Source organism: Cygnus olor, chromosome 7, assembly GCF_009769625.2.
Source record: "Cygnus olor isolate bCygOlo1 chromosome 7, bCygOlo1.pri.v2, whole genome shotgun sequence".
Classification (NCBI taxonomy): Eukaryota; Metazoa; Chordata; class Aves; order Anseriformes; family Anatidae; genus Cygnus; species Cygnus olor.
Window position 1 is genome coordinate 31,341,217 of NC_049175.1, and position 72,089 is coordinate 31,413,305.

General features: G+C 38.0%; 1 protein-coding gene across 1 annotated transcript; it reads right to left on the reverse strand.

Annotated features, from left to right (window-relative positions):
• Nucleotides 1-7,009: 7,009 nt before the first annotated feature.
• RAB11FIP2 (RAB11 family interacting protein 2) lies at nt 7,010-42,676 on the reverse strand. Its single transcript, XM_040563759.1, has 5 exons — nt 42,040-42,676; nt 30,245-30,687; nt 29,079-29,541; nt 15,419-15,464; nt 7,010-11,655 (listed from the first exon to the last, which is right to left on the reverse strand). Exons 1-5 carry the CDS (start codon nt 42,390-42,392, stop codon nt 11,428-11,430), a joined length of 1,533 nt encoding a protein of 510 aa, XP_040419693.1. The 5' UTR covers nt 42,393-42,676; the 3' UTR covers nt 7,010-11,427.
• Between the last annotated feature and the right edge of the window lie 29,413 nt (nt 42,677-72,089).

Consider the following 72,089-nt stretch of genomic DNA (forward strand, 5'->3'; position numbering starts at 1 on the left):
AGCATGGCATACAAAGTAGCTACTTGACTCTTGAATTTAAAAGCACAGTTATTCAGATACATACTTAAATATACACAAGTATATCTGAAAAAATATGTTCAATGAGCAATGGTATTAGTAAAGAAATGCAATGTGCTTGGGCAGTATTGTTCTGCAACTAATTTCTACAGCTTTCCAAAGTGCACATTCTATACCAATTTGAAACCGAATGGAAAATAGAGGTGCACCAGCATGTGAGAGTGTTTCAACAGCTGATGAAATGGCTTATTCAGAATTGATGTGTAAATCAACATCTTCAGCTGGTTACCTGTGTGTCAGAGGAAGGACAGATCTCAGAAAGAAACAGAGTGATGCTGCTGCCATCTCTCAAAGATCCTGGGTTACAAACACATTTATATTATATTATTATTATTATTATTATTATTATTATTATTATTATTATTATTATTATTATTACTTTATGTAAGTTTACCATTAGACAACCCAAAATATTTCCTACGGACCAGGATTTACATTCATCTCTAAATTTTCCTGTGTTTCAATAAAGCTAATCGCTACTTTGAAAACAGGTGTAGTAAGGGTCTGCTTCCCTGGATCCAAGATAGTCATTAAAACCAATGCAAAGTGGGAATAACTGTTAATATTGGAATTTAGTGGCCTTCTGTGCTCATATTGACCTGGCATAATGCCAAAGTCTGACATTAATGTCAAAGTTTGAAGGAAAAAAAAAAAAGGTTTATTGAGAATTCCACAACTTTCTACTTAGTAAGGGCCTATAGACAAAACAAAAACCCACTTCACAAGTGGTATGGTTGTGGTTTGGTCATGGTTGTTGGCAGGTATGCTGCCATCTTTCCTCACAGGCAGCAATAGACAGTGAAAACTCCAGGGCCACAACTAAAGTAAACAGATTTTATACCTGAGGGAAGCAGGGGGTGTCAGTTTTCCAATGGTCTAAATAATTAATATCCAGCAGTTGAGAGACACAAGTTAATATAATATACTGTGGTTTCAAAGTGTACCATAGAAAAAGGATAACAATAATCCAAATGTCATGCTGAGATCAGCCACTGTACAGACCGTAAGGTCTCCAGACAGCTTGCTCAAAGCTTTTCAGATTGACTCAGCTGTCCAAGCACCACTCCTAGATCTACCCTGAGAAAAAGGTGATGCTCTTATGCCTAAGTCTCTTAAAGTGCATAGACTTCTAAAATACGTTAAAAGTATCACTGTGCATTTGGGGTTGCACTGTGTTTCAGCTGGCCGCTGATGTGCTAAAAACTCTTCTCAAACCAGACTGATAGCTAACCTGTACAGGGATGAAATCAGGGAAGGGTGTTTCCCAGGACATCAAGACCACATATCACAACAGGTGCTCCTGACCAATGATTACCATTTCACTAAAAACATTTTGGTTGTAGAAAGAGCTCTACTATCCTAATGTGTCTTGTCCTCACTCCCTGTTCCTGTGTTGGTCTTTGAACAGAGCAATGACTCCACTGGATTTTTGTCAGATTAAAATCCACAATTTGTCTTCTGAAGCTGAGTCAAAGAAGGAATCGAATAAAGCAATGAGAGATTTAATATTTATGTATCTGCCAATTGTCCTTTGGTTAAACAGAGAGATATATAAATAAAAACAGGGACTTGCGATTCCAGTAATTTATTTTGGGAGAAGATTTGTGTACTTTTTTCCAGGTATTAGAAAAATCTCAGAAATCTGTTACTATTTGTATTCACAGCATCTAGCACACTCTTGAAGTGTAATGCTCAGTGTTGCTAGCCAGTTATTGCCTCCTGTAAACAGTCGTTTATTGCATCTCATGCCTACCACAGGAAAACTCAGGAAGCTCATTCCTCATGTTCTATATTCTGAGTGAGATGCTGTTCCTGTCTAAGGCTACCTTATATATTAGCATATCATCAATCTTCTTTAATACAGTGGCTATCTAAAAACTGTCTTACTTCCTCTCCTAAAATTAGCATTTCACTTTTTTACCTAAATGCATAACTCCCAGTTGCTAGAAACCATCATTGCTGAAAGGTATTTTTCCTATGTCTTTGTTTCTGAACACCTTATAATCCTGGGACTTTGAAAGATACTGTGTTTGTGAGAGGGGCTTGGGTTAGGTTTTTCACAGAACTCTTTTCTCCAAAGCTAGCTTTTTTATTAACACACATTCGACTGCAAAGTACAGCCAGATACTCAGTTACATCAGTTGTAGTTTGCAACACTGCATGCTTCTCAGATGGATACATGGAAAGGAAAAAGATGGTCTCTTTATTCGGATGAACAGGTTAATACTACTGAATTTAAGCTGAATGTTCACATATTTTTAACCTTTTCATCTCCAAACCTGGTAAATTTTCAGACAAGTTAATGTCCCACGTGACATTATCAAGAGCTACTTTATATGTTGAAGTGTCTTAGCTAAAGAGCATTAAACTATTTGTGCGTACTAAGCCTAAACAGGACCTGCCTATCCCATCCTGATGGATATGCATTTGGAAACCCATCTGCTTATTTGCTTCCCTTCACTTAAGACAAGGTAGTTGCAAATCTTCACCTGTATTCAAGAACTTTGTTCCCACCTTGGCTATTCACTATCTTTTGTTCTATTTAGACCGTGGCTTTCAGCCATCCTTCCAAGGCTCAAGATAATTTTCAAATGAGCCCTTTATAAATTTGCTTTGATCCCAGTTTTGGCAGGCAGCTCCTGTCACATATTTTGATTGTTACTTTACATAGAGGTCCCCATACAACCCAGCCAAAGAGCGAAGAAGAGGAACGGCCTCCAAATATGGCGAGAGCGGAGCTCCTTTCTGGAGCGGTTTAGCACATCGGCACGCATAAGAATGAGGAGAACTGCAACAAGTTTTAAATAATGCTCTAAATAGAATGTGGTGAAATGTTCAGAACTTAAAACTACTACAGAAAATTGTGAAACAGATAGGATAACTAAGTCCCCATTAGTAAATATCATGTGCAACTCTAGCAAAAAAAGGATGCTTCAACTCTCTGAAATTATGCCCAATGAAACAAAGGTTAAGCACAAGTCTTTAACATAATATTTGGTTTATAAAGAGCTAGAAAAATGTATACCATCAAACATGAAGGAAGAGGTCTTTTTTTTTTATTAATTTTTTTTTTTCTCCCAAGCTATTATACTGGACACTTACAATTGCTTGCCAGAAAAAACAGTTTTCAGTATCCACCAACTGAATCTTAATTCAGATCACATAATTCTTTTGCTTTTAATTAGGATTATTTTATTCTCCCCATTGCTGTTGGCTGCTCCTTTCATTTAGTCTCTCAACTTAAAATTCATGCTACTTCTCTGTGTTTTGTGTGTGGATTATGATGAGGCCAATTACAAGAAGGTCTCAAACTGCAGTAACATTAATCAAGTGAACTTGATTAATACATGCATTAATACATGTATTGTAGCCAACAATAACTATTTCATATTGTTAAAGGTCAGATTATTTATACAAGTCTTTAAATAGGAAAATATAAGAAATATCTGATTCTGGAAATACATAAGCCTGGCATTCACATACTTCATGCGCACACAAAAGTCAAGACCACATCTCTCATTGTGTCAATATATTTTTTTCCATAATAGCAATACCTAGCACCTGTTGTAATGCGACTCCTATTCTCTTGTCTTCCATTTTATAAACAAAGGAAAGCAAATTTGATGCTAGCCTCTTTGATAAAGGAGTGCTTTGGGCTATATGCCCAAAAGTAGTTGCACTGCAGTTTAACCCAAAGGTTTGTACAATTTACTTTATTTAATTAATTTAGGAAAATCTCAATTCTCCCAGAGCTCATTATTAACTTCTACAGTACACAAAAGAGTATATCAGATACTTTGGCTACGTAAATTTTGGAAAGTAATAATTTGTGATCTCACAGTGTTACTTTACAAATTAAATATCTAACTGCGGTAGCTTTCGAATCCTAAAATATGGGAGCTGATATCTATAAAGGAATCAAAACTATAAACTGCATAAACACTTTGAATTGCTTTTTGTTATACAATTGTAATGATTTAGTTTAGAAGAGCATGTAAAAATTCCTTAAAAATAGTGCATTGAAGAATGCTTATTGAAATGAAATTCTATGCACGTCTTTTTTTTTTTTAAAAAAAAAAAAAAAGTTACATTTTGCATCGTGTGATTGTGTTCCTTAAAAATAAGTACTAAGTAATCTACAATTAGCAAAATATAAGCATGTTTAAGCTATGAATTGTAAGTTAATGAAATAAGCTACTTTAATGAGAAAAAATTATTACTAGGAAATAGAAATACAGCTTGAGAGTCAGAAGCTATTTTTAAAGGACGCCATTAAGCTGCTGTTATTTGGACAAAGCTCTAGCCTCAAAGAGTCAGATTTTCTTAACGCATTGTACAAGTCCTTGGCAAATTGCAAAATCAATTCATTAAATTTAAATGGAGACTCTTGGTGTTTTCTGTAAAGATGTCCTAGGGAGTCAATTTTCAAGGAATCCCTAATGTAAGCAGCAAGTTATTGGAGAACATTCATCACCTAAGAAGGCCCCAAATTAATCATTTAGAGAAAGAGGCGCTATGACACATTTTGGTGTTGTACTTGTCAGACTCCACAAGGCCCTGAGCCAGTCACCCACTTCAAGTACCAGTAGAGGCAATCTGGCCAGCCATGCGCTGCAGGCCCCAGATTTCATCGGACACTTTCTAACTTTCCTATGGAAGTGGCTGGTTTAAAGTTAATACTACTACAATAGCAGAGGGACTAAGAAAGCAGAGGTGACAGATCCTGCTTGTGAAGGATGCTCTGTTACCTTCTTCTGTTACAAAAAGAATCTGGCACATGCTGGGCAAACAGATCCCTTAAAATCGCAACCCTGGGCTGCTAATTTCAGCTTTTTGTTGGTGGCATTTGTTTTGTTTCGCTTTCCCTCTCCAACAGAGAAATCTACCCAACGTCCCTTCTGCTCGGCCTCTCTCCATCACACAGCAGATACTTTCAAGGCTGAAGCAAAGGATGATCCCAGGAAGCTCTTTCCCTTTCGAATACTGGGCTTCATTTACATATTGCAGGTACCTAAAAGCTTATTAAGTTGCTCACTTTTAAACTTGTCAGATTTAGCAATGGAGGGTACTTGTCTGTCATAAATAACCATCCATTTCTCAAAGACTGATCTGCATTGCTATATACTGTAAAAACCCATTGTAGATGCACTATAAAAATCTCCATGTAACAGCCGCTGTCGTCCAGGATGGAATGTATTTATACTTATTTATTTATACTTATATAAGCATTGTACAATGTCTTAAAATGCCATACGGTTTTCAAATTGGAATGTACTACGTGTGGTAGCCTTCCATCACATTATTCACTATGTAGAACAGACAAGAGAGTAACAGCTTCTTTTAACAGCTAGTCTCACTCCTCTCTCTCATAAAATGGCACTAGTACAAAATAATCAAACATTTCATTTATTAATGTGGAATGAGAGATTTGATTTTCATCATGCCTTGTAACTTTACTAACACGCTCGGTGTTATACAAAAGGACAACATTTCACAAGTGAGCTGCAGCCAGAGTTTGCACAACACCCCCTTAACAATAGATTAAACAACTTAAATATGAAAATGAAATCCTGATTTTTACCCTGTATGGTTCCATAAAGAACTGACTCAAATAACTTTAGGATATATGTAACTGAAGAGAGACAAATTGTCCATAATAGTCCTTCTAGTTTACAACTAAGTATTTCAATAGATTTTTAACTGCTAAACTATTTTTAAAGTGTCCTCGAAAAACCTGTATCAGGGAGTTGAAATGTTAAATAGTGAAAACTCAAATACCAACTCCATGCTGGGGAAACTGAAAGCTTCCTAAGGAAGCTGGGCTTTTATCTTCTCAACAGAATTACAGTTGGTATTGACTAACAAACATCATGCCTCTGAGGCAAGGAAATTACACGGGCTCTATTTTCAAATGGGCACAGGAGCTGAGAATGAAGTTACCATCTGTGAATTACAGATGAAACTGGTTTTTAATATGCAGCATGGTGCTTTCAAAAAGCCCCCACCCTCTTCCTCTTCTGCCCTCATTCCTAGTCTGCTCACCCACTAGGAAAGCTGCAGTCAGTGAGACATGGGGTTAAACAGGTGATGCAGATCTGCAGAACAAACTATGTGTAAGTACACATACATCTCAAAATTTGGCCATGATTTCCTACAACCATGACATTTCATGGATAACTGAAAAAGAAAACCCCTTTAGAAGCCTCCTATCAAGTCCCCAAAGTGGTTCAGTGTAGGACCTGGTCGTGCAGCTAGTTAACGGCAAGGAAAGGAAACACATTCAAATGAATTTCAAGCCTCCTCATATGACTGAGTGAACTACTCATAAAATTCTTCTCCTCTGAGCCAGGACTACCCTTCTTATCTCCTTAGAAGCCAAGGAACTACAAATGTGCAGGGACAGGCTTTGCTGTCTTGCTGCCTCTAGGAAGAAGAAAAGAAGACATGCAGAAGCTCTCAGGAGCACTAAAAAAGTATCTGTGGGGCAAGGAGAAGATGTGAATTTTCTGCCATTCTGGCTGGGTTCTACTCAGTCAAGCAGAGTAACAAAATCTGCAGTTTGTCCTCATGCTAGATGCAACTCTGAACTGCAGGGCCAAAGACCTAGCAATGCTCACACAACCAGAGAATCAGAGGAACGGTGCATTTGAAAGAACTGCAGCTGTCATATAAAAAGACATACATTTTAGCGCATTAAGAACATGCCCCTTTTTCCCCCCCAGTTGGAAGATTTGGACACTACTGAAGGGATCTCCTACAACAGCTACCCTGCATTTACCTTGCATGTAGAACTGTCCTTAAGGAACTAGCCCTCCCTGTGACTTGCGAGTTTAAAATGTTGGTCCTAACAAACACGTATTTAAGTGGGGCTTAGAAGTTACATGCTTTGCATAACACAGATTAATATCACAATTCAAGGAATACCGTGGTAGTGCATCATGGTGCTTTATTAGTGTTAGACATGCAATTTTTTTTTTTTTTTAATGGACAGAAATTAAAATATTAAGATAACATTTAAATCAAATTAAAGGAGCAGAAGTTGCAATAATGAAACAAAAATAAAGTTTTTCATGCATTCTAAGTTTATAGTTCTCACATGTGCATATAGTTGTGATTCTGTACCATTATTAAATTTAGACAAAGTACCATTGATTGCACGAGACAAAAATCAACCTTCAAGTTATAGGTAATGCTCATATCTTTTATCAACTTCCTGTATAACCTGGATCTTCAGCTTTTTATAGCACATTGTAATAATACAAGACATCTGGAAGCTTCTAAGATGAATAGGAATGGCTCTATCACTTGTAATATGCAGTGGCTTCTTCAATGTATAAATTGTGAAAGATAAAGCAAATGCCCACTATGCTTTAGAAGACCATGACTTTTTCAACAGAAACAAATCTTAAAATCCTTCATAAACAGATTAAAGTGCTACCTATTGCATATCAAATACTTCCAGTGCCTGTATCTAGATTTAGAAGTTATAAATCCCTGAAAATAGGGTTTCATTCTCAAAGTGCTGACAGACCCTTAAATCTAGCATCATGAATACAGCAGCACTATAATCCTTCACCACGGACTTCAAAGAGAGGAAGTTAGTCAACATGCTTTAAATATCGCCATTTGAAAATCATACAGCTAACGCCTCTATCGTATCTACAACAGTAATGGATACGTAAACAGCAAAAAAGCAGGAGCTTACTTTACATACTTGATACAATAATTTCTCTTTAAAGCTGGAAGTGTAAATAAACCTCCAGTGCAGCAGTAAACATATTAAGACAACAGTTCTGTTTGTTTTAAGATGCTTCTAAGAAAGGGCATCCTGTACAGAAAGAACTGCACACTAGTACCTAAGGAGCGTGAGTTTCATTAGGTCCCCACATCATGAAACCTTTCTAAATGCAAGGCAACATTTTCACAGCTGGAAAATTACAAATAGTTCTTGATACACAGCCAACAGCAATAAATGTAGTTATGTATAATCTAAGGAGAATGCTACATTCATTAGTAGGTGGAAAACCAAGCTAAACATAAAATACAGCAGCAAGAGGTAACATACATAAATATTAAACATCCTTCTTGAAGAGCAGAAAGTTTTGTTACTTGCAAAATTAAAATATGGCCTTTGTATTTGTTCTTTAAGTAAAGTACATCGCTATGAGCAGAGCTGTTTTGAAGGAGAATTTCCAAGTACATTGTGTGCATGGATGAACTTTTATGCTAATTTTTGGCAGAAGAGATCGAAATAATGTAGAGATATCCAAAATTTTCATCCCTACAAGTGTAAAGGGCAAGAAAAACTAATTGTAAGTGGCGAGTTATTACAATTATTAAATGATCAGCAAGAAAATTTACAATTTTATCATACAGGAGAAACAAATTTTTTTTTCTTCAACATATACATTACTCACTATGAAGTATTTTCATTTGAAAGTTGCATTGTTCATCAAACACAGGTGGGGTGAAGACGCTTTTCAAAAATAATCTCAAAACATAGAAAAATATTAAAATTTGCTTTCTAAACAGAAAATTACACGTGTGCAATCCTTCTGGAATTGCTCCAAAGTAGCTTATATCTTTAGTCATAAAAACTCCATAAAATATTTTCAGAGTTGTAAATGTCCCATTCTGCCTCTTTTGGTATCTTTACCTTTTCCTAAATTGCATTTGTCGTTCTCCTCTCTTTCTTGACTAACAAAAGGTGCTTTTATTCACTTATAGATCAGATAAAGACCTGATAGCACATTCAAAGCCTCACTAGATTTCTTCACTAATGCACAAAAATTGATCTTTTCGCTACCTTTAATCTGCTTATCATTCCTGGTATGCAAATATGTCAAATGATGTGCTTTTAGTCAATTATGCAGTTTGATATTCTACATTTACATTCTAAAAGAAGTGATTTCAGAGGTGCTAAATATAGTAGAGTTTCATTTTAATAATTATAAGTTGGCTTGCAAGTAAAAAGTCATTGGAGCATATTCTCTGGTTAGTTTACTTGTTAAACCCCATCGATGTGTATGGTTTAATCATCACGGATAGTACAGATCGTCTCATAGCGTACCAGTTAGTTTTAATATGTCTTGAATTCAGAACAACTGCACAACAATTCCCCATTTACAATATGAGAGAACCACTTGCCTCAGCCAAACATTCAAAAATGTTCAAGAACTTTTATGGAAATACTGAGTAACTGAAATACATCTTGGTGTAATTAGGAAATTAAAATCTAATTGAGTGCAAAATCTAACTTCCAACAGTAAACGTACCATAACTTAGTACATAACCTTTGGCACTTTGAATATATTACAACAAATCTACAGTCATTTAGACCTTGAGTGGGTCAAAAGAACATTCATATGGTTTATGAGGTACAGAACTTGATAAATCCTTCAGTTGTCAAAAGAGAAATTACTTGAAGTTGGCCTCTTTCTTTGTCCCAAATGTCTAAATGCACTACAACTGGTAGGGCTTGACTGGAATTGCTGAGGCTCCATGCAAGCAAAATGACCTACCCTAGTGGATCCCAACGCAGGGCTGAGAATACTCAAACTGCATTAATGTTAGCACTGGGGGATGGGAGGCAGTTCCTAAAAATGGAAGAAAACGAAAAGAACAAAGACGAAAAGAAGAAGAAAAAAAAAGGATAAAAAAGGAAGAAAACGAAATCTGGGAACAATTGTAACACAGAAATTTTGTCTAAGAAGAATAATTCTGTGCTGTCATAGAAAACTAACATTGTCAAAAGCATTAAGAGAGCAGAACTTTTTCAGCTTTTCCAGATGACAGTTAATCAAGATATTACCAATCTTTGCAGATTTAAAAATGAAAATATAGATCTTTTACATCTGAAAAACAAAAACAAAAACAAAAACAAACCAAAAACCAGCTATTACTTGATGATACAAGAAAACAGATCAGGTGTAGAAAGAGGAAGAAAAGACAGTCATTCCTTCCAAATCCAAATCTAAAATGTTCCCTGTATTTTTTTAATACCTTCTTACTGTTTCACAGCAAGAGACTGAGATGTTTATAAAGGAAATTAAAATTAAAATCTACTTATGTTAATATTGTGAGGATTCTTCTCCTACAGTATTTTCCCATTATAAGTTCATCACGATATTTTGCCAATTTATTGAATAACAGATATCCTTTTCATATGTCATCTTACAAACAATTATTAAATGATCTGGAAGACTTTCATTACATTCTTCTTTCATTTACCTCAATGAAAACTGACTTTTAAAAGTACTTACAAGGAATACAGATCTTTTTTTTTTCTTCTTTTTTTCCAAATGATAACCCTCTCTAAGTACTCTAGACGTGTTTCAGCAACACGGCCTAATTCTAAAGGCATATACTTTGTTGCCTTAAGTTAAAAAACCCGAAGAGACATATATCATGTAAAACTCAACCTTAAATTGAGTTGGTTATATACTTGCAGAATTATCATGTCTATTTAAGTCAGTCTGTTCATTTCTCCTATATTTTTACTGTAGCAGACTGACTGAACAAAGTATTCTTATCTTATTCCATACTTTTCTCCCATCCTATTTCTGACTCTATTAACACTGCTCAAAGTACTTTAACATATAAAAAGGCATGCAATAACTTCATACAAAAAGATCCTCAAAATAATCCTGTCATGAGCTCACTACCAAAGTTCAATCATTATACACAAAATTCAGCATTTAAGTGTAAAATAACTGATTCCAGCATGTGCCATTACTGAAATGGCATGATATTTTTTACATTGTCATACAAAAAGCACACTGTATACAGTACAGCATTTACTCTGCAAAGATTGTGCATCACTGTTTTCTTCTAGCATGTGTAGAACGAACTGCATTCCATTGCAACAAGTCACATTTCGATTTAGTAAAGCATACTACACTGGCTTGAAAACAGTGGTTTTGATGGCATGCTGTAATATCAGAATTGATATATTTGCATAAAACCAATAATCGGTCGAGAAAACATTCAAAACAGCACAGACTATTCCAGCTGAAACTGCCACACAGTGAACACTAAGCCATCATATAAAACTGCATGGACATACTTCATGTGCATTATTTACTCTACTGTAAGTATGGTGTAGCTAAAGGTATTTTCAAGAAAAAAAAAAGTATGTAGCTAATCCAACAAAACATTACTTTTGGCAGTCCCTGCTAGTGTTTGGAGTAAAAAAAACAATAAAATAAAACAAACAAAAACATGCCATAGTTCTGTCTCCCAATTCCTGGAATTTCTTAGGACAAAAGGAATGAAAAGAAGTCAAAATGTTGAAGTGTTATTTCCTTCCACTAACGTATTCAGCAGGAAGTACCATCAAGGGTCACTATCTTAGCTTTTGGAAAATTTGCCAGCTTTTCGAGAAGGTTCATATGGCACTCTGAGAATGCTAGGTGTTTCTTCCATTACTCGTACAAGAAGATTATCAATGTAATCCTCCAGTTCACGAATATGGGTGTCCTTCTTCTTAAGTTGCTCTTTATGTTTTACCAGCTCCTGCAAAACCTCTTCATAGGTAAGGTTACGGTATCCTGCAGTGGCATCAAAAGGATTTACATCCTACAGAAAAGTTAAAAACAAAACAAAACAAAACAAAAACAAACAAACAAACAAAAAAAACAGATTTTATTAAACAGCTCATTGATCTGAACAAATTGTTAAGTTTTCATGTATTTCCCACATACATGTCTTAACAGAAACCACTTTTCTTCTACAATATACCTCCATTTGCTCTAGAGCTTTTCCCTCCAATAACTGCACTGGAGCAAACAGCTGGAGACATGTTGCTCAGTTTGAAATGTTTCCCCCCACTGTAACGTCAGCAAAAAATGTTGTTCTCAGAAAGACGTATCCATGGCTTGTGAACATCTGAGCAGTAACCCTAAGAAAGGTTAGCAGGTCCATTTTGGAAACCGACTACATGGTAACATTAATAATAATAGAAAAAGAGAAAGAGCCCTGAGAATTCAAGCCCAACCATAACGTTCTTGAGTTCTTGCCTTTTGAGAATATTATAGCAAAACATTTACTTAGCTTTAAATGACATCAGCCCTCATCTGTCTTTCATATTCTATTTTTAGTCATCAGTGGCTTGCCAGACCTTGGCCTCTGAATCATACATTACAACTTCCAATTTTAAATTTCAGGTGAAGTTAAAAGGCTGCATCTCATTTGCACCAGAGCACTTAAGGCAGAAATGTGTACTACTAAAAGATCTGTCTTGCTTCCTTCAAAGCAGGAGGGGAACAGAATTAAACAGCAAAGGAAACAGAGGTGTTTCAGTAATGACATCTGCTGACTCAGTAAATACAGGTACTAGCAGAGATGGACAAATTAGTCCCTGTAACAAAGGGCAACACGCGATCCAAAACACTACACACTCGAGTGTCTTATTCTGTGTCAAGAAGAAATAGCTGTGACCTTAAGGAACCAGATTAGGAAACATTTGTAAATGGATAAATGAGAAAGAGATTCTGAGAGTCAGTTCATAAAGGTATTAGCACCATGAGACGTGAAAAACAGTAAGTTTTCTCTGATTCAGAAACAGAAAAAAATCAAAGCTAGGGAACCTCTAAGTATAATCATCTAACCTCTCAAATCCTGAACTACCAGGGCAGCAGATGAACACAAGATAGCTTTTGTTTACAGTAGAAACTCCTCATTAAAAATGATAAAGCATGCACAGCTAGGTAGCACAGCACATAATCAAGTGTTCAGACACAAGTGTTCTGCTTCGTTCCTTTTCTTCCCATACAGCTCCATATTTACACATTGGCATATGTCAAATCATTAAAACATGCAGGTGGTCAAAGTTTCCAAATAAACCTAATTAGAAGTGATGGTGTACTGCAAATAGGTTGAAGTACGACAGATCAATCAGCCTCTCTACATCAATTATATTCTAATAGCAGCTCCTGAAATTACGTGCTTTTAAAGATTTCTCACTACATTTGAGATATTTAATGTCACGTTTATGTACTTGTATTTAGTATCTTAAACTTACGTTATCAAGTTGCAGCGTTTTACAGGATCAATAATTCCCAGGTTATAAAAATGTCTACCTTGATGAAATTTATATATTGGTTAGTAATTGATTTCCAACATGTATAGAAGAGAAAATAGCTTCACTTTGTGGTTGTTAGATTTTTAACACATTTTCTTCCACAAGAAGGAAGCTAAATCTTATCTTTACAGAATTATTTTTTTAAAAAACATTGAAAAATACATTAAGACTTTGATGTCTAAAATATAGGGTTTGCTTCATTTTCTGATTTGGCAAAGGAACTGGAATGAAGATGCAATTATGTTTTTAATTATTATATAAAGTTTACTGGAAAACTGTGTGTAATACATATGCTTTAAAGATGTGTTGCCATACACATGCTCTACACAGATCTTTTGAGTGAATAACTTATCACATTAAATATACAAGAAAATTCTAAAATGCCTTTAGTACTTAGAAATAAATATTGTTAAAATTAGGAAGATTTTAGATGTTCAGTTTGAACAATTTAGTAACACAAATATATAAGAAGCAACTATATCCTTACAAAAACAGCTACTAGAAATTTAATTCAAAATATTAGTCTTCTAATAAAGTACTTTTAAAAAAGATTTTAAATAACAGGCTATGCAAAGAAGGATTGCCTCAGCTACAAATTCCTACTGGGGCGCAAACGGACATCCAGAGGAGATGGAGGAAGTGGAGTCAGATAAAACAAAGGCCTGGCAATCTCTGATCATCTCTTTATTGTTTTAATGAGGAATTCTGCTCTGGGAATATCATCTAAGCTACTTTCACATCTTTTGTCCTACTTACTTCATCTTCCTTTCAGTTCTTAATTAGGCCTTAAAGAGCTCACACTGCCCTTTCAACTGGCTACTGCTCCCATTCAAGCACTGCTTTCAGAGACAGGTGTTGGCACCAGAGTAGAAGACATACAAACATAATTACTAGATGTGATGCACAAGGAAGAAATATAATAACTTGGTGAGGGCTATTATTGCAGAACCTAATAATAAATTACTTCAAACACCTTAGAAAGCAATCCTGAACATTTTAAAAAAAACAAATGGTTTCATTCAAAACTATGGTTGAAATATAGCTTCTTCTCTCCTAATTTGTATTTTGTATTAGATGAGCATCACCTCATAATCCTGCAACTGACATTTAGGATAGCTGCTACTCCAAAAGAAAAATCATCAAGGATTTCTTTTACCACCTTTAAATCCTTTAAATAAAACAATTCACATATTATTTCTTAAAAGAATTATAATGATGCTTTTACCAGCAATAAATTACATGATTTGCAGTAGTACACTTGCAAGCACACAGAAACTGTAATTATGGTTACTTCACAGACAATAGCTGCAAAGTTAAATCAATTTTTTTGATGTTGTTTTTTGACAGAGATTAAGTAACTGCCTGGTAGCATTCAGTTTACTATCTGATCAAAGGCAGCATTCATATACTCTGACATCTCCCACCGGTTACTTACATTATGAAAACTTGGGTGTTTATAATAACATCAAATATTATTACAAGTCATTTCCATAAAGCAGCAAAAAACAAACAGTACAAAGTCATACTTCCTTGTAAAATTTGTTTTCTATATATTTTAAAGATTGAAAACAAACCCACGTTTAAAGATTTGATCTATTCACAGAACAAATTCTAGTAAGACCACATTTTCTTGCAAACAAAGACATTGTACAATAAATCCATGGATTTTGTTTCGTCTTTTCTTTCTTAGTACACATTTTTAGATACCTTTAGAGTCAAAAGAGTATTTTGAATAATAACTTCTAGTACATCTATTTTTAGTGTTTTCTGTGAGGCTGTTTATTTATTATTTGTGCTATTAATCCTGCCACGTATCAGTTCATTTCTTCCATTTGGATTGGCCACCTACAAATGGTCCTCAGGTCTCAGACTTTAGTGATAGGAAACACCTGCCAGGCCAGCTAATGCCTTGCTGCCTAATACAGGGTTACTCACCTGACTACACTTCTCTAGAGCTCTCTGAAATACCCCAGTGTTGTTTTTTTTCACTCTGTGCGTAAAAATCTAATTATCCCTTTCTTCTCTACATCGTAACACCAGAAGTTATCCAAATATTTTGCACATTTCCAAGTTTATTTTAGGCCTCTAATTTTCCAATTAGATCTGGAAACATCAATCAAAGGCAAGGAGAAAACAAACAAACAAAGAAAACATAAGCATTTCCTTATAAGAGGTTCACTAAGAATAATAGCTCATATTGTGTTGGGCACCAATTAGTCGGTATTTGCCAATGGTTTTCCATAACACTTCATAACTCACCATTGTTTTCCTGAGGTCCTCATTGCCAGAAGGATTCGTATTAAAACTGTGGGGAAAACAAACAAACAACTATTAAAGGTCCATTTATCTGAACAAAACTTCTACCAGAAACTACTAGTAAACTAGTTGTATTAGGTGTACAAAGTATTTATGATGATTTATTTACCTGATTTGTGAAACTTATTATAATTAGGACAGTATTCAAAGTTAATGGAAAATTTTGTTCACAATTTTTCCTTTCCTTCTGGTCATAAAATTAGAGTAAGCAATGCTAAGATATTACAGATTGGGCTTCACTAGCTCTTTGATTATTTCAAGACTTACCTCAAGCTTCTAAGCAAAAAAAGAGAGATACTTTAAATGAAATATTCTCGAAATAGGTCCCTGGGATGAGGTTGTTAAAAAAAAAAAAAAAGACTAATGTGTATTGCCGGTTTTCACTGCAGCTGCCAGAGGAGAAAGGCCCTTCAGAAATTCCACTGAGGTCAACAGGTTAAGTTAGAGCTGAAAAGCTATCTTGTATTAATAATATTTATTTTACATATAAAATTGAGTAAATAAGCTATTATTTTGTAAACGTAGAGATTATCTCACACATCCAGAAGGCAAAGCTATTTCACAATTTTGTTGTGTTGAGATGCTTTTCTTCCTCCTTTTTTCTTCCTCAACTACAAAAGGGCAGTAGATATTGATAAAAGCAGCCATTGTCAAAGTGTCAGACCCAAGAATCAGTCCACTGTTCTCACGGGTTGATGTAATTATTTGCAAATGTCTTCAAAAATCAATGCTTGCTATAGCAAGTTTCAAGAGAAACTAAGAGAAACCGTGCTCAGAATTTGGATACAAGTCAGAATTTGGATATGACTCACTGATAATATTTACTTGGTAGCATCATAGTAGGCATCATTCCTTCACATCACAAAGACTACCATTTAGTCAGGTTGTACGTATTGTCTGTCAAGGGTAATGTCTGTTGACTGCTTCTAGAAAACAGATCTCTGTAGTTGGCTGCATTGAACTGGTAACAAGCTACTATGAATGCTACAAAAGCTTTTATAGACTTTAGATAGTAATGAGTTCATTTCTTTCCTATTTTTTTTTACACTAGAGAACCTCAATGGCCTAATACTAATGATTAGTTCTACAGTCAACAAGCTGGTACATGAATACAAATAAATTAGTAATAAAATACTGCAATCTTAGTCTCTGGTTGAAAGAGTAAGTCCAAAAATTACACAAGTAATTGTACACCTTTTTTATAATTTTAAATGTAGCTTAAAGGAAGGAATTTTGTGTCCATCACTCTTTGTTATCTGAATTTGGAAGCCATGTATTTCATGGTGTAAAAGTGGAAGAGACATAATACATAATAAAACAACAGTTTGTGTACTTTTTTGTTTCAAAAGTAGTCTTTTGCTCATAGAGAAGCCCAGTGAACCATCTGCCAGACTGAGGATATTAGATGAAGATTGGATTACATGACCAGTCACAACCAGAAATAAAAAGGTGTCTGAAGAATCAAGTTCTGGCTAATTCCCATTATACCTGTTTGTAACAGTGATCTGAAGCATTCTGCTGGAGTTTGCTGGAGAACGGTTTTGAATGAGGGGCCGCTTTCATCGGGTATTGTCTAACCAGCGAAAGGCAGGAACCCTCCCTCACGGCCTGCCTTTTAGTTGCACACTGATGTGTCAAACCCATGATGAACTTGCTTCATTCATGGCTGCCTTTTGTGATCCGAGCACAAAAAAAAATGAGTTAACTGAACTGGATCGAATTAGCTTGGTGAAAACCGAGAATGTCTCTATTTAATGAAGTGTGGCGTTAATTTGGGCTATCTTTCTTTTGGGACTGTTTCCTCATGTTAGACAAGATATAGAATAATGCAGCCCGACTGCTCAACTGAGCGACTTTCTGAAAGGTTAAAACAGCAAGATCTTTTACTGCACTGAATGACTTTATGGTTTCTGCGAAATAACTTCTGGGACTCTCTTTCATAGCAGCAGCTTAAAAGAAAAGGGGCAGTTCTGACTAGGAAAAGTTACATATGAAAATTAGAAATATAAATCACTGCCAATATGGACTAATTTTTTTTCAACTAAAAACGTCTCTCATTTCTCTAACATTGCAATTACAAAAGAGTACATCTGCCTATTTCACGTGAAGTAATTTGAATACCCCTGCAGAAAAAAACGAAAAACTATTAAATGCAATATTCACCAATAAAACCCAAATCCCATGAATACTCATATTTTAGAGAGATATTTGGAAATATACTGCTTCTCAGTGAAGCAGGAAGAAACAGGTGCTGAGATTGCGTCTAACATTTTCAAATCAGATTGCCTAACTAACTGACTTGGGAGCTCCGTGGCCTCACCGAGCCTCACTGGGTTTCCTGCCAGCTCTTCCAGCCCGAGGTGAACATGAGCAGTTGCAGACTCTCCCAGCTGCACCCATAATTCACTGTACAAGAACCTTTTAATACCTTGAAAGAGCATACTGTAAAATTATGAATGCATACAGCCGGGGGAGTTGCAGATATTGTGCACTGAAATTAACAAGAGCATTTAGTTTTGCATTTAAATTTCATCACAATAATACACAACCCTTCAGTTATCATCCTACTTGATCGCTTGATTGCTCATAACAGATTACAGAAAACACACCTCTAGGACTACAGCCCATGCATTGCACAATGATCATAACCATCCTTCAAGCAACTCTTTTCTCAACTCCGTAAGAGCATTCCAAAAGTATTGATCTAAGCAATAATATGAAATCGTGTCATTTTTTACTGCGTTACCATCTCAGCACATAGGCAAGTTATAGTCCTGTCTCTTTTTTTTCCCCCAGGGCTTGATAGATTTGCAGAGAACTTTTGCTATGGAAAAGTTTAGGAGCAAAAAGCTTGGGAAAAAAAAATGTTTTTAGAATGCAGTTCACTGTAAAAAGTGACTAAAAAAATGGCATGCTGACTATAACTACTTTCTCAATTATGTCCAAGCTAAACCTGCTCTGTTTATAAGTAAAAAGATGTTTCTTTCCTAACAAATGGATTTTCTGCCAACTCCCCTGAGAACTGAAGTCAGACTGGGTTTCTCTGGCTCATGCATCAACATTAGCACTGTGTGTACCTCCCAGGTGTTACATCTGATTCTGATGCCTGCTTATTGCATGTACCTTCCAGCCTACACAGACTGGCCTGACTGCTCCTTGTTCCTGTTTCCTTCATCATCTCAAGGAATGGAGTCATCTTCTACCTCTTCTGCTCATCCAGACAGGCTGAGAAGCCTCCCTCTCCATGTCAGGGTCACATTGCAGGTCCCACAGCAATTGGTATCAGGAGGTCCATAGATCTTCTCTTACAGCTAATAAACTTTCACTATCTGATCACCTTTAAGAAATGTAGGAACTAGTAAAAGAAGGCAAATCACATTGGCAGGACCGAGGAAGAAGGCACAGATTCAAGATCGGCTGCAGTAAAATCGAGAAGGTGACTGACCAAGCATGCCACCCAGCTTCCACATCCCCTCTAGCCACCAGCAGTACAGTAGTCTCATTCAATCTAGCCCAGAAATTCATCATGCCCCCATTTCACTCCTCTGGGAATTCAATTATTTGCCTTAGGAGTTACTTTATATCAGATATTTTCACCACATTAAATCATATCCATTATTTTATTACAACTTTGTCTTTATATGTTTACTGAACAGTAAAGCTTGCTAGAATTTCTGTGTTTTATTAGCTTAGATTTCAGTTTAGGTACATGAGATGAGAATCCTTCCCTACTGCCATGTTGCTGGGGGGAGAAAAAAGATGAAAAATAAATATGGTATAAAATGATAATGGTGACAGACATACGTAAGTCTGATTCTAAGTTTTGGATGACTACATCATAATCATAACAAGCATATTATTTTGTACTTTCTTGCTATTTTCCTTAAATGCATTTTGTTAGAATCACATGAAACTCTCATGCTTCCTTCCTAACACCTCCCCTTTATGAGGCATAAATAGTTTCATAGTTGCATTCCTGGCTGATTATTTGCAGTTTAGGTAGGAACTTCAGTGGAAACATTCCAGGAACGATGTGAAGGAGGCACTCCTCCAGCACTATCAAGGTGAAGCACTGCAAGAAGAGGAGCCGCCCACTGCTGAGCCTTCCCTGAGCTCTGTGCTGGTATAGCACTGTCTGGGTTATCTATTGTTAAGATTAAATGTACCTTGAGTTGAAGATTTATCACAAGCTCAAGTTTATAATTGGAGTTTTTAATTTTGTCTTCTGAAGTTTAATGGTAGTTAAAAATTCAAACATTAGGACTAGTGGTTGCTTAAATATTTAGCTTCTAAATGTCTAGAAATTAAAACCATGCTTATTTTTTTTTCCCTATAACTGATTTAAACATTTTAGTGCCTGGACCATTTACTCCAACAACATAATGAATGGGAATCAGACTCCTAAATTATGCTGTATGGAAATCATATTTTCCTAAGGAGCAAAAGCTTTTTACTTATCTTTTGTTAACCATATTAGTTATATGATCACTGCTTTGTATACTATTAGAAATTAAAACTAGGATACTTACATTAATATTTAATACTCAAAGTATTGAAGTATTATATATGAAAGTATTTCATATATTGTAAAATATCCATTGTATCAATGTGTTCAGTGTGAGCTTTCAGTTTTATTTAATTCAGAACATCTCTGTACAGGTAATTAGCAAAACTCTACTATGGTCATTTTCCGTTAGTCTAAAAATTATTCTTCTTCCTATTTACTTGGTCTTTGTCCTGTTGCTTATTTTTCTTTGGATTATCACAACACACATACCAGCAACTTGAAATGCTAAGATACAGTTTAAGTTATTACCAATGTACTAGAAAAAACAAAAGAAATGAATAAAATCAGACACAGTTAATGAAATTCAGAAACTGAGTTTTCCATAGAATATTATTAGCCTGCTGTGTCTGGCAATGCAGACATCACTTTAGACTCTGAAAAGGAATGACTGTCACGTCTGGCAATTAAGCAAGCATATTGCCATTTCTTTCCCAATCAGATTCTGGGGAACATCACTTAAGACACTTTGCTATATAAATTGTCCTGCTGTCGAGCCATGCTCCGAAGCCTTCTGGAGTTTGTGTAACCCCAGGAGGACACACAAAGAGCATCAGTTTTTGTTACGATCGCTCCATTTTCTTAATATTGCTAAGAAGACTCATGCCAAGAGTTAACTGGACCAAAAATCACAAACTTTGAACGCAAGACGCATTTTTATTGCAAACCATTTGTTCCCAATCTACATATTCTTTACACAGACTCCTTTGGAAATGACCTGTTCATGAGCAGACTGTTGCACTCTGTGGAGCCCTTCTGATAGCAGAAGGCTCCATGAAGATAAAGGAGATACAGGCTCAGAGTGCAGTCCTTGATAATGGTCCTGAACAAAATGCACTTCAAGGAAGCAACCTTTTCTCTGGTATCTCTCTTTATATATATACATATATCAATCAAATGTAGAGCAGTAAAAACACTACAACGCAACTATACAGTAGCACAGAAGCTTTCAATTATAAAACTTGAATAATTTAACAAAAAATAATTGCTACATACTCTTGTAAGGGAGAGTTATACTAAATTTATTATGGCTAGCTATGCTAAAGAACCTGAGACAGAAGTGAAGCACAGCCTACAGTGTTTGACTTTCCTCAATGACTGCACCAAATAAACTGTTTGTAAAGACTAACAGCAACTCAAGATATGACAATCCTTAAACAACACAGCCTCAGCACTTTGAAAATTGCATTGTTTTGCCTGAAATGACACATATTTTTGAAAGTGTTTTGTTGGTGGTGTTTTTGATGCTTTAAATAAAGGATACAAGAGCACAACTACATGATGTAGTCATTCACATATCTGTAAGAAAACTAAGAAGCAGATATAAAAGTGCTAAGGTGGATCCCTAATTTATGCGTATGTATAAACAACTTCATTTGGAAAACAGACATGAATTGGGATCCACAACAGGCTGTGGCTGGTTTTGAGGCATCCAACACTGCTGGAGACAGATGGAGGGAACTGGAGGCATGCAGAGCTGCACTTGTGAGCTCTATCTGATGGGTAGCCTTCTCCTTCCAAAAATGTTAGTATCTTTCAATAATGGACCTTGTATTTGCCCAAAGCTGGACACATTACTCATGTAAATTCATTCATTAGTCAGGTCTTACAAGGTATCTAAACCCAAATTGATCTTAAGCAGCGTACTCAACCAAATATTAATGCAAGTTTTGGAAACAAACAACAGTTTAATATAAAAAAGTTAATATTTTTAAGCGTTCAAATGTTTCTGCTTTTATTAGGCAGCTGTGCTATGGCTAAAAAACTCACGAATTTTTATCCACAAGAGACCATTAAAGATCCTCTGTAATAAAGGTTGTGCCAGCACCTCTACTAGGAGACCCTACTTATATGGATCTGTAGTCAACCAAAAAAAAATCACCAATAACCCTGAAGTAAAACTTTGCATTGAAAATTTGAGAATGATTTTTGAATGCTTTTATTAATAAAGAAACTGGATATAACTGTTCAATATTATTTTATAGCAAACAGAACAGGCAGTGCATTCCCCCTTGGGACAGGTGATATGCATCAAAGCCTTTCAAAAAAGATTTCACATGGCCTAATGTGCACCAACAGTTAATGAAAGCTTAAAAAAAAATTGTCATTCTGCAGGAAGAACTTTTAAAACAGTGTTCCTAAACCTGACAACTAATAAGAAGTCATTGCTGGTAAAGAGTCTGTAGCAGAGTAATACTAAGTACTAATATTTCTAATTGTAGAAATAGTGATTAGTCTCTCTCCAGGAACCAATTGCTCCAACCCATCCTAGTAATGTCACAAATAATGTGATCATTGATTTGTGGCAGCTTTAGGAAATATTTCATTATTCTCTCATCACATGGTGTGATCTTTCTAAAGCAGATACTAACCGTCTTAGCAGGACAAACCAAGACTCCCTGCATGACTTCTCTTGGTTTCGTAGATTCTTGTTACCTCTCATATACCTGTCTATTTAATATCTATAAATATATATCTATAATACTATTTGTTTTGTTGATCGAAGGATGTGCTACTGACAGCTTTGCCATCCTGAATTAACAAATATTAACAGTCTAGAAAATAATTAATGCACTGCCATAACCTATCAAAATTCTACCTAGCAATGATCACACAACTAGAAATACGTGTAGTCAAACTTCAATAGAGAACTGAAAAAACTTTCAGGAAGAGTAATGCAGTTGTGTGCTGTTCTTAAAACATGACATGCTAACACCAGCAGATGAAACAAAATTCTGAAAATAGTGCAGTTTACCCGATTTCATTTTTTGAATAAGCGAGACGTGCATGCTAAAATGTCTGAACAGACCTTATTGCTCTAGCAAGCACAGCTATAAACTCGTTAAAGATCAAATTTTCTAAACAGGGCACAGGAAAAAAAAAAGTGAGATGTATTGTGCACTGGAAAAGGATGCCATGCTTTGTAAGGGACTACATGGACATTACAACCATGTGCTCTGATCAGGTAGTTTCTGGGGTTCCATTTCCATGGAGCTGTGTCCAGTAACCATGCCCATCACATATAAGGGGCAAAGCTGAAACCATTTAGCAGTCATATAACTTTGATGTTCAAGTTATTGCACTAATAACTTATCTTCACTGTGGTTGGAGCTAACATATTTTACTTGACAAGTGCAGTTGATTGGTGCCAGGCACCTGCTCTACTAACCCGGCTCAATAAACTGACCCTGAAAGCCAGAGTAACGCATGATTTTGCAATAGCCTCTCTAATTAGTTGACAACCACACATAATATTAATATTTCCTAAAATTTAACATCAGCTGTTCCTTAGGCTCCAACTCACCAATAGCTTATGTTTATATAAGTGTTATTCATACTTTCTACTACATAAGATATAAGTTATGCTTCTTCCTCCACCACTATGCCACCTCCCACAGTTTTTAGAATATAGCACATTTAATGCTTGAACTTCAGATAAAGCACAAACAGTATGCAGCATAAGCTTCATCTTATTTTGTCGAAGTTTAACAACATTTAGGTTATGGAAGTGCTATTTTATAAATTGTTTGCATTTAATGCATCTCTATATGTGTATACATATATGTATATATACGTACACTTATATCGTATTCCAGACGTAGAGAACCATATACATATATCACACACAAACATATATTTTACATATAAATATACATACACACACTACATATAATGTTTCTTAGAAGGTTCATAGCTATCAACCCAGTTTCTGAGATCTGGAATTTGATCAGTCTAGTAACAACCTGTCAGCTTTAAATATTGGACTATTTGTTTCCCTGTGTCCATTGCCTAAGATCTTGTTAATTACCTAAACTCTCTTTCTGTAGGTCTTGTTAATTACCCGTCTCCTGTCTCACAGGACCTTGTTAATAACTTGTACAATCTCTCTAAAAAGGTCCTAATAACACATTAAAATTAAAGATGCTTTTCTCTTAGCACTTGTCAAGTGGTGTAAATTGAGAAATTTTCACATCATTTTATTAGCCTACTGTAGTGTATTTTCCTAAACACAAACAATTTCAGAGAAATGATGCATAAGGTTTGGTCACTGCACAATAAAAAATCTTTGTTTTCAGGGATTACTGTCAATTTCTTTAACTGTGTTCAATACAAAATCCACGTGGCTACTGACTGCAAATTAACCTCTTGAGAGCCACAACAACAGAAGTAATTGTTAAGAATGAATGCATTTAAAGATAATAATAGGCAAACCCTTCAAAGCAGTGGATGAAGAAATACGAAGACAAATCTATTATTGCTAAATGCTAACTAAAAATACTAGAACATGTTGCGTGCTTCATTGGCTACATAAGTGGTTTGGAACTAATGAATTTTGTAATATTTACAAAAGGCATTTCTTCTTTCACGAGGAGACTGCACCATTTTGAAATTGTCAGGAAAACAGCTCATAAATATCTACATTATGCTTGCACCAGACAATAAAAAAATAAATGTGACACTACAAACCCTAACAAATACTAATGGATCCACACAGCATTTGGAAGAGGTAACAAAGCCCCACTTAACAGATAATGCAGAAAGAAGACTAAGTCATTTTCCCAAAACCACAGAAAAAGCCTTTGCCAGAGCTCAGATTAATAGAAAGTACGGGTCCTTATTTTGTGATTTCCTGGCAACTCATTTTCTACAAGAAAAAAAAAAAGTAGATTTTATTTTGCTGTTTCAAAATACTTCTTAATCCTTCTTGAAATAACAATAAATAATAGTAATAACAATAAATTGTAACTTTAAATAATCCTGGTACACTTTTTGCTTTTAGGTAAAAAAAAATGTATGTATACATATATCCTGCAACTGTTGTCGAACCAACCACATCTACATTTTCTGTATCAGCAGCTAAGACACTCATGGAAAATGTATTTATCTTCATTCTTTTAATTAGTAAATAACAGGAATTACTGACAGAGCATGAATACAGCCAGTTAGCACTACATAACTGGTTGGGGTAAGCTCTGCTCAGCAACTCCCCCAGCCCCTAGCCAGCACTGCTGTTATGAGCTGCTGTTCCACAGATCATTGTTGCTTAGTCAAGACTACCAAACCAAATTAATTAGGATGGACTTGAGGCCTGACCCCATTACCTTTAAAGACCTAGGATTAGGCCCATGGAGTATCTGTCACCCTTTTTCAGACCTGAAACAATGAAGGAATAGAGCGAGCGCACTGACTCTCTAAGCCTGTTCACTTTGCATGAAGCCAAAATCATCTCATGCTCCCTTTTACATGGAAAAGAGTTTGAAGATACTCCAAACACCTTGAGGGAAGCAATACAGAGTATATTATTATGAACTAAACCCTTTTTTTTTTTTTAATCAATTAAAATCACTGGCCAAGGAACATTAACCATATACACTGTGAAGTGTGGATATGACACTTGACTCAGGTAATATTTGGGTCATAACAATCATAATCTCTGTTACAGACAAAGTGGTCTTTGCCTTGAGATATCAAATTCTGACCTGGAGAAGCTATCAGAGCAGACACACAGCCCGTTCTGCCAGCTATGCACTGAGGACACTATTTCAGCTCTTTGCTCAAGGTACACGATTACCAAACCTGATAACGTCAGAAGTTAAATAATTTTCCCCTACTCGTTCCAAAGTATGTGTTTTACATTTCGTATCTAAGCAGGACAAACATTTTTCTGTTATGTCTGCTAAAGAAGACACTCAAGTAACAAACTGGAAGCCAGGTTCTGCACACTTTCACATCATGGGACAATTCACTGACTTCACGAGTAACGATGTAAGACTAGCAGTCTGCTTCGTTATACACTAATGCAAGCTGGAGGAACTAACTGAGAACGATAGCAGAAAGCAGATGATATCAAAACATCCTTCAAATATTCCTTGGGCCACCCACAACTTTGGCAACCACCACATCAGCATGACATGTAATTGTAACAGTCAATTTCTAGGTTATACTTTTCTGTCCAAAGCTGTGATGGCGAATCTAGAACTTCGGCACTGTCAGTAATAGAGCAACCCAACATTTAAACACAAATACATGACCCCGAGTGCCACTGCCAGTCTCTTGTAGATCCACTGGATTCTAACCTAAAATTTGTCACTTTGCTCATAAGAGGTTAATAGGCAAGGCAAAGCCAAATGTCAGTTCCTCTTAAAGCAGTTAAGCAAACTGATAATGATAAAAATAATAATTAAAATAGCAAATACACCTGAAACAAACAAGTGGCAGTAGGAGCCTCTAATGATGATGATTAAAAAGGTAAACTTATTCTTTTTTATAAAAGTGATGGCTGATGAAATGTTTGCTATTACAAAGACACTTGCTATAATGCTAACACGTAGACTATGTTATAGATCACAGCTATCAAGGGAGGCAAGAATGTGAAAAAAAGACAAAAGGATCAGGGAGAGATGAATCATTGAATCTAAATGAAAACAAAAGAGAAAGTAAGAGTATAAAGAGGCACAGATGTATAGAGGTATCCCCAAAATGAGACCCTCTTCAGTGTAAGGTAAACATATAGTGACAGTTCCTAAAGACTGGATTACACTCGTGAGGTTGTACAACCCCCTGAGATCTTGTTAACTGGGTGACAGAGGAGAAAGAAAAAAAAAACAAAAACCTCCTGTGGTCCTGTGGCTGACTGAGGTATAAATATATTTGCAAAGGTTTTTAATTTATCTATTTATGCACGTTTCAGTTCAAGGTTGGTTGGTTTGCTTGGTGGTTTGTGGGGTTTTTTTGGGGGGTGGGGGAAGGCGTATTGTGAGTGTGCGGCTTTGTTCAGTGTTCTTTTGTTTTCTTTTCTTCTGGTTTGCACCAGCTCCATTCTGGTCCCATGGCTGTAACGCACATCTTCCCGTGAGTTTCATCAGGCAGGAACCCATGAACACTCCATCATTCAAAGCAACGCACAGCTAGGTGGGGATAAATGGGAGATCCAAGTGCAAAGCAAACTCCTCATCCACACCAGAACACTGATTTTAGATACAGCTTACTAAACAGATACTGCCTGCCTTACTTGCAAAGATGGTATCCATCCAAAAGAGATTAATAGCGTGCTGAGTAAACAAAAAAAAACTCAAAATCTAAGTTGCCTGTGTATGCTTTCTGCATACCGAGTTTGTTACTCAACCTCAATTATTTCGTGCCCATAGATTTATACAGTTCTTTCTTCACAGTATTACTAATTCAAAAAATTAAAAATGGATTCTATTCAACAAATCCTCCCCAGATAAAAGGTAAACTTAAACTGTAAACTTATTAAATATGCACATTTTATATTAGTTTCTACTTCAAAAGAAAATCGTTGTACAAGATACATATGACAGAAAGTGAACTTATTGTAAAAGATTCTCATAGACCATAATAGTGGTGCATACAAAAACTGAGAGCTTCTAACAAATTATTGCATGATAGATATTATTTCATAGTAGCTGTCTTATCAATAAGGTCAGAATGTTTACTATTTTTGCTTTTTGAAAATAACAAAATAAACTTTTGATAAGACAAATAGATATGTTTACATAAAAGTCAAGAACTAGTAAAAGAGTCTCATACAAAAGGGGGGAATAAATGACTAGAGTCCTTCTGAAGGGGCACTGTGATGAGCTTTTTAATTACAAAACAAAGAAAAACAGTCCATCATGATTACTGTTTAAGATTTATATTTATCAAGATCTGTTGCATTCAAGAACTTCAGAAGATTTCACTACTTATATCTAGCATCTGCCTGAATAGAAATTTTCATTAAAAAAAAAAAAAGCTATGTAATTTTAATTGTTATTTAAATTACTTCTCCTTAAAGGAGCTTATTTAAATGAAAGTTTAACTTCTGACAAACCAAGCTACATCCTAACCTTACTCTAATCTTCATTAAATAAATAATATTCTAAGACTCTGGCTGTAAACTTGTTATTTAAGTCAGTTGCACTGACTTGTCTTGTAGGAAGCACTAAGAAGATAACTCATTGAAGTCCGTATGAGCTTCTCGCAACTGAATCTTTTCTATAGTTGTTCTATTTCAGTTTATCTAATTCACATCCAAGATTAGTTTTGTTGAGAAAAATGATTATAAGTTTAGAACAGGAGTGCATACATTCAAACCTATGAATAAAATTGAGTTGGGATACAGTAAGACTGATCTATTCTAAAATCTTAAATAACAAGTTAATGAGGAACAAGTTAATTATTTAACTGCTTAAACATATATATTGGATTCAGCATAGGCACTGTGTATGTATGTATGCATATACATATATGTATATATAAGACTATCTTCCTCATTGGTAAACAAAAGCCAGAAGGGAAATGAAATTTTGGATACGACTTTTTTTTTTTTTTTTTTAATTTAAGGAAAACAAGTAAACTGTTGATAAGCAAACAAAGATTAGAATGGATTATTTAAATCAAAGTTTCTTATCATCCCCTGTAACTCAATTCACTTTGCTTAGCATATAAACTGCTGTCTTGTATAAGGCCTTGAATATACATGAACTCAGGAAAGCTACAGTGAGCCAAATGATTTCAAGCATGATAGTGCCCACGCAGATGCTCCCACTTACAAACAGAATGGTCTTCATTTCTTGAGGTTTCACAGACTCTAAACCCATTTTTTTCCCAAGTGGTAAAAAGTAGAGCGTTTGTTATCATTACTCAAATTTTCTTCACCACGTATTTATTCTGTTTCACTTTTCCCTTATACTTAAACCTTTCCCTAGACTTAAAGCATTGTAATAGTTAGTGATGAAAAGCATTGTAATAGTGATGAATGTTCAATGAAAGCAGAAGACTCTCAGGAAGAACCCATTCTGAAGCATGAGCAAGGTTTTCCACAAATGCAAGTACCCAAGAACAGTCAGAGTTCATATTAGCAATATAACTTCTAAATGAAATAAAACTGTATCAGAAGTTGCTAACTTTTACTTAGGAACAGATAAGCAATGATATAAATGTATATAAAGCACAAAGATTGTGTTTCTCAACACTTCGCATTTTCATTTATATAACATATTCAACATATCAGACCAAAGTACAGTAGGAACCTACCTTGAAGATGGCAACATGCTTGTAGGCTTGAAGTTTGTCATAAACGGATTAGTCGACTCATAATCAAAACTCTCCTGATGAGTTTCCCCAAATGCACTGGGTGATTTCAAGTCTGTAGAACTCTCTGATCCCCCATTGCTAAATTTATCTGACCTCCTGCTGTCTTTTTTTCCAGTCACTCTTTCAAAAAGACTCACTTTCTCTTTTTTCTCTTTTTTACTTTCTTTTTTTATTTCGACAGGTTTGGAAAACAGACTTATGTTTTGATCCCATGCTGCTGGGCTTTCTTCAAATGGATTCTTCTGTCTTGGCAGTGTAGCAAATTTCTGGGGTAACGAAGCACTCACATTGGTAAATGGGTCGTTCTGTGCTTCAAGTGCAGTTTCATCAACTGTGCTGTCAAGCTGGTTCATTTTAGAAGTATCGACACTTAATGTCCTTCTATGTGGAGACTTTATACTCCCTGCAAACAATCTGTTATTAGTACATTATCAATGAGATAGCACGGAACACCTTATGACATGCAGAGAATCCATTTTAACTTAGGTCTTGGTTTCCAATTGAGTATTAGTTCAAAACATGCTTGAATAACTAATCTATTTTTAAAAATGAACAGCTGTGGCCTTGACTTGGTGGTTCAGAAACGTTTAAGGAAGCAATAGATACTACAGCATTTTATTTTCTGTGTGAAAATTAGGTTGTACAAACAATACAGCTGTGGCTGGCGTGGCATTCCAGAAAACAGCAGTAGTCTATTGCATAATAACTTTGCACAATGCAAAGTACTTTCAGTTCTTCATATAAATCAGGTTTAAAACTTTGGTGATAGTTTTTAAACTTTTTAAAGACACTTTTATTTTTCAGAAGACATTATTTTCCCTAGAGTTCTTTCTTGAATGCAATGTTTCATTACAACATACTCTTAAATGAGGACATAAGATGAAAAATGATTAATTATCATACATTATGGTTTATAAGTTATTCCTTATGCTCAGAAACAGCATTTATAAGTTACCACCAACTAACAGAAGTGAAAAAATATATATATTATTAACTTTTTAGCCTTGGAATAGCTTCATAAACTAAAGAAACAGACTTTTGAATGTTGTAGTAGCAGAGACTTGTGATTATAATTGCCAAGATTAAGTAGCATGAGTTTTACTTACCACCTTCATCAACCGAACCAAAAGATTCTAGCTGACGCCTGAAGAGATGAGAGTAGCCAACTGTGCCAGATTTTAGTTTTTCTGAGGAGACGTGTGATCCTGTTAAATCTGACATTGAATGAGCTGAAGATAGCCGCTGAGGTCCCAAAAGGAAAGGTTTTTTTGGTTTTGATTTCATTTGTACTTCACCACTACATATCTCTATGTTTGCATCTGGTATGTGAGTACTTGGAATGATTGCAGAGGATGTATCTGAAAACGTCCCATCATTTTTTCGACCCTTCATTTTGTCTTTTAGTTTAGCAAAAGGGGATTTGGTTTTGTCCTTCATTGACAAATCAAACATACTTGCTGTCATGTTATTCCTCATAAACTGAATATTGACCTTTATTTCTCCTCTGTCTTTAGTTCTTTTTCCTTGTCTGGACTCTAGGTGAAACCACCTTAAAGGAGAAAAAGAACAAGTTAAGCTGTGTTTTCCGGAGGCTAGTCATTGAATTCTAGTTAGTTGGTTAATGTCTGGCTAATATAATTAAAAATAGGAAAACCAAATTCCATACCAAAAATCAAAATATTCCTGTATTGAAAAGCTTTTTAGTCCATATTTGTTTCTGAAAGAAGAAACATTTAATAACTAAAGAGGCATGAAGCTCTTTGCACTATTCACTTGTTGCAAGAACCAAAGTCAACTCAGTGGAAGCTTACTAAACTTCATCAAAGCTAATGGGCTCACATCTGCTTACAGATAATTTGTACCTCATTAATTATAGATGCAAACAAATTTTATTGTACTATTAAAGGAACGGTGCTGTTTTTCAAGTAGCCCTTATTTACCTGAGATGCATTAGCCAAATGTTTACTACGTGCCAAGTATTTCATTCATTAACCTATTCTCGTTTGATTTTGCCTCAGTTTATGTGCTAGCAAACGTTTTTCCTCTCTGTCCCTTCCTTCTAACCACTGGTAATGATTCATATCAACTGCACTACCAAGGAAACATCTGAGACCTTGGAATGATTTACAGTCAATCATCATTTTGGTTTTGCAACTGCAACCCCTGCTGACAGCGACAGCATCTCCACAAGCAGTAGTGGCAGAACAGCAAGCACGTAGGGTTGGGTATCTAACACTTGCCCCATCTTTTGCAGGTCACCAACAGGATTAACTTTAGGACTATTTCCACAGGCTTTGGAACCATGTCTCAAACCTCCACTCAAGGCTTTTTCTAAGTATTAAAGTACTCAATGGCTTATTTGGTTGGTACCATGAAGGAAAAGCAATATACCACTTCTCAACCTCCCTGAAAAGTTGGGGAGGAGAGGACAAATCCCCTGAAGGACAAGCTCTTCTACCTGTCTAGAGATGATGCTAAACCTTAAGTCCCAAAAAAGTGCACAAATCCCTCACAATTTATGGAATTACTAATTTCAAAATTCTATAACAATATATGTATTTTAGCTCTGTGCTTACACAAGTTAGACCAGTAAAAAACTCAGCTAAACACGGGAGTAGCAGCATCCCAACAGTTACTGTAAGATGGTTCCGTGTAGTAACGCATTGCCAGGAGCAACGCACGCATCCCAGCACAACAGTACATCATCATGATCAAGTAACTTTTGAACCAGAGACTAAGAAATGAAATTGCCTATCAACGCAGATGCAAAATTGATTATGCAGTTATACATACATTATTCAATACTGCCAAACACACAAAACAAGGTCAGAGAAGGAGAAAAATAGCCCTCAATTTCCTTTCAGATTTCATAAATATTTTTAAAGGTGACAGCTGAAATCAAGTTTTCAGAGAGATATACTATTTTTTGAGTTGAGAAAATACTTTCAAAAGTGACCTTCCAAAGAAATAATGAAAAGGTAAAGAGTATTATGGACTTTATTGTTGCCTTGTGACATCCAAAATGTTTTATGTACCACAGTAAAACAGAATAATTAAGAAATATCAGACACTGTCCTGACACTCCGTCCTGACACTGGACAACACGAACCCAGACCAGCAGATCCAGGAGTTCAAAAAGGACAATTAATGAAGGATGATTAAACTTGCCTCCTAAAAGTTTTCCTTCTGCTGCGAGATAAATTTGCTTATGTATTTTAAATGAAATGCAAAAACTGAAATATGTTAAGTGTCTGAAAAAGATGGATGGTTTTTCCTTTTAGTTAATAAAATTTCACTTCTTGGTAACTGATTCCAGAAACTCTTTAATTCATCTACAGTCTCTAAAGAAAACATACACAGCAGAAACAAGAGTGACTGACTCTCTTTTTTATGATGCATAACATCACAAAAACTGGAAGACAAGATAGGCTGCATCCTTTAAAACTCTTCTTTAAAAGAAATTATGTTCATACGTTCTTTTGTCAAAAAGAGCAATTAAAATACGTGTAACAAGCAAGCAAAGCCCTTGCTTATAGATCTCTACAGATTTTATCTGTGTGAAAGACAAAAAGAAAAAAAAAAAGAGAAAGCCCTGTCCATGATTGCTTACATAGTAAACAAATATATATAAGGCTTATGACTTTTTGACATTCACATTTATTAGCTCACCTAGACAGTAAAGAAACGTTTTCCCTTTCCCTCCCCTCTTATCTCTCAAACAATATTGTATCTCCAGTAAGATTCACGAATGTTCATGTTTCTAGTTAGAAATAACTGAAACTTTACACACGTATGACACACGCTAACTTGTTTTAGAACAATATCAAGACATAAATTCTTCAGCTTTTGGTGTGTTGAAGAAAGACTTTTCATTTAAAACTTAATTCAGCCCAATTATTTACATTCTTATCATGAATTAACAAGTACTCCGTGTCGCTATCAGCACTCCCCCACTAATGGCATACCTACACATACTGTTTTGACATTCACCAGGTCTGAAGGAGAGAATTTCGGTACACAGCTCATACATCGACATCTGTGGATTGTACGTTTGTTTTCAAAGCAGACTTTGAAGAACTTTACACCAAAACTAAGTTCAGCTGGGAAAACAAAGAAACTCTCCTTACCCTAGTGAGACGGAGATGCACGAGGGACTGGACCTTGTACCTGGTGGGACCAGGCTCAACGCTACTTCTGATTCCAATAGAATTTAATCATAAACTTTTTACTCTAGCTAAATTCCTCTGGACTTCAGTGGAATTTCTATTTGAAGAATGATTGCTAGATCAGGTCTGTGTATAAAACACATACATTTAATTTTTATAGGCATTTCAAGGAGGGTTTTTTTTTGTTACCTTGGAGAGTTTATCTTGATTAACTTACAATGAAGGTTCCATATGCTTCAGCTCATAACAGGACAATATGAGAAGCAGACTCGATGATTTTCTTCAAATTCAAAGGCAAATAATTATTTTTTTAAACAGATGAGAACAAATGCAAGCAATGCATTTGCGTGGAGCTGCACGTGAATAAGCAACTGAGTCTGTAAATGTTTCTTATTAGAATCTGTTTCTACAACACATGGGCGTGAGCAACAAATAGAAAAACAGTGCTGTACATAATAGAAAAAAGAATTGGAAAATGAAGTCCACTGTTTTCAGATAACATTTTGATCTTAAAATACTAAATTCCACTATACCACTGCCAATTTTAAAAATTGTAATGTATTATAAAAGCCAATAAAACTTGCTATTTTGGTTTTGTTTACAGTACTTTTAGCCACAATAAATGCTCCATTTGTCAAGCTGCCATAAGCTTATTCTATAGAAAGCCTGAACAAAGTAGGAAAATAGCCAATAACATACACGAACAAAACAGGGTGGCTTTTACGAGAGCAGATGCCCTTTTATTTAATAACCAAATATTACATCCAGTCTTGCAGACAGTCTTTATTTAAACAGACCTTGTACAAAGTCTGGCAAATTTTCTCAACTTCAAAGGAAGCCCTACTGCCTCCTGAATCACATTCATACTTCTTGCTCTCACCTTCCAATGTTCTGTAGGACAACATCCTCCATACACCTTCTAATTTCTTCTTCTCCCCTATGGTTTCCATCAGAAGAACCATTGCTTCTTTTTCTCATATGGTTTTGAGTGTGCTAATGGGCTTTCCCTGTCTTGCACAGGTTTCTGATCATTTTTATTTTGTAAGTATTATATAAACTGTCAGTCTACACGCTGGCAATTTTTTGAACACATAAAGAGATCAAGATTCATGGCGGAATAGGAAAAATCCTGTTGCGCAGCCCGCCCTGAAAAACAAAGCCCCGATCTGAAGAAACGTGGCAATCTTCTAACCATGACAAAATTACTTAATTTTGGCCACACCTACAATTAGGGGTGGAAAAAGAAAGCTCCCTTATTTCTGGGAGAGACACTAACAATCTTCTTCATATTATTAAAGAAAATTGTATGGTATGAGCAGCACTGAATCCTGCACCTTAGGAAAGGCAGACAGGAAGAGTAAAGGAGAAAAGTGAAGTAAGGTACTATTAATAAGTTACAAAAAATCTAGTCTGCTTAATTCCACCCAAATAACTAGTGATCTACAAATATTTGTATTTTCAACACAATTTCTTCAACTGTTCTTTTATTCCCCTTTTGCTGATTTCATTTTCTTTCCATGTACTCGGTTTTCCAACTCACTCTTGCTTACCTCTACTACTCCCATTATTCTTCATCCTATATTCAACAAATATTTTGAAAACAGTATCTTATTTCTCCCCTACTAACAGCAGGAAGCTGATGTCATGGTGTCTTACCCTCAAACACTGCCATGGAATTTGACTGTTCCAAGACTTGGTCCTCTCTCTTGTTTTAAGAAGTATCACTCAAGCTATTCTGCTCAATATGTGACTAACAGTATGGGCATGAAAAATCACCATCTATTTTAATTATATACAACTTTATAAGCCTCCAAAACCACTGGATACCTATCTACCAACTTCAACAGGCATTAGAAGTCTTCTAGCCAGCACATTCAACCTGTGTGTGAAAGAGAGGATCTTCTGACTCAGTTTCCTTGCCAGTGCTGAAGATGGGAGCAAAAAAAGGAATTTTCCCCCTCATTTCGCTGCTTCGCAAATATGGCATTCTGCTTTCACTCCATAAATACCTACTGAGTTGATCTAATATCCCTTTGCTGTAATTTTTAGTTGCAATCAAACATTTTTGCAAAATCCTGATTTTAATTGTGAAATTACTGAATGAATTCTGTTTCTAACCTTGATTTTATGGCTAAAACCAGTAGCCTGATCTGGTAAGTGACTTTACTCTGCTATGCAGTTATGAGGAGGTCAGTAGATACTTATAAAACTACCCCTAAAAACACCACCAAAATCCCAGTGACAGAACATGCCCACCAGCCATCACGAGAAGGAACTACTTCACGTTAGATTACATTTGTCTGAGTTAGATACGCTGAAGAAATTTACTCCACTAAATCTCAGTAACATAAATGTCCTCAGCTAATGGCTAAAAAGCAGCATCCAAAGCCCAGACTTGTCTAGCATGTTCATTAGCAGCAAACGCACTTAAAAAAAATGCAGAAGGTATTTTTTCCCAGTAAGCCACTCGGATACTGAAGAGTCTTACCCAAAAGGCGGAAAAGTAGGAAAATTAAGGCAAGGGACTGAGCCCAGCCTCCATAGCGCATGAGGGGAAATGAAGAAGAAAATGGATTATTTATTAAGATAAGTGATGACATTCACAAAGATGAATACTATTACTTTCTGGAAGCCAACCGAAATGAGATATACAAAGTAGAGCTTAAAAATAAATATTACAGACTGACATTGTAACACCACAAAACATATGGGAGCTGACGCATATTACAATACCCGTACAAAGGGGTTAGCTAACATCAGCTGGAATCAAAGTAATTAAACCGGTCTTTGTTTACACTATTTATTGTTTTGGCTGAAGACTGTGTGTGAAAACTTTTATTTCAGAAACAAAATAAGTGAAGGTATGAGGATTAAGGCGAGTTATTTCACTTGTGTGTGTGGAAGCATGCGTGTGCACAGAAACCGGAGCACAGAAGTATTGCAGTCCAGATGGCACTCAGGCTCTGAGTCAGAATTATGACTTATTCGGGATATACGCTCACAGTTGTTGTCGAAACCTAAATGCTGGGCATATTGCTAGCTGATTTTAAAATATTGCTACGTTCAATCTACAGCTGGGCTCCACTTTTTGGTTTTCCCCATAAGCAGCTTTTTCTTCTGTTTGTTCTCCACTACTAACTTTCCTCCTCCTTTTTGTTTTGTTTGTTTGTTTGTTTCCTGAGTGCTACCATGAAAGCAACAGAGCAAATCCATATGGATCCTCCACGCTGCTTATTCTTTTTGTACCTTTGAGAAATTTTGTAATTACCACTCTTCCCACTTTTGACTAGAGCAGAATGAGTTTTTCTCTCTTGCTTTAACCACAACATTTTGATAATTTATGTTACAGCCTGCCATTTCCACTAAAATTTAAGACTGTAAAATGAGCCAGAATGCATTGTTCTGGTTTGAAATAAACGTAAGGCTCAAAATTAGTAAATAATATTTATTATGTTTTGTTATGTTTTATTATAAAAGTGTTCCTTGATGAGCTCTGAGCCCCCCACAATCATGCTTTCTGTTTATTCACAGTTGTTTGCTGACTCGATCCAAGCTGCACTGGAAGCCTGCCTCCTGCTCACGCTGCTGCAGATGAGAGAGGACAGGGCAGAGGCAAGGGAAGGGGGGAACCTTTCCATATAAGAGGGTGGCTGACGAGAAGGAATTCACATTAATTTGGAGGAAGTCACAACATTTTCCTCTTTCAGGAAGCTCAGCAGTTATAAGGAGAAGCACGTACGTTAATGTGAAGTGGTATTGATCGAGGTCAATCTTCAATTTTTGTGATTCGCTTCATGAGAAGTTGTTTGTGACTCTTTTGTATGGCCAACGTACACAGCGGACAAACATCTTAGATAATGCCAAGACTCCTTTACTGTACTCTGCTCAGATAAACATTTTTGTCAATACTGCTGCAATTTGACGGTGTGGAGAGGAGGCTGAGGTATTACAGAAACCAGGGAGAAGGGGAAATAAGTCACATACCAAAAATGTCTCCTCCAAAAAAAAAAAATCTTTAAGAAATAACTCTACTATGGCCTGCCCCCTCTAGATTTACCCTTCCAGAGAAGTGTTGCACCTTAAATCAGCTGAAGGTATAATAAAATTAGCTCTCCAGGAAGGCTAATAAAGGAATGGACAATAAATAATGGGGAATTAGAGGACAACAAGGACCAAATGAATGCTGATGAAATAAGTAATATCATGGTGAAAGCTAATGAAAATTCTTTTTTCTGTTGTGCTCATTTAGCACACAGGAGGAGAAATAAACACAACACTAAGCAGTCATTAAGAAAGCTACTGAAAAATACTGCAGTAAATTGAGTCAGTAAATGGGTATTTTTTACTCCATAGTAATTCAAAAATGTGTTTTGATGTTACACATTGTCAGATCACCAGCAGTATTAAGGCAACTATGAATTATAACTGAATCGAAATAATTACAAAAATATACATACACTTTAAAACACAGTCACCCGTCGTCATTTAAATTTAACTGCGAGAGCAGAAGAGTTGCATTTGTTCTAGAATAGCAGGCCAAAAAAAAAAAGCAATGTATTTACCAGTATGAACAAAAAGGAAAATGGGGATTTTACTGCAAAAAAAATTAAACTATGGTAGAAATCTAAGATCAGAAGAATTATGCTCAATATACCTCCAATGAAGCTGTATCTCCCAAGTTTCTCAAACAGTTAAACTCACTAAAAACTCCCGACATCTGGAGCCTAGTTTTCAAGCCTGGAGAAATGAACAGAAAGAGTAAAAAGAGCCTGCCCATTTCTAATTACAGCAGACTCGCCAGAGAGGCAAATTTACAAAGCTACCACGATGCAATGGGCACTTTTTTTTTTTTTCCACAAAGGCAGAAAGAAAATGAACTAGGGTCCTGCAGATGCTTTGGCTGAGGTCTCTGGAAGAAACCTAGCAAATGACCATCTGAGCTGCATCTGGATCTAACCGTTCCAGGAATTTTCACTTTTAAGAAATTGAAAAATCATTGGTTTTAGGAAGAAAAAGGACATTGCTAGATGGTGTATACAGAACTTTCACTATCAAATTATACTAAATCATTGCTTTGTTTCATTAAACCCTGTGCCAGAGCAAGTTTCTTAGAACACCAGACACGCAAATCTTATCGTGAGGCCTCTGCCTAAAAACTTTACTGCAGAAAGTATTTTTCTTAAGGTGTCCCAAGCAACAAACAAAAAGCATTATACATAGAAAAAAAAAAAAAAAAAAGGGAGTATTTTTCTCTGGCATGTTTTTCAAGCTGCAGTGAATCTGTAAGGGTATTTCTTCCAAATTATCAAATATTAATTTTTTTTTTTTAAAAGATACAAAGAGCTGAATGTCACACACCTCGTCCTCTTCCTAGGAATTCAAAATCAGCTGGTAGCCTTCACTTCTCATACCTCCTCACTAAGAAAGCACTAGGGAATTGCTGACAGGGTTCAGCATTGTGTAGAATATTAAATATCTTTTTTGCAATACCCTGGTGACTCTTGAGTCTGTCTCTTACAGCACCATATGTACAGCTGTGTTGGAAAGAGGAAGCTATTAAATATATTAAAAAGTAGAAATATTACCAATAGACACTTCATCAAATAACTGGATCTCATTCATCCCCAAACAAAGCAAGAAATGTTAAGGTTACATCAACATAACAAAATAACTCTGGATTTAATAACACCACAAGCCTGTTGAACATATTTGAAAGTAAAAACGTTGCTTAATAAAACAGATTAGTGTTTCTGAAACAATGAATATAGCTTTCAACCATCAAATGCTTCGGTAATAAAGACATTGGACTCGGTCTTGAAAGGTACTGGGTATCTCAGTTCCCACACCACAGTCACAGCTAGATGGTCTTCAGGTCCAAATATATCACTCTTAGTTTACTGCCAACTTAGGACTACGAATATTTTGTACCAAAAAGGATTTAATAAAAGGAAAAAAAAAAAAGAAAGCATTTTTTTGAGATCACATTTGTGAGCATTTTCTTGAAAGTTTGCCCCCCTCTCACATACACTTTCACACGTTCAAATACTGCATCCACATCTCCAGCTAACGCTTATGGGAAACAGCAACAGCAGACATGCGTTCACAAAGGCATAAAAGGAGACAACCACAATAACTTTTAAAAAACATCTAAATGCTTAAGGACCACGTTATTTTTTTTCCAAAACGATTTTCCAAGGGACACATTTTACTTGGTTTCTAAGCATATAAAGACCACAATAGGAAAGTGGATTTTCAATGGCTCCTACCTCGTAAGAGTTTAAATCAGCAGTCAGAGAGCACGTGCTGCCAAAACTCCAAGCAACCATCTAGCCGCACTTTTACACGCAAGACTTTTACAAGTAGGGCTGTTAGGCTCTAGAAGCCTAACACCCATCAACTTCTAATAAGATCTGCAATCTTAAATGCTCAAGTAACTCCTGAAAAGAGGACTTAGGATGTTTGTAAAAGTTTCCCAACGGTCCCCTGTCTGGTGAAGCATAGCTCGCAGGCAGCGCGGAGCGCTCTCGGGAGCCCTCGCGTTTTCAGTGGTGGTCTGGGGAAGCATCGCTGCACATTTACGTAGCAGGAGTTCTTCTCTCACACTTCAGAGAAAGAAATGAAAGAACAACGAACACATATGAAACCAGGCTAAGCACAACTTCATGTAAAAAATACTGGCAGGATCTGAATATTTATTGAACTGACAAGGACTATGTTAATTTTGCCAGTTACGAGTTCTTGAGATAATTTTTTAACACTCCAACACTATTTTTACTAAAATTAATGCAGAAGTGTCTGGATCCCCAAAGGGAAATAGGTTTTCTTATTCACAGTAATACATGAATAATTTACATATTTTCCTACAGTTCGTGAATACATATTTTTATCTAGTTTGACAAAGTTTTCACATTTAGTAGCATTTTTACGTCATTCATTCACCTTTTTCTTGCAGAGCAGCTAGGTGTTTAACCTAAAGCAGTTGTCTACTGACTTCCAAGATAATTACGGCTGATGATTAAAAGAATATTTAAGATCCATGTCTGAAGAGCACTGAAACTTTTTGAACCAAGCGTAAACAGAAAGACTCTAAGGCTAGAGGCATTAACATGTATTGCAAAAAGATAACTGTACCGCTACTGGTTTGCCCTATCTTTTTAAGATAAGCAAATAAAAGGTGTATTACTTTGCACTACAGACCCAGAAGAGATTTTTTATGGACATGTTGTTCCCTGTTATGTGGTTAGGGAACATACTGTTTTGTTAAAAATTCAGTTAAAAGAAAAGAAAAAAAAAAACACAAAGCTAAGACAGCTTTGACCTGTCTTTGGTGCTCCTTCAACCTCAACCACCACTCCACATAAGCGGAACCAGGTTTTGAGATGGTTTTCAGGCTCTGATCAACAAGATCTGGCTAGTGTTGCTGCACTGACTGCCGCCTCCAACTGTCTGCTCCGACTCTGCTGGAGGTTGACGCCTCCACAGCACAGTCAGCAAAAGATAAACGATGCCAGAGTCTTAGTCACTGATGCAAAGTCCACCATCTCACCATAAACCACCACCTCTAGCAGAAGAAATACCTCTAACAGAAAAAATGTCTAACATTGGTTTTACCAGCTGAGGTTTGGGTACAGGTTCCTTTCTACTCTACTGATGAGAGATGAAGGAAGAAAGATATCTGGGGCAGGAACTTCTTAACTGCTGCAGAACATCTTTGACCACGCACAGCTTGCTTAGAGGTCTCTCCATGCTGTTCTTGTACACCTTCTGTGGGACAAATCTAGCTAAACCAGACATAAATAATATAGTCACAAGCATGCTAGCAGTACCCTTACACCTATACAGTTATTCCCATACACTTTGGAGGATAAATCACACTGGCACCAGACATCTTTGTGCAACCATTCCCTCACTAGAGATGCTAACAATTCTACTAGTTTAGCTAAAAAAACAGACTCGTAACAACAAGTTAGATACATTTACTGCTCAGTCTAATAAATCGTTGTGATGCTTTTTTTTAAAATTATATTTTTATTTTTTGCATTCTAGTGACTGAATTTGCTGGCAAACAACATTTTTACTTGAAAAGTATTCTGTAGGTAATGATGGAGGCTACTACAATGGCAGAAATTTCTCTTCTGTCTTCTCTGTAGAGGCCTGCTTGCAGGATCGTGGCCTAAGACTAATCAGGATCAGAAAACTACCATACTGTTGTGGGTAGCCTTCATTAAGTCACAGTTCATTGACCACTAAAACATAAATATAAAATATTTAAAGACACTTGGTTGCAGCGATTGAAGAAAAACATTTTTAGAGGGAATGACACCAGGCTTCAACAGAGCCTGAGTTTCATACATGGTTCAAACAGGTACAAGCTGAATGGGGATATTGCCTTTAGCAGAACAAAAAAAGAAATCATTTAGAAAAACAGACTGTAATGAGCTCGTGTTGCACACAATAATCTGTCAAAAAGTGTTAATGTTATTGACAGCCCTGCCCTGCGCTGGGTGACCACTATGATTTCCGTAAACTTCTCTGTGGAAGAGGTCAGTCCCCAATGACATAACTGTATATGCCTGGGGCTTTCAACACACCAGAGAAGAAAGAAATGCCCTAATTTCATTTCAAAATTCCTTAATCACAAGGCTTCTATTTCCCATCCCCCCTCCAAAGTGCATGCATACAAGGAATACAAGTTATAATGAGAAAACAAACAAAACCAAACAACCGTCACTTACTCTGTTTTCCTCCTTTGCTTGTCCTCAAATATATCGTTCAGACTGATTGCCACCTGGCCCAAAAACTTGTCCAGCCCCACCAGCGACCTGTGCATGACAATCAGGTACAGGATGTATCTTTCTGGATTCTCCTGCATGAGTAATCCGGGCAGCTCGAAAGAGGCCTCCTCTTTCCATACTGGATCCAGGGTCTTCTCGGCTACCGAGGTGGAGTACTTCTCCTTGCCCAGCTGTATGATAGTGTAAGCGTCGTTGGTGCCACCTTTGCCTTTGGGCTTCAGACCTTTGGCTTGAAGAACCGTGACTTGCACGTGAGTTGGGAACCACTTCTGGGCTTGCTCTGCCAGCATCATCTTTGAAGCAGCAATACCCGAGTCCGCGACTCTCCGTCAGGGCACTTACAGCGGGGACACCTGTCAGCCTCAGGGCGCTCTTCCCCCAGCACTTCTGCCTACGGCTGCCACTGACCGGCCCCCGGCAGCCCTACCGGTGGCTCCATCCTACGCCCTACCGGCTCCCGCTCTCCCTATTCCCGTCCCTTCGGCCCGCCGACACCTCTTCCTCCCCTCCACGGCCCCCAGCTTCTTCCGGGGCCGCCCGGCGCTGCCCGGGGCCCGGCTCCCCGCCCGCCCGCTCCCGGCCGGCCCCGCCGCCCGCAGGGCATCCCCCGGCCCCGGGCCCGCCTCAGCCCCCCTCGCCCGGGCCGGGCTCAGCCGCGGCGCGGGGCCCCCGCAGGCCTCCCCCGGCCCCTTACGGTCTCGGTGCTGCCTGAGGGCGGCGGGCAGAGCCGCGGGGCCGGGCCGGCGCTGCCCCGCCGCCGCCTCAGCCTCTCGCCGCGCTCCCCCCGGCCTGACGGGCCTGGCGGGCCGGCTCCGCCGCTTCCGCCTTCCCCATGCTGCCGGCGGCGGCGGCGGTCAGAGGGCAGAGGGCAGGGTTCGCCCCCTCCCAGCCGCCGCCACCGCCACAGCCGGGCGGTGCCTCCCCTTCTCCTTCTCCTTCCCCGCCGGCCGTGGCCGGGCTGAGAGGAGCGGGGGGCCGGGCCCGGTGCCGCCCGGGCGCCCGGCTGCGGGCCGGGGGGACTTCACCTGCATCAGCCCGGGGAAGGCTTCTCACGGGGGGCTGAGGAGGAGCGGGCTCGCAGGCCAGCCCCAGCCCGGCTTGTCCTGCTGCAGGCTGCTTGGGGAAGTCCTGGAACTTTTGCTCCTTAATTTTTTCCTACCCCACCCTGACAAGTGTATTTAACTTAAATGAGGAAGCAAAGATAGCTGGCAGACGTTTTGAGGGCACAGTTTTGTTGATGTTACACACCTGGAGTCAATGGGTGTTTGTGCACATGCACCTGCAAGCAGAGTCACAGGCATTAACTTCACTTCTGCAAAAAAAACAGAAGCCCCCACACACAGTATCGGTTGCCAGGGTCTGTATCCCACCCATGTAAACCACAGCAAGCAGACATATCAGCAGCCCAGTCAGATAATACTTCATCCACCACCCCTCACTCACGAGTCCCCAGCCTGTGGCCCACGGGTTAGTGAGCAACAAAAGCTTGGGAGACCTTCTCCTGCTGCTCTGAGCTACAGGAAATTAAAAAGCTAAAGTTGAAGGCCATTAGGGAGAGTAAAGTATGATGTTGCCCACAACACATAACGCTGAGCGAGTTATTGTCCAGGGTCAAAAAAGGTTGGGGATCGCTGGTCTGCACATAGTCATTAGTTTCCCTTTACAAGCTGAGCCTAGGCTCATGTTATCTCTAACAGTTTAAATAACTACTTGGATGACCCTTAAGTTTTGACTGTGAACTGGATATTTGTCTGCACGCTCTGATAATTAATATGGTGCTGGCATGTAGTTCCTCTTCCTCATCATATCTGCTTTTTGTTCATGTTGGAAGATAGTCCAGTTGGAAATGATAACTTCAGAACATTTCTTGGGATCATACTTAGACAAAAGCATATAAATGAGTTAACTAGGGTAGTGGTTTCTTGAAGAGTATGAATGCTATAATTATCTGCCTTGGTTTGGTATTGGTGAGTGTTGTGGTTTAACCCAGCAGGCAGCTCAGTACCACACAGCCTCTCACTCACTCTCCCCAAGTGGGATGGGGAGAGAATCAGAAAGGCAAAAGTGCGAGAAGTCATGGGTTGAGGATAAAGACAGTGTACTCAGTAAAGCAAAAGCTGTGCACAAGCAAAGCAAAACAAGGAATTCATTCACTACTTCCCATCAGCAGGCGCATTCAGCCACTTCAAGGAAAGCAGACCTCATCACACATAATGGTTTCATGGAAAGACAAACGTCATCGTTCCAAATGTCCCCCACTTCCTCCTCCTTTACCCCTGCTGTTATTGCTGAGCATGATACCATAAGGTATGGGACATCCCTTTGGCCAGCCTGGGCCAGCTGTCCTGGCTGTGTCCCCTCACAGCTCCTGGTGCACCCCCAGCCCAAGGCTGGCCGTGCAGAAAGTCCTTGCCTCTGTGTAAGCACTGCTGTGCAACAACTAAACATCGGTGTGTTATCACCACTGTTTTCATCAAAAATCCAAAATACAACTTCATTTGAGCCTCTACAAAGAAAATTAACTCTATCCCAGAAAAAAAAAAAAAAAAAAAAAGACAATATCCACCCCTTATTCCATACCACTTAAGCCATGCTCAGGTCCCACACTTTCCTATACATCCTCATTAATCACCACTCTTCAATTAATACACTGATATTCCCTTAGTCTGTAGACCACCCCAGTGAAATGTCCATAAAATATCCAAGGAATTTTTTTAATCCATGACTTAGCTTTTATCTGTTATGGTAGTTGCTCAAGACAGGAGAAGCAGTATGTTGTGTGGAATTACTGGTCACCAAAGCCATCTCGGGTCAGGTCACTTGCTCCACTGCTTGTGAGGCTCATCCTCCAACATTTCAAGTGATTCCTGCTATAGGACTTCCCATAACATGCAACTCAGAGTTACAATAATTTAAAGATTTATCCATCAAAATCTCCACCCTTGGTCCCTTCGGACCAGACTACAGGGTTTAAAATTGCAAAGAACTCCTCCCCTCTCCCCTGCTCCAGCCTGGACTTATGCATTGGCCACAGTCCTTTAGAGGGGTACCTGCTCCAGCACAGCCTTTTCCATGAGTCACAGTCCCTTCAAAGGTCTACCTGCTTTGTAAGCACTGCTCAGCAACAACTAAAATATCAGTGTGTTATCAACATTATTTTTCTCCTAACTTAAAAACAACACACCAGCCACTATGAAGAAAATCAATTTTATCCAGCTGAAACCATGACAATGAGATACCATTGATCAAATTAAGGCTGCGCATCAACTCTTTGGGATAAATCACCTTCACCCCTCACCTGGAAATTGCTTGTCCTCCTCTCCAGCTCTCAGTGTCCCCTAAGATCCTTAGGTTTCTTTCCAAAATGTGTCACAATAAGTTGTTAACAAAGTTCCCAGGCTGAATTGCTGTGCTTGGGGATGTTGTAGCAGTATTTAGACAAATGGCTGGAAGAGTGAGGAAGGATAATCATAAAAGTGTTCTGCAGGAGACTGAGGCCATGGGGAAAAAACACTGGGGAACCAGTAAAACATATGTAAATCACATTATTTTTTAAACGAATTTTACCACATACAACTTCTCTTTTAATGGAGTATTCATTGCATCAAATCTAAACTAAGCATGATGCAATTATCAGATGAAAACAAGAAATGAATTTTAGGTAGGCAGAACGTATTTATTTAATCAGAAATTTAAGTCAGAAATCATGTCTTGCATGCTGTGTCATAGAAAAAGTTTTATGAACTCTTACAGCGGGCAGGATTTGTGCTTTTTCCTTGAATTTTATTGGTATTCTATTATTTCATCTTATCGTGCCTTTCTAAATTAGGGCTAGCTTGAATACATATGTTTGCAGCTGAACAGGGGAAGGTGAAGGAACTTTTGTAGCTCAGCCTAAAATATACCAACACAATACACAGTCTGCTGTTCCTGATTTAAAAGTCAGTGACAGATTATTAGTCCTCTTCTCTTTGTCCATAACCTGGCATGTGAGAAGAACAGAGGGGAGCCTTTCTCCCTGTCATTTCTCTCCCTCTCTCTGTTCATCTGGCGGAGCAGGCAGTGGGGACCTCTCAGCTCACCCACTCCCGTGAATTAGAGTGAATTTTGTTCAAAGGTGCACCAGATATAATTTATTCCCTCTTATAGCCCTCCAGGGTCAAGCTGCAATCCAGCCTTTTGATTCCATCCTCTTTGGAATAGGGACATTGTCTTCTTGAACGTAACGTGCAGTATAAATGACAAAACATCTCAGTTAAATAATGATATCTCCAGCAACACAGCATCCCCTGACACTATGTTAGAGCATTAATCCAGAAACGACTCAGATTCCCATTTACTAAACCACCGCCACCACTCAGTGGCTGCATGCACTGTAGGTTTTGCTCATCCCCGTCCATGATTCAGCGAGTATCACACTAGAAAAATCCATTTTGTTTTCTGTGCACTGCTTTGGTGACGAGACTGTAATGTTCCTTCGCTTTTGCTTTTCTTCCACGTTGAGACCAAGCATTGTGGGTGCAGGACAAACAGTGCAGGAATATCAGTGGTCATTAAGATTAAATATGTTGCCTTAGCAGTACAGTGGGAATGCTAATGAGGATGACTAATCTTTGAGAAACAATTTTTTCTGCCTGAATTTGAAGCAGGCACTAACCAAACAACAGTTCATGTCGGGAAGGATACCATGAAGCTGAGGGGTGATGGATAAATTCTCTTGTCACTGTCTCTTTGCTGATTAGAATAAGCAGACAAAAATAGATACTGGAGAAGGAAAGTCCTGGGACTCTGGAAGAGATAATTAAAACTCAAATGTCTCTTGGGTAAAGAGAGGCGTTTTCCTTAGACTGTGTTTTTGGCAAGATCTGCAATTCATGCTTGCTCGTGAAAAGCACTCATCTTTTTATGTGTCAAGGTCATCACGTTCCTTCTTCTAGTTAGCTCATTTCACTAAAATGCATCTTAGTCATAAAAAGCTGTTTATTTTGAGTGGTTTATTTAGGAAGGAATTACAAAGTGGACTGAACATGAGGGAAAGGGCGTTGCCTCAAAAAGAGGACGTGCAGGAGCAGCCAGGACAGGACAAATAGTGCAAATCAGAACCAAAGAAGCCTTTCTGAGAGCAGAGGTTCTAGCTTTGATGACTTTTCCTCAGCGGCAAGAGATCTGGCCTTGCTTTTCTCAGCTGTCTTCCTCCAGCCCTCCATGGGTAGAGGGAGTTAGGGGAGAAGGACAAGGCAGAGAAGGATACAAGAGCTACCAGGCTTCCTGGAGGCCAAATCATTTTTAACACAATGTAGCTCTCAAGGGAGATACTTTTGAATGCAAGCTCCAAGCGTAACATTTTAAGCTCAAAAATCTTTAAAAAAGAACTGGAAGAAAAGACATGATTGAATATCCTCACAATAAATGGACTTGGACAGAAAACAAGGTACAATGATGAGAGAGTTTAAAAAGCGATTATCACAGAACAACAGTGGATATCTACAGCGTATTTAACATGGAACCTTAATCCTCATGTGTGCCATCTATCTCTATTACACATTCTTCCAGGCATTTCTGGTCCAAAAGATCAGCTTTTTAAATTTTTATGTTTTTATTTTTAAAAAAGGGTATTCCAAGAATTATGGTGGATTTTTGTCAGTTTCAGTAATTTGAAATTCCCTCTCCACTCTCATTACTGAGCCAATGGTACATCTGATTAAACATCAGGCTTGATATTCTGGCTGCCCTTGCACAAGAAAATACAAAAAAATCTTTTAGCCTACTCTGCTCCGAGGCTGTTCGATCCTCTGCTTTTCATTTCCAGCTGCATACTTGCTAAAGAGGATCAGAGCAGTTTACAGTGGTAAACTGGAGTAGATAATCTGGTGATTTAATTTCTCCCCGACTTCTATTTATGAAGTAGGAAGCTTGGAAGCTTTTTGCCTTTTTTTTTTTTTAAATGCTATCTCTTCTTTGAAATTATTTGCTGAATGATTCTTTGTTGGCAGATCTTGGGTGATGTGTTTGTTTTGAACATTATGCAGTTGTGAGGTACAGGCTGGTTTTGTCTAGACATGCAGCAAGCTCCTGCTTTCAGCCTAGCCGTCTAACTTTCAGTAGCTGTTGCAACTGTCCAGATTACACATTTACTGGAGAGACTATGCAAATTTTTGAGACTGAACACAGTTGTTTGTTAACTTTATCTTAGCTTTTGTTATTGTTTCAATTACTGACTTCTTCAGGAATTCAGTAGAATTAATTGATTGCAGAAACCAGATTGCTGGGCTCAAACCCACCACAGTGAATTGGAAAGTTTTTCTCATGCTACTGTTTCTGTCTGCTCTCTTGGTTTGAGAAAAAAATAAATAAATCGTTAAGCTGAATGTATTTTGATTGAAATATTAAAAGCTAGGTGAACATATTCATTGTGTTTCTGGTCTGAACCCAAACGCTGCATCCCCAAGTATAGGGATTCTTGATTTTCTTAGGCTGGATGAGCTAGGCAATGTCCCGCTTGGCATGGTCCCTTTTACTTTTCACCTTCACTCTTATGGCCTGTCTCTTCAGATCTCATCCACCTTCACTCTTATGGCCTGTCTCTTCAGATCTCATCCTCCAGCAGCCTTTGGCCTCAACAGTAGGCTGAATCTTCCTATAGCTCTCAACAGCCATACACACACTTTCTTGCTGGTTTGAAGCTCTCAGGTACTGCCACTGTCATTTCTTCTGTGCCTTTCTCCTCTGTCACCAGGTATGGGTTTTTTCTCCTCTTTGCTTAGGATGTAGCTTCGGTCTTCCCTGTCTCATTCTTCACTGGTACACAAAGGATCGCACGACAAATAGCAAAGGAAAAGCGTGCATAGAGAAAGGGTGAAGGATTAAAATAGGCAAATGCACATTGAATTGTCCATTGTTTTAATTGAAATCTGGTACTTTTCAACCAGAAATCTGGAGTCACAGTTACACTAGAATATGTAAAATATCGGACTTCAAATAAACACCAGGTAATGAATGTTGGAACCATCATCTTTTTTGTTCATTTTTCGTTGAACTTCTTTCACAGCCTTTCAACACTGTCATCCATTGTGAAGTTCAAAGAGGCTTAAATGCTGTAAAACAATCATCGAATGCTATAATTAAACTTGCCAGTCATCCAGATTTGACCCAAACTGCCTGTGTCTCAAGATGTTAGTCAGGTGTCTGCGTTAGACCTCAGTTCAGTTTTATAAAACCATGGAGACATCTAGCTCTCAGCAGCTTTAGCATAAGCCATAGGCAGGCAAATCATTCTGTTTTTTCTGTCAAAACGTCCCAATTGTGCAAACTCCCCATGCACTTCTAATGTAAAATACCCACAGGATACCTCAGGCACATCAAAAGGCCATGGCCTTGCCCGAGACCTGGGAGGATTCACATTGCCTTCAGGCAGACCTCCACATGGGATGGCACCAGGCACATGCAGCCCCTGAGAGCTGGATCCAGATTTCTCTTTGGTTCTCCTAAAATGTAATGGAAACCTCCAAGTGAACCCTTAAGGGAAGCACCCATTCAAAAGAGACAGAAACACAAACTGAGGCTCAATCTAAAGAATTACATTAGAAATAGAAATTGCCTGTGTGATATCTATTTTCAGACCTAAATATGCACATTCTTTTCTTGTTTGCAGTACATATCTAATGCTTGAGGGTTGCAAACAACTTCCATGCATTGGAACTGGACATAAATAACATAAGGAGAGTCACGGATAATTTTGCCCTCTCTACAGAGAATAATCGGTTTTTTTTGCACTTGACATGAACTAAGAAGTGTTAGCAATATAAATAAACGACTTGAAAATTATGACCTTTCTGGTTTCCCATTGAATTAGAAGAGGAAAAAAAAAAAAAAAAAAAAGAATAGATTTTTACCATTGTCCGAGTATGAGGTTTCTTTAGAAGTATTTTTTCTGGGTTTAAATATATCATGCATTTATTCTCTCTTTATAGGTCTCCAAGGATCTCAGAGACCATTAGCTCAGAAATTATCCCAAAGTTATCAACTCTCAAGGAAAACCTCAGCAAATACCATAAAATTACATCCCCAAAAAAGTTTTTAATAACTGGAGTTCTGACCTTCTCAACTTCTTTCCCCTTGTTTACAAGACCTAAACGTTCAACATTAATAGGCTGCCACTTGAGACCAGGTAAAAGTAACTTATTTGCAGATACGTTAAATTCCAACATTGCTTTGTGTACTAAGCTTGCAGTTACAGCAAGATGGTGAAGCATCTACCCACCTTAAAGCAGAAACCGTGTGCTGCTTGAAAGAGTGAAAACAGCCTTCCTTCTTAAAGTTTGGTCTTCTTAACTAAAACACACCTAAACTTCCTCCTCATTCCCAAGACTTTTTCCCAGACTTAGCTACCCCCAAAGTTTCTTCCCAGAGATTTTCTCCTACCAGAGGCCTACCCCATGTCTCTTCTGTTGTTGAAGGGTCTAATGGAATCCACCTGCACCACTGAGTCAGCCGTGATTAATCTGCAGTTAACTGCAGGGTCTCAACACCTCCGATGTGTTGGTAACAGGAAAATCCTTATTCCCTGATGATACAAGGGGGGAAAATAGTAGTAATAATAATAACAAAATAAAAGTAAAATAAAATAACATAGCATAAAATGTTTTAGGAAGGAAGGAAATTTTATGTATTTGTTAGACTTTGACTTAACATGTATCCTTTTCAAGTCCTGATAAACTAGGACATGGATTTTCTAACTCTTCACCCCATGTCACAGAGCTGGTATAAATCTCAGAATGATATTTGGCATTTTGGGAGAGGTTTTTTCGCTTGCTGTGTTGATGAATAGTTCAGATTTTATATCATCATTGACTTCTAGCAATATAAATTTCAATTTGGCTTCAGCATGGTCTTAATATAAATATGTGATTAGAGAAGGAATCTGAATTAAATTGCTGTAGTTAAGTTTTATGTGCATTAAATGTATGTACTCCAAGCACTCTTCTCCAATGTTGCTTACAACCCTCTTTTCTTTGAAGCATGGTTTATTCTTAGAAAACTCAAGCTGCTCCTAAAATTCTGCTCCCAGTAAGAGACAAATTAGATAAAAACAACTTATTGAGAGAAGAGAGCTTACAGAGCTCATGCAAATAGACATGGAGTGCTGCTTGACAGCCTTCTACACTTTTTTTTTCTTTTTTTGGAAGAATTATCCAATACCCAGACATATAACAGATAAAATTTCACTTTTCCAAGATATCTGTACTGCATCTTCCCAACACCAAAAGTTGGAAGGATTGTGAGGGCTATGGGAATACTGCAAATTTATTTTGGCACTGCCTAGTACTTCAAGCATCCTGGAAATCAGCACTGGATATGTTCTCATAGTCTAGATGTAAATTAGCCATATGCGCATTAGTGGTGTTATTTACAGATTGAATTGTGCAACTATACTTAGGGCCTTAGATAAATTATTTGTACATTGGGTCCAATTTTTGCTGTCATTTACAGTAATATAAATCTAGGATCACTCCACTGAAGTCAGTGGGGTAATTATTTTGAACTTTCTCCAGTGTGACTGAGAGCAGAACTTAGCTTCTGATTAGTATTTGCAGCTCTGAAGCCTTCTCCCCTACACTAGAAGTCTCCTGAGTCTGCTCTGTCAGTTGTGTTCACTATTGCATTAGAGATGTGCGCAGTGAATTTACCTCTGTCTGAAAGCAGAGCCGTGCAGTCAGATTTAGTTCTTTTTGGAGTAAATAAAAATGAAAACAGTTACCCTGTGTTAAAATCTCTTGTTGGATATATACCTTTGTCTTTTATGCTTCCTTCTTTGTTTCTAATACAGGAATTTCCATGAAAGTTTGTCATTGGAGCTATAACTGGTTGAGCCTCACTAATGAAGTCATCATTAACAGCGTTAGAATACAGGGGCCACCCTCTGAGCTTCTTCACCCACCACTTTGAATGGATCTTTTGTTAGCAAGTGATATGCTTCCTTACCTTTGCCTTAAGCTTTTCACTGTATCTTCATGGCTTAAACCAGTGGTGCTCCCTTTTCCCATTTATATTTGACAGCATCTTCTATCTAACTGTGAAAATGTGGTGAATACAAGTAAAACTCCATCTGTTGGAAAAATATGAAATCAAAGATGAAGCACATCAGTCTCAATAGAAAAATAAGAACCATGCTAACACATCAGCAACTGCTCTCTAGAAACACTCTCACTGATGTTGGAGTAAATAGGATTGTCCATATAAGAACACAGATGTCTCATCATCCAGCAACATATGATGTTAAGGCATACCAGTGTTGGATGCAAATTTGTAACTGTGGTTCAAAGCTCATGTAAGAGAAACACACTGGGATACTGGTTATGTCTTTTTCAACTCAGTATTTCTAATGAGAAGAAGATGTCTGAATGCATTTTATGTAGGTCATAATCATTTGAAAAAATGCATTAGCAGACACAGGTCTCGTAAGTGATTTTAAATCATCTCCATATTTTGTTTTCCTTTAGCTTCTCCTTTGTTTCTTTGCTTCTGCTCAAACTCATTTTTTCTCTAACCCATATTACTACAACAGCACGTTTACCTTCATTTGCAGTGCTAGAAAAGGCTGTATAATTAAACGCTTCATTTTGGCCATCAGATGTTCCAGCTGACTCATTTATCTCATCTGGATTTTGTACAGTGTCCTGCCACTACCTGGGTCCTTACATTCCTAGGGAAAAGACCAAGAGGTCACAGAAATTTTTAGATAAAGCATTAGTAATTGCACTTCTGTTGGATTTGAGTGGCATGATAATGCATAGAGCCTAACGTTACTGTGAAAATAATCCTTATGCAACAAAACTTAAATACCTTCACAGCCAAGATACTAATTTCCAGGTTCATCCCTGAAATTGCTTAAATCACAGATTCACTTCAACATTTAAGTATCTAGCATGTGCTCCCAAAGAGGACATTTTTCCAGACTTTTCTATCCAGTGGCAAGCCTGACATTTATGAGTCTGTGAGAGAAAAGAGATGGAAAGGTAGAAGAAGGATTTGAACATTTGGGTGGTGCATGGCATCAGTGGAATTGAAAGAAGCAGATTACCTAGCTCCATTTTTATATTTTCTACAGAAATATAAGTCGAGGTAACAGATGACAGATGCAAAAATATTTAGATAATGCGGGCCCATGCATTAAAAAAAGATTTTACCAACAGCGTGACTATTTTATAAGCCTCAAAATACTTTCAAAAATAATCTCACTTTTGAATTTTTGAATATGGTTTAGATAAGGTATGAGGAGAACAGGAACAGAATGATTACTGTTTACTTATTCTCAGTGTAAGCGTGTAACATCTCATCATAGATGAATCTTTAAGGAAGGATCCTCACAGATTAAACATTCTAAAAACAAAATGTCGGGTGATAAACTTTAAGTTATGCATGTGCTCTTCCTGTTGGACAGTCCATCACTTTGGAGAGTGTACTCAAGAGCTTAGGATGCCTACTGGGTCTGTTCCCCTTTGAGGGCAGTCCAGGCGTGGAGGGCATCAGGAGGGAAAGTTCTTAGTGCTGTGGACCAAGTTAGGCACTGGTGACAGAGCTTCCCAGAGTGTCGGCCTTGTTGTGAAGAGGGGACCATTTGGGACGTAGGTTTCAATGTGGTTCATATACTGGCTTTGATTTTGCCAATGAGTTCAACTGGGTAAGACTGGACTGACCCCCACACATCCTTAGTCATGGGGATCACCATGATTAACAAACCTTTCCTGGCCACAATGCCTCACCTGGAAATCCTGGGCCCAGCCCAGTTCATAGGTTAAGCACAGCGTTTCTCCTTACATCAAAGAGCTATCCAGCCTTGACCTAAAATCGTCTGTGATGAGGAACCAATGATCCTTTTGTAGAAATTTTCCTGATGAATAGTTAACCTCACTGTTAATCCTGTCTTCTTTATCTATAACCTAAATTTGTCCATGTTCAGCTTCTAGGCCTTGATGCACTTCTATATGCTAAGTTTCAGAGCCATTACAAATCTTCTCCACATGTAGATAGATATTAATATATCATAATCAAGTCTCTTAACCTTTCTTTTGATAAAGTAAACAGATTAGGCTGCGTACATTGATCCCTACAAGGCAGATATTCCAGATCTTGAAATCATTCTTTTCTGATCTATTTTCAATTTTCCATGCCTTCTTTGAAGTGTGAACACCAAGACTAGTCATGATATTCCAGTAGTTTTCCCACCAGCTCACACACAGCTGTACTTCTTGTGCCAGAATCCCCAGCCCAGTAATTCTGCTGCTAGCTTAGGTTTAGGAAATTCAATCTAGGGCATTAAAACACTTGCTATATATTTTCTCTTCATAATTGGAAAGCAGTGAGAGATCAAGCAAAGGATCAAATTAGGGGGAAAAAAAAAAAAGTTTCCAATTCTCAAGCTAATTGTCCTGAAAAGTTTGGAGAAGATTGCTAGAAAGATACTCTCCCATAGAGCAATCGAGTGCTGAATGTAAGTCTGTTTATGCTTTGGACACATCTGTATGGCAGCAGCATAAAGAGTGTGGCATGCTGTTTAATATCTGTCAGGCTTCTTTTTTAAACCACTTAATAAGCATGTATGTAAATTCTACGCAATAAAAAAGTTCTAACAACTAGAACAAGAATAACCTTTTATGTGGTGGCTCCCACCCTTAATCCCAGCTTCTACATGCCAGTTCCTCCCCCCGCTTTCACATCCCCATCCCTTGACAGGTGCCAGAATGTTTCAGAATTTCCTTGTGGCTTCACCATGGGAACTGTCATTTCACCAGGAACGAATTTGACCCGCTGAGCAATAAAGCTGAGGCAAAACATTTATGCTCTACCCAGAATGGGGGAATTGCTTGTCTTTCTGTTGGCACTCTCCTCTGCCGATTTTTTAGCCACTAAGACCTACATGTTCATTCAACCTCCCTCTACATTCACCTTGAGAAAGAACCAGAACTTTGAAAGTGTCATTTTCCCAGCAACGGCTGCTGCTTTTAGCATCCAACAGTCCTTAAATCCATAGAAGGCTAGTTTATACGAACAGGGAAGCATTAAATGCTAGGAAATGAGGGTCTTTAGGTAACTATTCCAGATCTGCTATATCTGCAGTTACAGCAATTGGTGGTGTAGGTGGTGTTCTTTTACTGGCTTTTAATGAGACACATTTATTACTGCCTTGCGATAAACCAAAGTAAAGCCATAAAAGTGACTTTCATTGAACATTTGTTTGAGTTCTGCCTGGGTCTTATAAAGCTCCATTTGTTCAAGACTTCAGTTGTTGTTTTACATGCCTGTCACCTTTTTTGTAACAGCTGTTATCTCCTTCAATAGCTGCATAAAATAAGCTTACCTGCTGTGATACAACAAAAACTTGTTTCATGACTTGTGTGAGACAGAGTCTGCGTCCTTGCTCATGGTGGTAGATCCTTCATAATCTAGTAAATCACTTGAGAAACCCACCTACTCCCTATGAACAGATAGAATGCGGGATTGAATCCACTTATATTTATTGCAATTTCACAATAGCTGAAAAAATATCTGTGCAGGTTGATAACAACTGAAATTTTAAGAATAAGCGCATCTAATCCAGCAGTCTTCATCCCAGGGAATGAAGTCCCAATGGTTTCTGAGGGATCTGTGGTAGACCAGAACCTTCAGCCAAGCCTTCATGCTTTTCCAGGTCCAGCAGGGAATCCAAACTATTTAAGGCTTATACATTTTCTTCATCTACAGGACTCGTATTCATTTCACTAAACATGACTTCCAATATTGCAGCTAAACTCTGAAAATATTCTTCAAGAAATAGTTTTAACAATTCACCTTCATAATTTAATACCTATTAAAAACTAAAAATGAATTAGATTTGGAATTTCCTGGATTCTTGTGTTTGTCATGCAAATTTTCAGGGCTGTTCTTTTTATGATAATATGAAATAAAGTAGTTTCTTATAGTTACATTGTAAATCATTTGCTTTCTATTAGACGCAGCTGGTTTCGTTACAGTAATGATTTTGTATGGGTGCACACTGCAGTGCATATTAAAGGCAATGAGACATTCTTTTTCAGGGCTCACATGCAATTGATGTTTGTGCAAATATAACCAGATAATGACAAAACTGTAATTTATTATCATATATTAGTGAGTTTTTCTTTTTTTTCTTCTCTTCTCCCAAATGCACCTTCTCATAAGCTGCCCTCCCCCCCGGAAGAAATCCTTATTTTTCCTGTTTACAGAAATGACTCCCCACCCCTGCAGATGCAGATTACAGTTTTTCAGCTCACTAGAGATCCAGAATCAAAATCTAAACCAGCTGGTGTTTTCAGGCGGGTGTCTTACTTTAGCTTACTCAAAAGAACACAAGATGAACGGTAAGAATTAAATAAACCACAAATTATTTTGGGGACTGTCTGGTTTGTATTAGAAATAAACTTTTCACTGCTGGCTGTTGTTTCAAAAATATTGCCTCTATTTTTGATATTCATCCTTGGGATCTAACACAAACTATGTCTTACTAGTTTAATCCATTGTTAGGCCATGTTTAAATATCTTTTATTATAGTCATGTGCTATAAAATAGTTCTCACTGGAGTTTGCTGGCTCTGAGCCAGAGAGTAATACTGCTTCAAGTGGCACAACACAGTATTAAAAGATTTTTTTCCTTTGGTGTTGGTACTTACCAATTTCACACCTTGAAAAGAGCCAAACTACATTAAAAATGTGATATATCTACTTTGAGTGCAGTGACTAGAAAATGATTATAGAGCAAAATGAGAGCAAAGAAAACATTTTAACTGTATCAACATTCTGTTCATTTTTTGTGTGTGATTAGTAATTTATGTAATTCCTTGCTGTAGAGCCTATCAATTATATCCAAATATTTTTTCAAGCTGCTGTTTTCAAAAGTACATTTGTTTTTAACTTGCTGCAGCAGGACCACTCACAGGACTATTATGAACACGACTTAGCTCATAGCTAACATTAAATTAGGTCACTTGTATTTAGAAAGATTTTTTCCTCTCCTGAAATGAATGGTGTAACATCTCCAATTCAGCTTCTGCAAGCAGTTTTTTTTTTTCTTCCCCCTCATGCACAGCCACAGTCACAGAAACACTGCCAATAAAATCAATGAAGAATGATGATAATGCTTAATAATGTGGACCTTCAACTCTGCAAGCATTTCATCAGGAGCAGATTCCTTCCCTGATGCATTTCAAAATATTTCCAGGTATGAACTAGGCTCCATTGGGATTGTCAAGGCTTAAGACAAAAAATTGCTACCATTACTTCATCACCGCGGTTTGCACCAGCACCTCCATTCTGGGATATTATGACATTCAGTTCTGTTGTTTCTATTATTCATGGGGAAAACATGCCCAGAAAGGAAGGAAAGAGATTGTTAGGAGCAGTTAACCTCTGCAGCTTCCAAGGAGAATGCTAACATTCAGTATATGCCAAATGCAGACCTATTAGATTGAATAATGAGTAAGTATATCTGAGACCTTGTATGAGACAAGATGAAAACAGATTGGGCAGGCTTTTGTACCGTACTTTATTACCTAGTGAAATGTAATTTGATCCATTTGCAAGAGGAAGAACCAGAGATGCTTGTTTCAGAATTCAATTGTTCCAGAAAGATGTAAGTACCCCAGTGTCATTATTTCTATATAGATTTTTATGAAACACATATCGTTAGATTTTTACAAGGCAGTAGGCTCTCTTAACAATGGCAGCAAGATGAGCAGGGCAAATGTTAGGGGTCTGAGCACATTCCTCTGTCAAATCACAGGGGCAAGAATATACACTTGCAATACAGCTTTGTAGAAATAAAACCAGGAGCAGACATCCAGCTCAGTCAGGATGTGGTCAGTTTAATTCCCAGGGAGGTGACTCTGTGCTGTCACTTCATTCTCCCAGTCCCAGGGTGGGGATGTTTAATGAAGTGCCTTAACTGACAAAAACCTGGGCTAGGTTCACCACACAGCATCTTTAATGGTGGAAAGTCAGCTTTGTGTTTAAACTTGGCTATTGATTTCAAGGTGTGGTATTCTCTACTGTGATTTAAATTTGTGTTTTAGAGATTTCTATGTATTTGCTTTATTTTGAGAGTGAGAATAATTTTAAATTTTGATTCTGCATGCTTGAATTTGCAGTAGGCATGTTAGAGAAAGATTATGTTTGAATCTTTAAAAGGGAAGCACAGAATTCATTAGCATAACTTCCACTTTTTTTTTTCCTTGAATCCCTCTTGAGTTGAAATAAACAGGGAAATAAAAGACAAGGAGATATGGTCAGAGAAAGGAAAAAAAAATAAAAGAAGAAGAAAAAAAAAAGATAAATAGCCCTTATATAAATCCCAGCAAAAACGCTGTTGAGAATAGACACTGTTGTATTATCTAAAATACCTGTTGAGCCGATATCAAATAAGCCACATACAGCTGGACACAAAAATCAGTTTGCTGCATATACCTCCAGGAGAGGAGAAGAAAAAACATTACTCTCCATTATCACCAAATTGAAAATATTTAACATGAAAAAATATACTATAAATAAATTAACCCTGGAAGTCAGACAGCAGCCCAGTCCCTTGCTGTAGAGGGAGGTTGTACGGGCAAGTGTACCTTTTAGTTTTATGGAGATACCATCAGAGTTTCTAGTGCTTTTCTTTTCAGGAAAGTATCACCAACATCAAAGATCTCAAGGCTGACTCCTTCACTTTCCTGTCCTCTTTAATTTTTCTTTTTCTTTTCCTTTTCTTTTTTTTTCCCGACATCATTGGCTTTTTTTTTTTTTTTTTTTTCCTGTGCAGACTTGGGAGTAACTCCTGAAATGTCTGAAATCATATGAACTGACACACCCTTTTATCCTTTTGTTTCTTGTTCATTGGCATGGTACATGTATCATCTCTTACAGTAACTCTTTCCAACACTTATCTCAGCATCTTTCTTCTCATTTTGCTACCAGCATGTCCTTCCTTCTGGAGGGCTTTCCCGCTTCTCACTATTTCTGATTTTAAGTTCTGCCTTGTTCCCAGAAGAAAAATCCCCATCCTAATGTCTTCATCTTTTCTTGGACATGACTGTGTCCTGCAATCCTTCAGTCAGCTGCCCCATTCCTTCTGGAAGAAGACCTCCTGCTGGTATCCAGTTCACTTTACTTTTGTGTCTGGAGGCAGACTTTGCTCCCTTTCCCCCATCCCTGTTACTCTGACAGTGGCCTCAGCAGCCTGGCTGTGAAAGTCGCACACCTGCTGTATCTCTGCTCACCTCAGCATGCACTGGCTTTTAGCTTGGTATATGCTGCCCGGCAGAAGAGCATTCACATATTTTGCAGGACATTACAAGTGATACTGAGGTTTCCACATGCAGTGAGTGCAAACACCATCTGTCCCTGCAGTCCAGTCTCCAGGCACTCTCTGGGGGTGGCAGCTGAAGTTCAGCATCCCTTCCTTCCCAGCTGTAGCCCTCAGAGGTCGCAGATATAATCGCAGATATAATTTTACTACCACAAATTGTGCCTTACAAAAGGTATTGTTAATCCTGTACATAACAGGGAAGGATGTCAGCTGCAAAATCCAGGTTGAGATCCAGAGCCAGGAGTGTCCAGAGCTTGGGATTTGATTCACACCCATTCCCAATGCACAGCATTTAGATGAAGAAAGAAGACTTATGAAAGCTCTTTGAAGTATGTCTGAACACAAGAAGAGATTCCAATCACTTAAACATGATCGAAAATCCCAAATGCAAAGCAATTGTAGTTCATTATACTTCATCATTTACTCACTTCCTTATTTTTCAGTCTGCTTTTAAACTCAGAAGCATTAGAAATCCATAAATTTTATGTCTTTATCCTCATTTAAACACTACTGTAGATGCCATTAAAATATCCATAAATAGGAAATCTCAAGATACATTGCTATGTAATATACTTAAAGATTTATCATGGTGGAATAATAGATAAAGACAGGGTAGCCTGAAAACCATCGTATAAAAGCCTGTAGTTATGTATAACGAAGAATCTTACCTTTGGTACAGTAGTAATGCACTTTTTATCTGTCTTGCACACATATGCTAGCTGCATATGCAAATTGAACAAATGTTGTCTTGAACCAGCAAATCTGTCCTAATGTTTTGTAACTTTTTATGTAGAAGAAAGATGAGGACACACATAACTATCTTTGCTTGAGAGTTATTTTACCTCAAGAAATAGAGTGTGCTGGTGAACTGACCTTCTGGGGTGTTTCTGAATGTGGTCTCTTTATCATATGACTGACTGACTATTAACCTAAGGGAGATCAGGATTAGATCTCAGTCTGCTAACTTCTGTTGTTTAAGTAAAATAAATAAATAAACAAATAAGTAAGTAAATAAATAAATAAATTCTGAGGGTCTCTTCCCCTGTACTTCCTGAGTGTAAGTACTTCAGAGACAAAGAAAAGCTGATGTTATACCCTGGCTCCCGATCTTGAGACACTTGCTCAAGCTAAACTAACCCTTTGCTCACGTGGATAGTTTGCACTTTACTGAGGGAGAGAGAATTCAGAGAAATAATTGTGGGATCTTTATTCAATAATCTGTCTTTTATATGGATAACAACACAGCTTGTAGTGCAAGTGATAAATAAAATAACAGCACAAGAAAACATAACAAATGTTTGGAGATTCTATAATGTTTGACTCTGAAAAATCAGATTTTTTGCATGAATGTTCATGTCTGAACTAAAAGTAGGACTCTCTGTTGGGCCCAGTTAACCTCGTGAGGAAGCTCACAGACATCAGCGTTCCGCTTTCCCTTAGGTGAAGGAGCCTGCCCTGAGGAGTAACAGGCAGAGGCCATCTGAGCAGAGCACTGCAGAAGGCTCTTGGGAGTAGAGGAGATACCTGTGACATGGCCTGAGTTCTATCTGGACACAGATATATTCACAACTCACCTGCAGCAGTCACTATTAAGGGTCAGCCAAGCTCGTAGTTCAATGCCACAGTGAAAAAAACAACCCCACCCTGCCCAACCAGCATGAACACATCTGATAGACAGATGGACTGGAGAGTGTTCTGGAAGTTAGCTATTCGCAGCATGAGGATAAAAACAGCTTCCAGATGAAATCACAGGTGTTCCATCGAATTCTTTTAAAAACACACCAAAATCTGAAAAACAAAGGGAGATCCTTAGTCCTGTCAAAATAAGGAAAAACATCTAGAGGCGTCATGACAGTCGAGACAGAAAAGAAAGGAACTGTAAAGTGAGTAAGACTAATGGGTTATTTAATGATTATCCTGACTATCTGGGTTAGGGAGCATCTTCCTTTACTGCAGCCATGCTGGAAAGAAGTTGAATAACAGGGCTTAACTGACATCTTCTGAGGTGGAGCTGGAGGCTGGCTTAAAAATAGCTCTCTAGAAACTGCCCTAAGAAGCTATTATTTGATGATATGTCTGGTTGTGGATAGATTTTCTCCTGACCACGAGCTCTGCCTGGTGGTACAGGTTTGCTTTTACTGGTGGAACACGGCAAGGTGCCCTAGGCCAGGAGGGCTCCGCAGCTGGGGACAGATGAGGCAGGTCTGCAATGCAGTTAGCATGGCACAGCTTCAGATTTAGACAATTCATAAACTGCTGGCTCACATTCACATGTGGGAATGCAAATGTCCTGAGCAAATCTCAAGGTTTCCAGCATAGCAGCAAACAGGCTCTCGTGAGCCACCTTCGACAAGAGCAAAATGGGGGGGCCTGGCTGTAACCATTCCTTCCCCTATCGCCTGCTTCTGATTTCCATTCCACCCAACACCTAAATTGTGTCTGGGAGGAATTGACAGTATCTTTAGAGGCGATTTAACAATTGTGGCCTGGTGGTATGAGCACAGAAAGATCCCCTTCCTGATCACTGGGCATCAATACCTACAGGAAGCAGCCGGGCCTACCATAGCATGCCTTGTCCCATTGCTGTGCTTGGCCCTGCACAACCTGCAGAAACCCTGCTCGCTGACCCTGGGGCAGATCTTCACTGTAGATCAACAAGATTAATGGCACGAGTTGTTAGTTTCAAGACCCAGCTCTCCAAATAAAAGATATTTTTTAATTACTGTCCAACCCTATTAGGCACAGGGCTGGATAACATGTGTTTCCTCTTAGAGATGAGTTGCGCCAGCGGCGGTCCCGGAGCACATTTTGCATAACTCTTTCCCCCTCCCCTTGCCCTCCATGGGCCCTACCTTTGTGCTGATGTGTTAATGTGTGGACACAGTGCTAATGGCTTGGGTATGCGTCATCTTAAAAAGCAGTTTTGACCTGCTTTTTTTTTGTTGGGCCTGTGTCATGTCCATGGTGCTTGCTGCTTCCCGCAAGTGGGCAGGCAGTGCCAAGTGGTTTTTGGATCTTCACTCCTTACCACCTGGTCTGACTTCTCCTCCATGATAAATCTCTCTTCCTTACCCACCAAATACCAAGGCTGTTTTGACCCAGGGGGTTGGTTTCTTATCTGGTCGGATTGTTATCATTTTTATCAATGTTTTTGTCTTTTGATAGGGTTTAGCCACTCAAGAGTTGTTAAAGGAGGGGGTTTGCAGGCATCTGCAAAAGGTGCATATTGTTTTGGCATTTGTCTGAATGTATTTTAGGACAATTTCCTTTCCCACGGTGTGTAATAATTACTCGGATTCAAGCAATAGTTTTCACTTGGATGGAAGTATTTGAAAAGGTCTCAGCCCAGCAAAGGGGGGCACAGTGCTTTGTTCAGTGGTTTTTTTCCATCCAATAACCTGGGAAGAATCCTGCAGCCTTTACCTGTGCGAGTAACTCACAGCCCTGTGACTAGACTTAGCAGGATTACATGGATAATTACAGGATATTCAAATGCAAGATAGTTGCAGGATCAGGCCCATCATTTTCAGTACGATGGCTGGAGCAGATAGTACATGCTACAGTAGGGTTGCAGGATGAAATTTCCATTTGTAATTCTGACATGCTCCAGTTTTCTCTTACTTTCATTTGTCTGTCCCTGCTGCTGGTCAAACCAAAGTGTTCCACCATTCAAATACCTAGCAACAACTATTTAATTTGACAATTTGTAGATGGTATTCCTGTATTACCCTTTAGGACCTTAATAATAGGTTTTTCTTTAGTGAAGCATTAAAACATTAAAGGCCATAAATTCCACAGTCACCTGTATCCATTTATTGCTAATTTATTATGGAACATATCATAAAACTTTGCTTGACATATAGGCCTCTTCATAACTATAAATCTTTTTTCAACTGTTTAGATAACTTATGCTTAAGTTCAAGTAAAGACCTCTATGAGCAAATATTTAAAACATCTATTTATTATGCAATAGTTATATATATGTACTACATGGAAAATACTGGGGAAAAAAAAACAACACCACTCTTTATTCAGATTACTTACCACTTCACACTTTTATAGGGATACAGCTATTATAAAAATAAAATAAAAACTCTGTGTCAAGTATCTACTTTATTAAAAGGTTTAAGAGGTCTAACTAAATAAAGCTGTTATTACAGTTAACATCAAACATATAAATGTTACTCTTCAGATATGATTTGTCTCTTGTAACCTGGAACCACTGAAAAGATTGTAAATGTGCTTCATAAAAGTGAGCTCATCGGAGAGAAGACAAAAGTTTTCAGACTTTATAATTCCAAAACAAAGTACAGTCTGTAATACCGTGCTACAGAACTTGATCTTGTTCTCATGAAGTCAGTTTTAAAATCCCAGTGATGCTGGATCAGATTCATATATAGAAATAATTTGGAAGTTTCATTTATTTTACCTCAAAATAATAGTTTTGGCTTTGATAATGTTTATGTTTGTTGTTTTTAAATTACTTTCTGTTGGTTTGTGTGAGAAAGTGTTCTTTCTCTTAGTGTATAAATTCAAAAGTTTCTTGTATATACCAAATCAGCCTTCTACGGAATACTTTTTTTTTTTTTTTTCCTTTATAGTAGTAAAGTTTCCTTTACCTTGGCTGAAATTTAGGATGTGTTAGCATACATAGTAAAACAATTGATTTTAACAACAACACATGTGCATAAACTCAGCCAGCTTCTTTAGCAAGAAATTGGTTTGTAGAAAAAATGTTTGGATGTTTCATTAAAAGACTGTTTTGCACTCCATGTTTCTAAGTTGTTTTTTTTTTTTTTTTTTTTTTTTTTTTTTCCTGCAAATCAGTTTGTGTGCACATCAAAGGTCATTTTCATTTTTGAAACAAATTTCCATCTTAGTGCTGTCTTCATCACTTCAGTTTGGAAGGGGGTTTGTATATGCTCTGTGGCCTCAGGATTTTCTTGTAAATTGTTCAACTACAGAACTAAAGCTATGGTGAAAGGCCAGAATAGTACAGGAAGCACAAGTCTCATGTGGGTATATCAAAGTCATAAAAGAAGAATGTAAATCTGCAAATCTAGATGAAATGTTACTTTTTCAAGTCACCTTATTGTTTCCCTTTCATAGCAAAACAATCACAATTTTACAGAATTTCATGTAGCTGAGAAAACCACAAATACCACACCTTTAGCATCCAAAAGAAAACAAAGCAACTGATTTTTCCAAAATGTTTCTTTCTTTTCCTTGTCCTTTTGAGCACCCTTTCCCCCATGCAGCACACGGAGGCAGCTCCAGAAGCCACACGCGGCACCGTATCGCTTGGAGAGTGGTAGCTTCCATCATTGATCGGGCTGCTTGCACCCGTCTTTTTCTCAGGTTCATGTGTCCATAAAAATATTCATGGTTTGGGCCTCACTGAGAGAAATAATATGTCAATATACACTTCTCCAAGAAATAACACCAGCAGTCAATAAGCTTAAACAAACAAGTTATGTTTTGATTAAATTATCTATAGCAGGCTCATTTTAATATTACTTAAGGACTTTGTGTGCCTTTGCAACAGGCTCCCAACACATCTCTAAATTCTCCAGTACCACAATAAATAATTTTTTATATTACTTCCTAAAAGTTGACCCCGATGGATTGTTTAATTACCTATACTGCTGATATCTGACAGAATAAGCAATTTTCCAAGTTATTTATGGTCTTATATTTCACCAAACTATGTAACACAATGTCTCTTTAAATGCTGTCAGGTGCTGTGAAAATTATCAGCCTCCAGCAGTGATGCCTGTGGAACAAGACGAGGTTTAAAGCTGTCCCAAGAGCAAGTTTCAGTTACTGATAGCATCTTACCAAAATAAGAGATTTACCTTTAATAAATATATTCCAGGACATTCTGTGATGGGACTCAACAAGCCAATTAACCGTTATATTCAGATGCTTTTTTTTTTTTTTTTAATCTGCTGAGAAACTCCTGGGCCAGGGTCCCTTCTGGCACAAGTCTGCTTAAGTCAACAAATGGAGTTACACCCGAGATGAATTTGCCATGCTATGTTTTTCTAAATAGATTAGGGGTCATTTGAAAAGCTGTAAATAAACCTTTCAAATTCTTTAAGGCAAAAAGAAACAAATCTCCAAGAGGAAGAGAAAGGGAAAAAAAAAAAAAAGGAAAGAAAAAAAGATTTATTCTGCTTTCCCAGAACTGCAAGTTTCCAGGTGTTCACCTTTTGATCTGGCTACAGGCAATGATTTTCTGAAGTGGTTTCTGATGGTGCCTGACATCATTTATGGCACTCTTGAACAATCTTGTAATGTGCTAAACTACACAAAATTAAGTGAGTTAGTGGCTAGCTAAGAGCAGCAAAAGGGCTGAGGGTATCACAAGTGCTTTGCTACTTGCAAGAGCATCTGTTAGTTGCTTCGAAGCAGTGTTATTTCTTTGATTTGGTAACGGGAATAAGATAATGACTGTTCCTAATTGTTAATAGGACAGTAGGGTGAGAGGCCCTTGGAGTCTCGCTGTGCTTGATGCTGTACAAACACAGAGCAAAAAAACAGCCTGTCCTAATAACTTACAGGCCAACCGAAGGCAAAGCACAGCGATGCAGGCAGCAACCCTTGGGGAGGAGAAGGAAAAGTGGGGTGAACCTGCATTAAGTCAGCACAGCTGTGTGTGTGGTTGGACAGCCCACGTTACTCGTGGTTGATCTTTTTTTTAACATATTATTCATAGTTTATAATTAAAAGACAGAACAAGCCTTCCTGTGAGCTAGACGCACGTCAAAGCAGGACTAAGCTGAGCCAGTGGGAACATTGCTATTTATTTGCATGGTAAAAGGCCAGGCCCATGCAGCGCAAACAATGTTGAGTTTCACTTTTCTCTTATCTTACGACACCCTTCAGACATCCCTTAGATACCTTAAGAAGAAAAATGACCTACAGCTTGAACAAGCCTAGAGAGATCTGGTCTTGACAGCGTGTTCAAGATGCATGGTAAGCAGCAATGCCTTGATTTTGGTGCCCAGGTCTGGGAGATCCCAAGTACCACTGTCTCACCATCCACTTCACGCATTTCAGTAGCCCAGTGCTTCTCAGAATCAAACTTGTAGTGTCTCCAGGGTCAGAATGGGCACATCAGTCACCCGTTGAAAATCATACACATTCACTGAGCTTCACTTCTTTCCACATGAACTGCAGTTCATGAGATTTTTCTTGGATGAACTGCTGTCGGAGAAGTTCTCTGCTGAGCCCAAGGAGGGGAGCTGTTGGTGGTAGTCTTCATCTCAAGTTCTCTTTAACTGTTTTAGCTCTGCTAGGCTCAGCCTAGTGAACTCTTTAAAGAAAGGAGCTGCACACCTGAATGGTGTTCTGCGATGACGTGGAGGGCAGATCTGATATGGAAAAAAACAGGATCGTGGGGATATGGACTACAGCTTTTGTTAGCTGGCATTTCCTAAGAGCTAAAGGCTTCTTGTAAATATGAGCTCTGCTTGCTGCTGTCCAGGCAAAAGATACTACAGTCATTCAGAAATGGGATTATCGCATCATCTCCTGGTGTGGTCACTAACACACCGGAGGTGCTTCTTGTGAATATTTTAGTGAGACAGAGAAATCTATGCAAGGTATCAGTTCCCAGCACAGAAATCAGTGAAATGCTGCAGTTCTGTCATTTACAAAATATTTAATCTATAAATAAATAATTAGGAGCCTTGCAGAATTTGTCAGTGCAAACGTTGATTCCAGAGGTTGAATTTGTTAATAACATTTTAAATTCTCATTTCCTATCAACAAAGACTGTGAATGCTTAGCCAAATTAATAGAATTTTGCATTGTCTGAAATCTCTTCTCCCACTGAAAAGGTATAAGAAGAGAAATATATCTTTGAGATTTTAAAGTGATTTTGGGAAGTCTTTTCCAAGTGCTTATTCTGCAAATCACTAGATTAATACCATTTAGAAAGATCAGGCAAATGAAGCTGCAATTAAAAGAATTAGTTAAATCCATTATAGGCTGCTGGCCTTACTCCCCAACTCAGGAAGGATTAAGCACCACACCCAAAGTCTGTTTGATCCTATCTTCAGGGCACTATTTATTAACTGCACTTAATTATTCATGGCAAACCCCAAAATGAAGCAGTTGAACATTAATCCAGCTGTTACCTTTCCCTTAATTCAGGGGCTACTTTGGCATGCTTTTCTCATCTTCTTGTCTCTTCCACCCATAGCTTTGCAGAAAATTTGCCTGAGAACCCCTTGCTGGCAAAGCAGCATTATTTTCTGAACGCTAATGGGTCAGTCTTTGTCACTTATCAGTGTTAAATCATCATTCTCCATAAAGTGACTTGGAGCCAGTGTTATTCATTACAGAACCCAATTACACTCATTAGCAGGCTCTGAGACCTGTGCAACTTTTTTTCTTTTTCTTTTTTTTTTTTTTGGTGGATTGTTAGCATCTTAAAAAGAGGATTCACAGCAGCCAAGTGACCAAAAAGAGCCATTAGAAAATAAAACTGATAAGAAAGTCCATTCTGTAGGGTTTATTTCTAATCCTACTTTTTGTTTCAAAGAGCAAGTCCTCCTCTCTCCCATAGTCCAATGGCCAGCATATTTAGCTGGTACCCATTTAACATAGGTAGACTGTGATTGAAATCCTTTGTCTTATTTTGAGCAGAATATGAAACCACTGACATCTCCAAAAACTAAATCTGAGGTGCTCCAAAGGTAATTTTACTCTCGTGGTCCTCCACAAGGCTTGTGTTACTCAAGTTCAAAGCAAACACAAGGTAGGTCACCCACTGCAACCATTACTTCGTTACCAATATTATATTCACTACAGTTATAGAGTAACTATAGTTAGACTCTATAACTACAGTTATATCATATAGAGTATATATTATATTTATACAGTCTTATGACTCAGATGCTATTCAGTGTTTTTAGGATAAAAGTAATTTAATATCTTTAACCACCCAGGTTTTGTAGGTTGTCCATAACAAGGATGGTTTAGTGGTTGCTTTCTGCAGTGAGAGTCTGTCTGTATGAAGAACGGAGATGATCAAAACATTGTACAAGTGTAACCAAAAAAATCAGCAAACAATGACTTAAAATTGCAGTGGTCCATGTCTGAGGGCAAAACAATAAAGAGAAACACTACGCACTTATCTGCTTCCTATTCTTACTCCATGATTAAAGCTTTTAACTTGAGTTTGTTCAATTCTTAAGGGTTTTAAGGCTGTTTGTGTAGTATGGAATACCAACACAGAAGTGGCACAAAGTACCTGATGTTGAACACCAAATCTCGTTTTCAAAATTGAGCTCTTCTGCGATCAAATTTAGAGCCGATTTAAAAAATAAATAAATAAAATAATAAAAAGAATAATAACATTCCTCCACCTAAAACCATAATAATCTCTATTCTTGCCCCTGGATTTGCTGATGTGCCATGGCTTTTAAGTATTTACCTTCTAGATATGAAGCTCCTTAGGACTACATAATGCCTTATTATTATTATTACTAGTCCCTGATGTCATAATGAAGTCTGGATTATAGCACATTCTATATTTAAGTTTCCAGGACCAACAACTATTATATTTCCTTTGTCCTGAAATGAAAAAAAAAAAAAAAGTCACATAATTAGTTCTTTTCGGCACCACACACCAAGAATAGTTTAGCAATTTCATCACTGCAAATGCTTGGGGAAGCCTAAAAACTTTTTTTTTTTTTTTCCCTATTGATGGTGGGAAGATACTTCACAATTTTATTATTTTGTTTTACTAATCCAGTGAACTGGTACAAGTTAAAACCATTAAATGGTGTGAGTGTGAATTTTAAAAAGAGGGTGTGTTGGAAGGAAGGAAGGAAGGAAGGACTAGTAGCCACCCAGATTTCCAACAACATGGAACTACAGGGAAATGTTATCTGAATAGAAAGGTTTTAGTCATCTGTCTGGATTTCTGCGTCCAGACATCCCAGACAAACTGTACATAAGTGAAGGCATGGTGTACTGCAGGACTTCAGCCACAGTCAGAAAGTGTCAGGATTGTGTGGGGAACTGTGGACAAAAACATGCCAGCCTGACAAAGAACTGCCTAAATAAGAGCTGGGCTGCTTTGGTTCCACCTGGTCTTTGCTAGGCCAGAGATGCTGAAATTACCTTTCATACAGAGGTTTGAGTCATTCTTGACAGAAATTTGCCAGCAGATGTTTCCTTGATGGTCTCTTAGAGCCAGTTTGTCAAGCCTGTGAGTGACTTACAATAGTTTTGCCATTATGAGCACCTAGAAAAATATGTCTGATAAAATGGTATTTTTTACTGCTCAGCTGAATTTAATAAAGAAATAAATTCAAATTATACCTTTGTAAGCACCTGTGCAGCCCCAGTGCTATGAAAAAGTTCTGCGCTGATGAAACAGCTTTTGGAATCAGCTAATGTGATTTGTGATAATCAGATAATGGCTATAACAATTTTTAAATACATTTCAAAATTAGAAGGGTTTCTTTCGGACAAATACCATTATGGCATGCACTGCCATTGTCTTATGTGCTGTTACCACTGCTCTTGCTAAACTCCCTTTTGCTACTGTCCTGTTTCTTGAGGTGCACCCTGCTAGGGATTGAATATTCCTTAGTACATAGTTTCTTAATAATAATGCAGATTTATGTAAGCATACAAGGCTTCTGGCCAGTTTGTTCCCTTGATTCATATTTGGGTGGGTGGAGGTTGTTGGTTTTTTTTTTTTTTTTTTTTTTTTTAATATTCCACAAACTTCCCATTATGTTTCTACAGCACAACATCTTTTCATGGCAGGCAGGAGTTGTTCACCAGTCCTTTGTTTTTCAGGAACTCTGCGTTTGGCACATATTGTGATGGCTGACAAATATAAATGGGTATAAGAAGGCATTTGGTTTCAGAGTTACAGTTCTAGTGTAAATGAAATATATTGAGGGAAGAAGAAACTAAGATTTTGTGCTCCATGCAAGTAAAAAGCCTGGTTTTCTCTTGAATATAAGAAATAGGAAGATTCTCTTGTGTATATATTGCAAGAGCAGTTGTCTTGCCACCGTAACTCCTAACAGAGTTTAAGTCTCCCCAACAGGAGCTGAACTACGTGACAACCTTTGCACATCAAATTCAGTGGAATATCGGGGGGAAATGCAATGAATCGAAATCCTTATCCTGCATCCTCTTCTCCTCCTCCTCATCTCACCTCAAAGACAAACCACCAGCTCATGGCTGTGCGTACCAGGAAGCACAGAACACCATTTTCTCCACTCTCACCTGTCCTGCTGGGAGCCTGCTGTTCAGACAACATCAGATGCGCTCACCCCACTCATTTTCCAGTGAGCTGAAGCAGATGGAGAGCAGGGAGCGGAGCCAGTTCTCTGGTGCTGGTACTAAAATGCAGAGCACCGATGGGGTGAAGGGGTTGGGGGTAAGGATGCTCAAGGTTGACTTCTGCACAGAAGTAGGCACGGCAGCGCTGCTCCGTCTGCAAGCACCGCATGGGTGTTCGCATAATAGCATTCAGTCATCAGAGCTGAGCTACACACCTACACCAAAGGCTGTGTGATATAACAGATTATGTGGGGGTGGATTAGAGTATGGAGAATATGGGGAATTCAGAGCCAGGGTTTTAGGTTTGCTTGATGTTGCAGCTAATTGTTGTCCAAAGAATCATTTAATGGAAGCACAAAGGAACTCTGCCTGAAATCACCTCATCCAGGTTCGCTGGATTTTAAGTGTTGAAAGCCAGGATCTGGGATGTAATTGTGTAACATTACATGACACATCAGGTGTCCTAAATCCCCCTGAATTACAGGCACATAATTCAGGATGTGCCTCAGGTGCCGTGGGAGAAAAAGATGGATACATCTAGGGAGCAGTTGGGCTCTCAGAAGCGATGCTGTGGGAACAGGCACAGCGGCCAAGTGCTTGTGAAGGCGAGGAAAGCGGGCCCGAGGTGCTCCGAGGCAGCAGGAGGTGTGAACCCAGCCATTCATCTGCACCAGAAATGAAAGCCTGGGGCAGGGCTCACACGTACAACTTGTCTCCGTGAAAGCTTGTCCATTTTTTTCCAGTGATATCAGCTTTCCTCATAAAATGCACTACCTCTCCCTACAAAACCTTGCTCTCAAATAGGTGAGTAATCCTACTGACTTCCAAGCTCATGACTTGGAAGTGCTCATGAGCTTTTGCTGGTCGGAGTCCAAATGCCCTTCTAACCTGCACGCAACTATGGAAAAAAAGTGCTGGCTGAATGGAAAAAACTGTGGTCCTAAAATATATTTAAGTCCTCTCCTCTCCAAACCTCAGCTGGCAAACACAGTGATGCAGATGCTCCATCCTGAACCACAGCTATTCAGTCTCCCTGGTTTGTAGCCCCCATCATCTGCCAGCTTTGAAGATGGGAGGAGGACACTTGGGAGTGGACTTGGTTGCTGTTAGAGCAAAGCTCCAGTGGTAGCTAGTGCTCCAGCACGAGCAATGCCCTAAAAACCAGGCAGCTCTGCAGAATGAAATAGGGCATTTTTATATGCGGCTGTGGTATGGTGGGTTATGGTAGGTCATATTTGTCATATCTGTCCGATACTCGCTCCTTCTAATAAACCCTATCTATCTGCAAAGTAATGGATTCTGCAACCCTCGTT

Bases quoted from the DNA above. Each gene is read 5' to 3' on its own strand.
- RAB11FIP2 (XM_040563759.1), bottom strand. From the start codon at position 42,392: ATGATGCTGGCAGAGCAAGCCCAGAAGTGGTTCCCAACTCACGTGCAA. The intron at 15,465-29,078 runs GTAGGTTCCTAC...TTTTCCCCACAG, and splicing joins AGCATGTTGCCATCTTCAAG to TTTTAATACGAATCCTTCTG. The intron at 11,656-15,418 runs GTGAGTTATGAA...ACTTTTCTGTAG, and splicing joins AGGACCTCAGGAAAACAATG to GATGTAAATCCTTTTGATGC.